Below are 65,055 nucleotides of genomic sequence, written 5' to 3' on the forward strand. Positions count from 1 at the left end.
CTTCAGAGCCACCATTTCTATTATTTTTGCAACTTTTTATTCTTTCAAGTTTTCTTCATTCTATCTACTCTTTAAGGGTTTTTATTCAGCCTCGTCTGAAACCTTCGCCTTCGGGTAAATGGGTTTCAGATTGCTGACAAACTCGTCTTTTTAAAGAACTCTGGTCTTTCAGCTGAAGTTAAACTTCAGTAAGACTTGTTCTCCAAAGACAAGAGTCCATGGACAAGTCTGGGATATTGCCTTAGCTGAGCCTCGTATCCCAGAGAGCCATTATCTGAAACATTGCCTTCAGTTGGCCTTGTGTTTCAGATATCCATTTTCAAAGATAGACAGAGAACCAAGGATAGCAGCAACTATTAGAAATTTTTTATTCAGCCTCGTCTGAAACCTTCGCCTTCGGGTAAATGGGTTTCAGATTGCTGACAAACTCGTCTTTTTAAAGAACTCTGGTCTTTCAGCTGAAGTTAATCTTTAGTAAGACTTGTTCTCCAAAGACATGAGTCCATGGACAAGTCTGGGATATTGCCTTAACTGAGCCTTGTATCCCAGAAAGCCATTATCTGAAACATTGCCTTCAGTTAGCCTTGTGTTTCAGATATCCATTTTTAAAGATAGCAGCAACTATTAGAAATTTTTTATTCAGCCTCGTCTGAAACCTTCGCCTTCGGGTAAATGGGTTTCAGATTGCTGACAAACTCGTCTTTTTAAAGAACTCTGGTCTTTCAGCTGAAGTTAATCTTCAGTAAGACTTGTTCTCCAAAGACATGAGTCCATGGAAAAGTCTAGGATATTGCCTTAACTGAGCCTTGTATCCCAGAAATCCATTATCTGAAACATTGCCTTCAGTTGGCCTTGTGTTTCAGATATCCATTTTTAAAGATAGACAGAAACCCAACTCAGTAATCCAAAGACCTGAGTCTTCAGATTACTAAGGGGGACAAGAAGCACTATCAGTGCAGGTTTAATTTCAGCAGAATTCTTCGAGCTGAAAGCTTTGTACTTAGCAAATTTTTGCGAAATTTCTCAAGTTCAGAAACAGTAAAGCATTCAAAATAAGACAAAGCAATTGAAGAAAAATGCATCAGATAAAGCTCAAATGCTCAGAAAACGAGCTGCAAAGTTCAGACTGTTCAAAGGACATAATGAAATATCGGCAGCCGCCCACAAGCGGAAAAATACAGCTGCCGAAGTACATACAAAAACAGATAAAGCAGTTTGTACATCAAGGCAAGCTGAAGCAAAAAACAAGGCAAAAAATTTTTCAGAAGCGGCAAGTCTAAGGTTGAGCACATGATGAACCGCAAGATTCTGAAGACGACTGCCCGAGTTCCTATGCTTCAGCCCGAGGATCAGACTGATCAGCAGTGCTGGGTCCCATGGTGGCTTCAGCTCCAGCAGCAGATGAAGCAGGCTGTGCACCCTGCTGAGCCTCCCTTTCCCGCTGTTCGGCTTCAAGTTCCCTCCTCTCTTCTTCTTCTTCGGCTTCTTCAGCCGCAAGAATCTCAGCTTCAACAGGAGTGGGGAACTTCATATGGGGATCTTCTGGATCCTGGACCCATTCAGCACACTGGGACCAGTCCAGCTTCGGCTCAGCATGAAGACAGAGTCTCCGGCACACTCTGAACCCATTCTTGAAACCCATATCATACTCCTCTTGAGTATAGATACGGACCTTGAGCAGGGCTTCAGCGTCTGCCAGCTTCTTCTGTACCTCCTCCAAGTCCTTCTTGGATTGGTTCAGCTCTTCAGCGAGCTTGGAGGAGGCATCCTTCTGCTCGTTCAGCTCTTGCTGAACCTTTGAAGCTTCAGTCTTCACTTGGGTCAGCTCATCATCTTTGACCCTTAGCTGATCCTCCGCCTCTTGAAGCTTGGCTTTCTCAGCTTCAGCATCAGTAGAAGCCTCTGAGAGTTGGACATTTTGAGCTTGGAGCTTTTCTTCAGCAGCCATTCTACTGGCTTCCAAAGCTTCTAATTTTTGTTGCACCTCAGCCTGTGCAGCAGCTCCTTCTCGAATTCGGCTCTCAATGACAGCCTTAAACTTGGAGATGTCCACTCCCAGATGATCCCTAAGGAAGTTTTCCCCTTCTATCAGTGGGGGAAAAACCTCCTTCTCCATTGCAGCGCAGAAGGTTTGGAGGGCTTCAGCAGCCTTTTTCTCATATTCTTCCCCCTCCTTCTGCTTCTCCTCAGCTGCTGCTTGCTTCAGCTGAGCAAGCTTCAGCTCCTCGACTGCCACCTTTCTTGCATGTTCGGCGGCGTCGACCCTGTCTTGCAGGGAGTCTATCGGCTCTACAGTGATAGTCTGATTGTGCACAAACTGGAAACAGAGGCACGACTCAGTAAAAAAAAAAAAAAAAAAAAAAACTGAACTGAAGAGCTGAATTGAAAAATAAAAACAAGGATAAGGATTTACCTGCATCATCAGCAGTTGATTCGACCTTGCAGGGTCTGGAACTAATCTGCTGGATTCGCCCATCCCAGCAGTGGCCTTCAGCGACCAGATCCTCGCCCTATCTACTTCGGTTAAGCCAGCGAAATTGCCAAAGTAGGCTGCAACACCTTCTCGGTTCTGGCCCCAAATGAGGTCCCAGATGTGATCTGAAATTGGAATTCGGGGGGCCGAGAAACCCATCTCTCCAGAATGCAGCGTCTGGAATGAAGGGAAGGAATACTCAGGAGCTTCTTGAACCTTAGAGGGCTCAGCATCTTCTTCTTCAGGAGCCTTCTCTTCCTTCTCAGCAGAGTCAATGATTATGACCTCTGCTTCTTCTTCAGGGCTGAGGACGAAAGCCTCAACCTCCCTGGCAATATCAGCTGAGAAACCCTCAGCAATGGGCTTCACAGCACTTTCGGCATTGTGCTCAGCAGCACTCTCCTGAACCTCTTCCTCCTCTAGAACCCCTCCCTTGGGATCGGGAGTTTTCTGATCCACCTCCATCTCAGGAGGTGGTGGAGGGGTCTTCGGCGGAGACTGGGGTGGTGGCTGAGGAACCCTCGGCGATCCACCGCCTTCCTCAGGTTCCCTTATGCTTATGCCAACAGACATCGACCTCGTCTGGAAGTCGTGAGGGCCGATGATGGCCATCCGTCTTCTCCTTTTTCGAAGGGGCTGTTCGTCCATTTCTGAGTCTTCGGATTCCTCCTTGACTTGATCTTCGGGACGAATAGGAGCTTTCCCTTCTCTTCGTCTTTTGGTCTCTTCAGACTGCAAAAGACAGGGGGCAGGAAGAACGTGAGTAAAAAAAAAAAAAAAGAAATTTTGAAGTTGAAAAGCTAAGTATAACTCACCGAGGTCTTCAGCAAAGCCTCGTCTTCTTCTTCAGCTGCCCTTGCTGCTGCTTCTTCTTCAGCAGCCCTGGAGGACCCTTCTCCTCCTTCCAAAGCTTCAGCAGCTCGTGCAACCTCTTCGGCAGTACGAGCAGCTTCGAGTTCCTCGTCCGGCAACTGGCTCCAAGGATCTCTCTTCTTCCACCAAGGTTTCTGCCGCTGATAGAGGGCAGAAGCTTCGATCTGAAAGTGAGTTGAGTCCAAGTGAACAGCGCGATCTTTGGACTCAGTAATGGAAGGGGCTCGGTTCAGGATTGTCCTCCCTTGGTCAACGCCGAGACGTTCGTAGTCAACCTTGGCAGTGATTTCGTTCAGCACTGAGCAAAGAAAATAAACATGAGTCAGTTCAGCAACATCAAAACGCTGAATAAATTATAAATGCGAAAGCAAAAAGATAAAAATAAAAGGCTTCGGCCGCAGCCGAAATAGCTTACCATCTCTAAACTTTCGGCTGAGGCCGACAGCAGCAAGCATATGCTCCTGAAAGATGTAATGGTTATCAGGGAGCCAAGTTGCCGGAATGGTCTTCAGACGACCTCTCCCCCTTGGGTTATCAGCCTTCCCAAAAATGTTGGCCTGATCGAGATTACGATCTCCTTGGCCATCGTTTTCTAAAGGGCCCAAGCTGAGCATTTCTGGGTCAGGGATGGAGAGGTATCAGGGAGCGCTGAAGACGAAAGGATGGTCTGGATCTGTGGGCGACCTAACCCAGATCCACTGGCCTCTCCACTCCTTATCCGAAGAATCATTCGGCCACATTGTCAGATAACCAGGCCGAGACTCAATTCGAAACCACCCAGGACCATGATCCCCATGTCCACTCTGGATATTCGGCACAAGCTTATGGATCTTCTTAAAGCAGTGCAAGTTGGGGATGTATTTCATGAACTTGCAGACCCATAAGTATGTCATCACCTTTCGGATGCTGACAGGAGTTAGCTGACACAGGGAGATCCTATAGTGAATCAGCAAATCTCGGACAAATAAGTCCAAAGGGAACCTCAGCCCATACTGAAGCTGTCTTGTGTACACCCCCACGTACCCTGGGGGTGGACGATGGATTCTGTCCGATGCAACGGGCATTCTGCACCAATACCCATCAGCTTCCATGATGCCGTAATGCAGCTCAATCTGTTCAGCAAACCGATACACATCGGCATGCTTTACCCACCAAGGGTAGGGGCAGTTCTTTATCATGGCTGAGGCTACTTCAGCATCCTCCCATTCCTGATATCCGGGGAGAACGTCCCAAAGATCGGCGGGAACTTCTTCGTCCCGCCCAGAAACGCTCGGTTCCTCCGTTCCTTCAGGAGGCGCCGATGAAATTGGGGTCGCCCTAATTCCTTCAGCAGGGTCAGACCCCACTCTTTGTCCGTTCCAGGTCCCAGTCCTGTTCCTGGGATCGGGGAATTGCCTTGCCCTTCTTGGAGCACGGGCCCTACCTCTAACTCCTCTCACCATTGTTGAGTTTCGAAGAAAAAGTCGAAAAAAGGGGAAAGAGTTCGAATTCGAAGAAAATCAAACAAAAATCAAAGGAAATTACCTTATTTTGAAGCGGAATTTGCCGATCTATGAGTTCGGAATGACGAATTTCAGTTTCTAAGCTTAATTCTCGGGGATTCAAGGAAGTTTTGATGCGGATTCAAGGGTTTTACGCAAGTCGGAGTTCGTGTTTGTGAAGAAGTGAGGAGAGAGAGAGCGGTTCTCTTGCTTATATTTCCAGAAACGGGAATTCTGGGAGTCCGCGCCTTTAATTTCTCTTAAATACCTCACTAAGTAACCGTTAAACACATCTCCTCTTGATTAACCACCCATTATCCGTCCAACTTCCATAAATTATCCATCCAGCCACCGTTATTTCATTAATTGCGGTTTAAATTCAAATTTTTTGGATTAATTAAATCATTTACTTTCCTCCTTTTTCTGATTAATTAAACCCGACCCGTCATGCTTCCAAATCGGGTCTGGGGGGCAAGTTGTTTGGGTCCAATTTAGTTCAATTGGGCCTAGTCATTAAATGATCCAATTACAAGCCCAAGGTCAAGGTTCAACTCTCCAATTATGCTAAAGTCAAGATCAGTCCACAAGGCAAGTCAATTGGGCCAAGGCCCACTTCTCCCATATATGCCAAGGTATAAAAGCCATCAATATTACATTTGTTCATACATATACATACAAAAAAAAGCCTCAAGCAATTAATTCTCTTGCATAGCTTTCTCTCTACACATTGTACTGACTTTAGCATTGGAGGGGCCTTCCTCGGCAACACCCCCAAGGCTAGTTTACGTGTGTTTGCTGTGCAGGAAATCCTCGGCCCAACATCACTTGGACCGAGCCCAGTCTTCACCGCTTCATTGGACCTTCGACAAGGTCCCATTGTTTTCACCCGAAACAATGAATAAAATCATATACCTAATTTGGGCAACGTTTTTTGGTTGGCACTACTAGAAAAGTGCCGTTTTCCGATGGAAAAAATTCCTTGGAAACACCCTATTTTCCGTCGGAAATAGGGTTTCCGACGGAATTCCGTCGGAATATGTCGTCGGAAAACCCTTTGTAGGAAAAATGGCATTTTCCGACGAAATTTCCGTCGGAAACACATTTCCGACGAAATTTCCGACAGAAATCGTGCATCGGAAGACAAATTGGGGCCCGGAAACGTCCGTCGTAAATTTCCGACGGAAAACAAATCCGTCGGAAAATTCCGACGGATTTTCCGTCGGAAACTTCTGCCAAAAAAAATAAAAAAAAAACCCACCCCACCCCACACCACCACCCACCACCACTTCCAACCCCCACTGCCACCCCACAAGCCAAAAATAAAAAAAAAACCCACCCCACCCCACCCCACACCACCACCCACCACCCACCACCACTTCCAACCCCCACTGCCACCCCACAAGCCAAAAATAAAAAAAAACCCACCCCACACCACCACCCACCACCACGTCCAACCCCACACCACCACCCACCACGTCCAACCCTAACCCACCCACCACCACGACCCTAACCCAATTAACCAGATCTACCACCACCTTAACCCATTTAACCCATAAAACCCACCACATCCGACCACCGACACCACCGATCCTATCCCAGACCCAACCACATACCACCACCGACCTTATCCCACCACCATACACAACCACCGACACCATCAACACAACAAAATCGTAAATTAACCTACAAAAAACGAAAATTAACCCACAAAAAACGAAAAGCACCCAAAAAAACGAAAATTTACACAACAAAATCAACACAAAAACTCAAAGCATACCTTAATTCGACATAATAAACCTCGAAATTGGGTTTAGAAGGCCAAATTCGACCACAAAAACTCTAGATCTAGAGTTTTTGTGGTCGAATTTGGCCTAAAAACCTTTGTTTTCTTCGTGAGGAGAGAGAAAGGGCGAAATTTGGCCACAAAAATTGATTGATGTTGATGCCGGCGATGGTGTGTTGATGTTGGTGTTGTTCGTTGTTCGTAGTGTTGTTGTTGGTGTTGTCCGTGGGAGGTAAAGAGGGGAAAGAAGAGGAGAGAGAAGGGGGAAGGAGAAGACGAACAGGAGAGAGAAGAGGGGGAGAACAAAGAGGAAAGAGAAGAGGAGAGAGGAAGGAGAAGACGAAGGGGAGAGAAGGAGAAGTGGAAAGAGAAAGAGAAGGGGGAAAAAAGAAGGAGTGGAGGCGGAAGGTGTTATTAGGGTTTAAAAAAAATTTCCTTTTTTTTTAATTTGTTCCGACGGAAAATTCCGTCGGAAAGTTCCGACGGATTAAAAATCCGTCGGAAATTGTACTTTCCGACGGAATTTCCGTCGGAAAAGTCATATATTCCGACGGATTTATTTTCCGTCGGAAATTTCCGACGGATTTCCGACAGAATTATTGAATTCGTCGGAAATATCCGACGGAAAAAAAATCCGTCGGAAATTTCGTTTTTTCCGACGGAATAATGGGTCCGTCGGAAGCAGTCCATCGGTATTAAGCCGTTTTCTTGTAGTGTGGCTCTTTATTTTTATAATTTCATACAAGTATAAAAATAATTAAAAGAATAATTTTTTTCATCATTCTTGTCCTTTCTAGTCCATAGGGATAGAAGTAATATATTACTCGTATTAAGTGGCCTCCGATGTCATTATATATGATGTGAGAGGGGGGTGGCTATTTATTTGATAAAAGGGACATTATTTTAGTTTTTCCAAATGATTTTCTTATCGATCATTCACCGTTTTTGCCACTTTTATTCCACACCTTTCTTTCCCAAGGTTACATTCAATCAACTTACACTGTGGGTCTGTTCACTTCAACTTAATTTCAGTTCAGCTCCAATCAATTCAGTTCAACTCCTAATTTTTTCTCTCATAAATTATTCATCCAGCTCTATTCAGTTCAGTTCAGCTTCAATCAATTCAGCTCCAATCAGCTCAGTTCAGTAAATGTGAATAGACCCTTAATTTTCCTTTTCATAAAATATTTATGGAGAATAAAAAAAAATACGGAGTAAAAATAAAAACCTGCAATTCATGGCTACTTTCTAGCTATAGTTAAGTTCTATTACAAGAAATTGAGACTTGAAAAGATACCGAGTGTGTATTTAATTAGTGATCTTAAATTATGGAGTATATATCATTTTGCACATTATTTGATTAATACAAGCAAAATAATTAGTTAGTGGGTTCATTTTATGACTTAGAAAGTTTTGTGTTCTGACAAGGATGACATATTGAATATGGATCAGTATCTAGTAAATTTTCGCAGAGATATAGATTATAAATCTACAGTCTGTCATGTATACCAAATAAGTAAATTATGCAGATTATATATAAGCTAAGCATTATGTCTGTGCCACACACTCAAGGTTAAGACATGGGTACTTGTAATTTATAATTGAGATTAGCCATCTGTATAAAATCAAATAACCATAAGTATTTGAATTTAAAAAAAAAAAAAAAAAAATACTACATGCACTGAATAAATAATGAGTGTTTTATAAACCTACGTCCACTGGCCACTTTGGTCACAAAGTCTTCACCCCGTGATTAAGTCCCTTGAAAAGAACAAAATGATAGTCATATGTTTCAATCAAAATTAAAGCTATATATGAAACCACTTACAAAATTTTAGACGATCCTTTCTCCATTTATCCTTTCTACCTATCTACATCCATCATTCTCTCACTCTCAATTAAATTATATAAGTCTTACTAGCTTAGTAATTAGCCTTAGCTTTGTAACTTATACTCCAATTTCAAATACTTCACTTAAATCACTCAAAAGCATTTACTATCCAATCAATTTAATATATACTCTATACCCACTAATACCTTAATTAGCTTACAAATAAACACCAATTAAGCTGCAAAATAAATTATATTGAAAAGGATGGAGGTACCAAATAATAATGAACAAAAACCTCCCACTTTGTTTAAACCTTCAAACTCCATGCCAATTTCAGATGATCAGTCTCCATCATGCTCCATAGAAGAAGAAGAAGCTCGAATAATCTCAACACAAGCAAAAAATGAAGATCTCCAAAATCATCCTATTTTTAACTTGGATCTTAGCTTATGCAGCAAAAGCAATGATTTTGAAGAGCAAGACGACTATGATCGAAAACTCGATCTTATCGGTGGTTTCAACAAGGATAAAAATCCAATTTCAAATGTTGAGAGATTGGGAGAAGCAAGGGTTTTCTCATGCAACTATTGCCAAAGGAAATTCTACAGCTCCCAAGCACTTGGAGGCCATCAAAATGCACACAAAAGAGAGAGAACGCTAGCGAAACGCGGCCAACAGATAATGACTTCATTAACATGTGGTAATTATCATCTGCCTCAACATTTCTACAAGAGCAAGCTGAGCAACAGACCACTAACATCATCATACCCTAGCAATATTTCAGCCCTTCCTCTTTATGGCTTATATTATAATAATAAGCACAACAACAACAATCATAATCTTATTAGACCTCTAGGAATACAAGCTCACTCGTTGATACATAAACCATCTTATGGATCAAGGCTTCCTATGATTGATCAGCAAACAGCGATTGGGCGTCTTGCAATGGCCTCATCATCTTCTGCAAATAATAACGCCGGGCCTGGCCATGGTGTTGCACGGTTTGATAGTGTTCATCATCACAAGAATTCTCAGCCATTGGATAGAAATAATAATATTGGAGGAGGGCTTTGTTGGAAGGAAACTGTCAATGTTCTTAAGACTAGTCTTAAACAAGATCATGATTATTTGCATAAGCTTGACTTGTCTCTTAAGCTTTAATGCATGTTAACCCGTTCACTTTTAATTGCAATACTTTGACTAAAATGTAAGAGCTTTTTGGTCAAACTATATATTGCAATAAGCAAAAATGAACGCAGGAAGTTCATGTAGGTTATTGTTTAGCCTTAGTTTGATTGGATTTTATTTCATTTTTATATACATATAAATATATATTTTTGTATTTAATATATCAGTTACCCTTTAATTACTTGAATTAAACCTTATTTACATGAAGTAGCTAGGTTACTGAATGTATGTATGTTGAAAAAAGAGTTGCGTTATATGCTTTAGATTTTAGGTCTATATTCTATGTTACTTGCAAAGTCTTAAATTAGATCCAAGCTTGAAATTTGATACCAAGTAATTGTGCTTAATTAGTTGCATCCTTTATTTTTATTTTTTTTTACTTTAATGATTTTTTTTTTTTTTTTTTTTTTTAAGTTATCAATGACGTTTTTTTTTTTTTTTTTTTTTTTTTTTTTTTTTTTTTTTTTTGTTGACAAGATCGACGACGTTATATATGTGAGGGTTATTAAAAACAAAGACCCTAGATAATGTATGACTCACTAGCTGGATTTCAATAAAATTCATTAGTTATATTATATTGATGAATGAAACATCAAATTAAATAATTATTTATTTTCAATGACATCATATTTCCCGTTGAACACTGCAAAATCTAATTAGTATTTGATTTGCTACCTAAGAGATCTCCAAATTATTGTGGGTCACAATTGATTATTTAGCGGGTCCATATCCACTAATTATTTACACTAAATATAGTCAAGGAAATTTGTGCAAGATATTATTAATTTTCCATGAAGCCAACTGCCACATACATTTGTTATTTGTTCTTGAGCTAAGATCAAAAGTGGAAATTTTCATCGTGCACCTAACTAATTCAAGGTTAATTTTTACTTTTTATTTGATAATTAAATGAATAATAATTATCAAAATGAGAATAAAATACTCATGTGTATCGAGCACTCAGGTGTATATAAAACAATCTCTCGATAAAAAGACATTGTACAACATGCCACTTTGTAATATTTAGATGTCACGGAGTACATATCGTACGTGTATATCAACAGTTTAGTTGATTAAATTTTGAGAATTATTTATGAAACTAAGTATCTATTTACTATGCACATACTCGAAATCCCTTAAGAAAGTATAGATTCAATAAAGGCCGAATTCTTGTTAGAGGAGCCATAATGCTCATCATCAACTTCATTCAGCTAGCTTAGTGGCTAGGTGATCAATCATATACTCCATATCCATATCACATAAGGAGTACTAAGGGTCTGTTATCTTCAATTCAGTTCAGCTCCAATAAGTTAAGTAGAGTTCAGTTTTTAATTTCCTTCTCTCATAAAATATTCAGTTCAGTTCAGCTCCAATAAGTTCAGTTCGATCAATCAGAACAGGTCTTAATTATATATTGATTAGGTTAAAATTTAAAATAAAAAAACAAAGCTGTCATTTTACCCAGGATATCATGCAGAAGCAAAAGATTTACGTAATAATTTGGTTTGTAATTGTCCCAGGACCAGATATTGATGATGTGATTTGCGATTCTTCATATAAAGAAAGCCAAAAACCCGATCACTTTCTTTCTTTTAGACAAAAAGAAAGGATTTTAATATAATGTAATGTTAACCTTTCCTTAATTTACTTAAACAAATAATACTAAGAATCACAGGTATACCATGATTACCATCTATTCATTAATAAATAATGTTAAGATAACAATTAGGAATATTATTGTATATTATTTTTAGATTTCTTAGTTATGTTAATATTCTATCTTATTCCTAAACTTGTTAGGGTTAGGAATATCTCTTGTAACTACAAATATATTCTTCAATGAAATAATTGTTCCCGTATATTTTTCTACCTCTTTACTTATATATTGCAAGTTTGAATTTTTATGATTTTGGTATGTTGGGTATTTACAGTGTGAGCATATATGTTTTTTATCCTAGAATGGAAATGGTGTAATATTTGTGAAACTTTTTTAAAAAAAACAAGTGGTGCAATATTAAAAGAATGAAGGAAGTATATAGATTCAATATTATGAAAATTGTCATCATTGTCTATGGTGATTGGGGACATACTGACATGTAGACATATGAACATATAGATATGGCAGCAGGCCTTAGACCCGACAAATGTAAGTCGACTCGGGTCCTTTTTGGAGAAAAACGGATCTGAGCACAAGCCTAATGGTATTCGGATGCATTTACCCTCAAAAGTGTAATTGTCAAACATAATCGTTGACTTTGTTTATATTCATTGTTTTGTATTTTTGAATTAGTTGTATAACTTGAATTCAACTACTACGTCTGGATCATATTATATACAACTTTAAAGTATTATTTGTGAGATATAAAAAATTCCAAAGTTGCATATAATACGATCTGACGGTAGTATTGAACCCTTTTTTTTTGAATGGTATTCAACTGATTGAAAAGTAAGATGCAGATTTATTACTATCTTGAATTTATTTATTTAATAATTATTTATTTTATCTAGATGTTGATCCAATACTCGGATATGCTTTTTCACAATCTTTCTTCTATGCATGAATAGCATGATCAGTACAAGCTGCACAACATGACGAAATCACTTGATTAAGAAAGTAAACATTCTAATAAATGGGACAGACCAAGATATTAGGAATATATGTACACAAAGTTTCAATCACATTATACAATGTACTATCACTCCTGACGTAAAACAACCATGAAGACTCTAAAGCCTAAGACTTTGCTCAACCACCACCATGTCATGTGCATGAAAATATGAAACTGATATTGGTTTTTTTTATCTTTCACCTGCCTTGTACACAGAATACCAGCAATATATGCTACGATACATAGATAACGCAGTTACCAAGCAAATCTTTGTGGAGTTGGTGGGGAACTAAGAGCTCACCTTGTGACTTTGAGGTCACGAGTTCAAGCCCCACCAAATACATTTGCTTGGGAGTAGGGTTACCTCCCCCTCTACTTTCAAGCATTGACCTACGGAGTTGGGTTCGTCTAACTTGTGAGAGGTGTTGGTTTGGTAAGGTCCTTCATCTTATCTTTAAAAAAAAAACAAAAAAACAAAAAAAAAAAAAAAAAAACAAACAAACAAACATAGATAACGCAGTAGTTTGCAATATCCAATCCCTCTACAACTTTAGGATACAAGTTTAGCATCGATTATAACACCACACAGTGGTATCATCAACATGACAACAATGTTCTATTATGGAAATCACAACTGTACCTGCCAAAATGGAAAAAGAAAAATTCTTGCAGAAAATTCCATCACTTACATTATAGCACAAGTGACCATTATAGATTGAGTATTCATGATAACTGCTCATGTTGCGCCATCAAGCACATTCATCCATTTAGAGGCAAACATGTTACTTCTCCATCACTGACTTTACAGAGTTCATCCAACGAATGTATTCAGCCTTCTCTTTATAATTTACATAGTTGTGCAAGAAAACACAAAGTGTATCATCTATCTGCCTTTCTTCCAAGAATTCATACAGTGAATTTTGTAGCTCATCATCCAACTCCCTAAAAACAAAAAATGTAGGTGCAAGGAAGAATAAGCAAAATCGCTCATGGGAAGAAAGTATAAAATGAAAAAATCACAAGTTTTTCAGCAGATCGATGATGCTAAACAAGAAAGTAACTGCCACAAGTAATTGCCAATTTATATGAAAGCTACATTGAAGCTTCACTAAAAGGGAAACTCAACACATTTGTTATGAGCATATAACAATTTTGTATCCTTTAATCTCATGAGATAAGCAAATCAACCAAGGAACAATTAGATTAGCAGAGCATCAGTACCTGAATTTAGGACCGGTATAAGGGTTAAGTGGCACCTTAGCCTGCTGACGCACAAAAAGTTTAGAGATTGCTATAGTGTCAGGCCAAGCAGAGCAGACGAACTCGAGGACTTGGTTAGAGTTGTTCTTGAAAATACTAACTATCATTGATATATGCAATTGAACATCCTGGCCAGGCAGACCAGGTTTCTCACCCTGGTTAGGAACATGGACTGAACCATTAAACATAGTGACTTCGAGTTTAATCGCTTCATTCTCTCCAAATTGTTTTTCCAAGCTAATCCACTGCTCACCAGGCCGCTCAATTACCTTGAATCCATTGATCTCAGAAGGTGGCTGTGAAAAGAAACATGAGAAAATCCATACAACAGCTGAGAATAGAAGAATTCTAGAGAGTGAAGGTAAACTATTTATTGACAGAAAACGAATTAAGCTTCTAATTCCACAATTTAAAAGGTGCTATTGACATTGACAATATAAACAATTTCGTCTATTAAAGATACTTCAATGTTAGCAAATCCATCAATGCACATAATTAATCCATTAATAAATGGATTTGCATACTAATCCCGATAATTAATAAACTTACTAAACTTGAAAAATAATGCATTTAAAGGGGGGGAAAAAGAAAAAACCTGTTGGAGAGGGGAACGATCAACTTCATATTGGATCTCATTGCGGAGAAGTCGTAAGGTATTTGCATCAATGCTCGACTTTCTCATTTGGGTGACATAACTGCTGCTTCTTCTTACACAACCAGAACTCAGATTTGAGGAAACTATTTTCTGGGTTTCAAACATTAATCCTTTTTGGAGCAATTGAATTGCTCTTGCTCGTCCTATCATTTCTTCCCAGGTTTTAGTTTTTTGGGGGGTTTTTCGGGGGGTTTAGGGTTCTAAGATTTTTTTTTTTTTTTTCCTTCCTTTTTTTTTTAAGGGGGTTTCTAAAGCCTTAAACAATAAAACTAACTGTAAATCTGTAATAAGTTAAACCAATTTTTGATTCGTTATATAACATATATCATATGATTTAAAAAGATAAAAATAAATAAAACCAAAAAAATAAAAATCCACCGCGATAATAAATGGACCCTAGCAATTAACCCTTTGCTAATCCTGTTTAACCCATGGCAGGAAAATCAATACGTTTCTTGGCACACAAAACGAGAGGTTTATAATATTTTTTCAAAACCTTAAGGAATAAAACCGAGCAATTTTCTAGACACGTAAATTGAGACGATTTTTGAGTGCGTAAACCAATGTCTCTGGTAAATTTATCATTTTTAACCTCTACTTGGACTCTTAAGAACCAAGATGACCCCAAAAACTCTAATGAATAAATTTTCTTACTACGCATTTTGAGACGATTTTGGGCACGCAAATTGAAGCATTTATGGTTTTTTTTAATCTATTTTGACCTCAAATTGAATCCATAAGAACCAAAATGAGTCCTAAAGTTAAACCGAGCAATTTAGTCACTCAAATCAAGATGATTTTCGAGCATGCAAACCGAGTTAAATTGGTTAAAGAAATGATTGACAAATGGCAAACGTGTATAATTAAAATTAGAAGATCAATCATGAAACAAAGGGAGTATAAGTTTTTTAATATTCTTTTACTAATATTTAAATTATATACTTTCTTTGTTCTTTTTTACTTGACCTGTTTCTTTTATCACGTTTGCCAATGCAAAACTTTAACGATCAACAACTTTAATTCTCCATAACAAAAAAATATAAAAATTATATATTATGATAGTACTTATTTAGACGAAATAAAAAAGATCTAACATGAATATGTTTTTCCTTATATATTATTCACAAAAAACGGTCAAAGGAAAGGTAGTGAATAGTGTAAAAGTAAAAGCGGGTCAAGTAAAATAGAACAGAGGAAGTACAAAGCATATATCTAAGGTCTTTTTTTGTTTCGGAAAATTCTCATTAGTACTAATGTGGTATTGATTTTTCTCATTGATACACTCCTGAATTTTTGTCTTCCCATTGGTACACCTGTGGTTTGGTCTTTTCCCCAATTGTGGCCACCGTTAAAAACTATTAAATAAAGGTAGCTGATTAGGGAAGACTACAATACCCCTTACAAACATCTAATGTCATGTATGCGTGTAAAAAAATGTCTCAATTAGTGTGTTGTTATTTTTTTTCCGTGCTAATAATTGTTCGATTATGGTTTTAGGGGTCATATTGACCCTTTATGGGTCTAAATCAAACTCGAAATTGTCAAAAACAATTACGGTAGATAGGATGGATAGGCAATATTGATAGGATGGAAAGAGTTAGGGGCAGAGGAAGTCCAAGGACTCAGGAAGGTCATGGAGGAATTCTCAAAGGAATCTTATTAACAAGAATTGCAACCATTCCTGCAATGATGCTCATTAGGCTCACTGGGAATAACATCACAACTTGGGTCAATCGCCTTCCTCGAACGGGTACGTTCTAGATTATTAGACATGATAGAGTTAATTAGAGATTCCTAAAACACATTAAATACACAGGAATAATATGCAACTGTGTTACTCCAGAGAGGATAACAACGAAGAGGATCCAGCAGCATCGCAGAAAAGAAGAAAAGGAGAATCAACTTGTCAAAATATTCTGGGAGGACTCTAAGGAGGAGAGTAGCGCTGTTGTAGTATGCATCATGTGGAAGAGTAATGCTTTCAACCCATAATAATGTATCAAGATTAGAATTGCCACACGCAATTATGTAAAGACAATTCAAACTGCAACGACCAGCAGTCCAGCGCAGTGGAATCACCCTATTAACAACTGTATTAAGAAAAATGGGTTTGAAACATATAATTAAGAAGCAAAGCACTATAAATGAAATAACTACCAAGTAAAAATTATTCAGCAAATACAACTTCACAAGAGTTAGTTAACAAATGGAACAATGATAAACCATCTATTACTGTGGTCTAAAAATGGTACCATAACGAATTCCGGCAACTCCACATACAAGTATAAGATCAAGAATTTTTACCAACTACCACGGTTGTCTCAGGATACCTCCATGAGAGAATAACAGTTGACTCTGACAGCAGTGACATTTGATGAAAGACATTGATTTAGGTTTGCTTTGCTTTCATCCAATCAACAAAGTTGTCCAGGATCAAAGGCCAAGCAAGGTCTGGATCATAATTGCTGAAGTCTGGGAAACTTATCTGATAAAATATCAGAGAACATAAGACCAATCTCTTCATAACGAATGCTCATAAAAGAAGCAGCAAAAATTGCATCTAGCACTTAATTTTCAAAATCATCCATGACGACAGTGCAAGAAATTTAATACTTAAATCAAAACTAGGCACAAGATTAGAGAGATTCCAATACATAATGACAGGAATATATTTAACATACACACTCGACTCACTCTCACCAACAGGTGAAAATGTAGCAAGTTGCCAGACCAAATCACCCAACCCGAGGCTAAAGGAATTAAAATTTAGAGAGCTCAGCAGAAAAGTGTAAAAACAAAATTTTGGAATTTCTACAGACTCAATTACAGCACTACAATCCAATTGGTAGTAAGAACTTCACTATTAACTACTATATCAGCACTAATGTCAGTAAGAGAAGATTAAATATATAACTTCATTATTAACTTTCTTGCTGCTTTTCAATAAACTATATAAATCCATATTCAGCAAAAGAACCACGGTGAAGTAACTTCTTAAAGGACAAAGCAACCTATGCAATGCAGAAATGAGTTTCTTTCTGGGAGAAGAACAATCTTGTATAAGTTTTTAAAAAAAGGCAATACAGCATTCAGGTTGTGCACTTGTGCCTCACTTCTCCCTACGTATCATGGAATGCAATCCATTCAAAAAAATCACGTATATTGGGCTCCATTTTTAACCAAAGCATCATTATCATATAGACGACATAAATTTCAAATTAATTTCATTGCATGAGGCATGACAGGAGCTAAAAAAGGCAACATGTCAGTGCGTCCATTTTCCAACTATAGTTAAAAATCAGTATTCTTAGACTCTAAACAGCTAATAAGTTGTTCACTTATTTTACTTATTGAAGCAGGCACAGAGTCATTTCATTTCAGATCAAGGGTCAGGTGGAAAACTTTACCAATAAAACAAATGAAAATCCATTATCCAAAAAAAAAAAATAAAAGACCAGATTAAAGGATTATTGGACTCAAATGCAGGACAAATATCACCATACCTCATTGCAGAACCGGTAAAATCCCATCCACTGGTCCATGTTTATGACCTTGTAATCGGTCTGATCCTGAAGCACATACACGATCAAAATATAAATCCTATTCTTCACTCATTGATTCAATTACCACTTTTAACTTAAGCATCAATCTTTACAGCAGAATTAATAGTGAGGATCCAAACCTTTGGTTGTTTTTTCTTAAAATATACGTCAAATGGTATAGCTTAAATCAGGGAACTCCATATAAAGAAAACATTATGACTCCGCAAATTCAACAACCATTGCCTTATTTCTATTTGAGTGAACATTGTAAAAGCAGCTTTACATAGTATTCAAAACCACATGTTCAGTTCAACTGCTTACTTTCAAATATTCGATGAAATAGTCAACTTGGGCTCGAAATTGGGATCCTAATACAAGATCCAACAATTGACAGATGCTTTCAATATCTATACTCTTCTGTTTCTCCTCTGCAAAGCACAAAATAGAGACTATGTAATCGACGAAACACTAGACTATCAACTTCCTACATTAGAAAGGCTATCACATGACATGAAAGCAGCATACCTGTAAGACAATAATGGAATGCGTACTGATAGAAGTCCACAAAATTTGACGTCCTTCTAACCTTTTGAAAACGAAGGTAAACAGTGAGCATAAATCCATAAGACAATAGTAATATCTCACAATCTCACTTCTCTACCTCCCCCCTCTTGTTTGCACAGTTGGTGTGAAAGGAGAATCAAAGATAAACATACCTCTTTCTCAAGCTCAGGGAGTGTCTTCTTCAATTTTGCAATCGTATCAACCCTCAGAGCTTTAAGGCCTCTCCGCCACTCTTCCTGCAGGAAACATTGCTTTCAACTTTAAGGAGCACATAAAGCATATCAAGCTTGGCTTGTCCAATATAATCAGTTATGGTCCATGAGAAATGTTTGCCAACAACAACAGACAAGCAGTATAAAGAGTTGTCTGTTTAAGTAAAAGACAACTTAACACTTGTGCTTACCAAAGTGAAGTAACCCTGTTTCTCAGCATTCATTTTCCTGGAACAAGGAGCAAGCAAACAATTAATATTCAAGACAGGCTAAAAGTATCACAATTTAGATACAAGTGCCCGGAAGAATGATTGCATTTGCCAATCTTACCAGGCAAGCATCAGTACTCTGACATCTGTATGATGCACTTCCATGTCTGAACACAATGTCTCTATACCTTCCGGACTGAGTTACAAATTGACAAATCATGGGGTGAAAAACATTCTCGTAGATATGCATAAGGAGGAAAACACGGAAAGAAGACGAGAGAAAAAAAAAACCGGGACTAAAGGAAGTGCTTGAACAGTAAAATCTCAATAACAAATTATTAAAAAAAAAAAAAAGTTTATAGTTGTCAAATAGCTATTTGCAACTTTGAAAGGCAGGCTATCAACCAAAGTAACAATGGAGACAGGAAAAAAAAGAAAAAAAAAACTTGGGCATTGTTTGGTTTGATGTAAAACTTTTTCAAAAATATCATAATTGCAAATTAGTTTTCCTTTGTTTGGTTCCTTACAAGAAAAATTATGGAGTAATTACAAATAGGAGTGCAAGTGAGGGTAGATGGGAGGAAAGTAAAAAGAAGTTAAGGAGGAGGGAGGAAAATGTGGGAAAATGTTTTCCATCATTACTACTACGTATGGATAGAGAAAATTGGAGGGAAAGGAAGAGAAAAGAAAAGAAAGGAAAGGATCCATTATCCATTTGGATACCTAATGCAAGGAAGAAAAGGGAGGGAATTACCTTCCCCCACCTCCCTTTCCCTTCACTATTGTTATCCAAACATAGTGCAAGAATGCATTTTTCCACCAACCCCACTTATGGGATTAAGGCTTTGATTGATTGATTGGGAACTTATTTTGCACCTCTTCACAAACCAAACAAAGGAAAATGGAAAGGATGGGAAAATCATTTTCCGTGGAAACATTTTACATCAAACCAAACGGGGCCTTATGGGATAGTAAACATAGCATAGAAAAATTTAAACGACCCACTCCAAATCAAATTAAATTTGGATGAGAATTAAACTGGTATCTAGATAAGAATAGACGAGAATGACTGGGAAAAGCACAGGCACTCCCACAAAGTTTGCCACCGAAAACCCAGAAACAAAAATTAAAATAAACAACACTTACTCAATGAAACCCGATGATTTATTGGCATAAGTATAGAACAATTGATCAATTCTTTCTAGCTCCTTTGAACTAGCTTTATTTGTAGCTGCACATAAACAAATCCGATACTCCGTATCAATTGAATACTTATAACCTATGTAATTAACAAATCAAACTTCCTTCATCACAAGATCTTATGTTTAATCAACACCACAATGCTACTCTTTTCTACTTTACTTCAATTAAAAACTTCTATTGCATGTTAGCGTTGATTTTATTCTTTTTAACACAAGATTTTCAAAGCCACTGCTAATCGATCATACAAAGAACTTTTTTTTTTTTATTATTTTTTTATTTTTTTTGTAAATAGAATAACTCAATTCACGCCTCAAGAAGGATTTAGCAAGAGAAAAGATCACCAAATTCGCAGAAAGTAAAACTCGAAATCAATCGATTATTTTTTAAAAAAAACACCTCGATTGGGAATAATAAAGAACACGAAAATTAAGAATGATGAGAGACTAAAAAAGAAAAAAGGTACCGGAGCGAAAGAGATCAACGGAGGCGTTAACGGCGGTAGAATTAGATTGGCCCGTTTTCTTGGATGAAGCGCGAGGCATCCTTGATTCAAGAAATTGGAACTGGTAAACAAGAGAGGGAAAGAGGACGATACACAAGATATATCACTGCTATAATTCTCTCCTCCTTCTCTGACCTCGCCTCCTTGTCTTCTCAAGCTTTTTACTGAGAGATGATAAGAGGAACTTCGAGGACGGAAGAGGGCTTTTATAAATACTCTATACTTCGTATATTTTACTTTTTTTTTTATTAATAATCTTACCGTCCCGCGAACTCCTGTTCTATGCCGAGTTGCCGACTCTCCTTTGTCCTCTCCCCTTTACGGGGCGGTCGGCAAGTCGCAGTGAGAATTTGAGGATTAAAGGGTTGTGAATGGATTGGGATTTATAGTTTGGAATTCAATAAAATATTGACAATCCCTTGTTTGGGATGTGAAGGGAATTGATTGGGAATAAGTAGCAAATTTACAATAACAACCTTACTAATATTATATCCTTATGCTTTTTTTAATGGCAAAATGGTCTTTTTCTATATATTCCCAATCCCTATTTGGCTATCTCTATTACTTGCTCCCCCCGAGTAATAAAATAATGGGAATAGACCAATTTTATTCCCATTCCCAATCCCAATCCCACCTACAATTCCCCTTCCCACAAAACAAACAAAGCAATACATACTCCCACCTCCTCAATTCCCATTCCCAAGCCCCAATTCCCATAGGGGGCGTTTGGCAAGTGGGAATGGGAATTTGGGAAATATTAAGTGGAAGTGAGAATGGGAATTGGTAAGTGGGAGTTTGTTAAATATTCTCAATCTCTTGTTTGGCATATAACTTGGAATAAAATTAGGATTAAAGGATGAAATTACAATTTTATCCTTATTGTCTTAAATCTCAAAGACTCAAATTTGATATGTATTATTAAGTTGAGGGCAATTATGTCTTTTACATAGTTAGAGAACTCCCACCATTTTATTACCTACCCCCCTAGGTAATAAAATGGTGGGATTAGAGGGTAAATATTCCTAATCTTATTCCCACTCCCTAAACTAATTCCCATCCAACAAACATGGGATTATGGAGCTTGGGATTAAATAATCCTATTCCCACCTCGTAATCCCACTTTCCAAACACCCCCATATTGTCACTTCACGTGAGGCCCTTCTCGTTTAATACGAAATACTCCCTCAATCTCAAAATTAGAGGTGATCAAAATTCGGGCTGGGTCGGGCCTTACCATACTTCCTCGTGTCCAAACCCGCAAAAAAGTAGCGGGCTTGTCGTGGTCAAAACGAGCTTTTTGAGTTTTTCGGGCTGGGTCCGGGCTTTTTAACTAAAAATACGTTTTTATGCTTACCCAAAATCGCACTATTTTCGGACCGGGCCAATGTTGATCACCTCTACTCAAAATATCTGGGATATATAAATTTTAATCATAATTTTCACTTATATAATAAAAATATATTTTATCATTAAGCATATTGTTCAATAGATATTAATACAAAGTTTCCTAATATAATTTTTTAAATAATTGTTATTAAAATTTAATTATATAAAAATAAAGTCAAAGTAATGTTGACTGTGTCATAAGACGAAAGGAGTAGTATAATAATATAAATTAATGACAAATGAGCTAATAATATATACTTAGGTCTCTTTTGGTTAACGTAGTGAAATTAATTTTATTAAAAATTCCAAATTCTCATGTTTGAAGGAAAAACCTAATCACAAAACTCCAAAGCAATTTTTAAAGTAAAGAGACAGTGATAAAAAATAAAGAGGGATCATGTGACGGAAAATGAATAGATAGTATTTTTATTAACTAAAAGAGATAGTGATACATTTAAATTGAAAATTCTATTTTTTAAAAAGTGATGCATCTAATAAAAAATGAAGATCGTATGTGAAATATTGTTATCATCCAGCCTAAACACTTAATTTATGTGATTAATTGTGATTTGGCACTGATCAATATTATTGTCTATTTGTCTAGATGAAGTCATTGGCGAGTCTCACCCAATAGTTTTTCAAATGTAATTCTCATTAATTGCTTCTTCCTCCATTTTTGCTTTTTAATGTCAACCAAATAATATAACCAAAAGAAAACTCATGAGAATTTTGAGTGCCTTGAAAATTAAGGGCAACCAAATGAGACCTGCCTTAGCATCTTGGCTATAGTATAACATTTTATCATACTATTATATGGAAACTACATATGTATAAACCTTCAATAGATTAAGAGTACTTATGTATTTCCATCATTTTTATTGTTTTTTGAATTTTAGCTACAGTTAATATATTATAGGTTAAATAATATATTTTGATGTTTAATGTAAAACCACAAAATATTGAAACATGCACTGATTTTTAAAACTAAATTTATGTTGTATGTATGATAATAATTTGTATATATAAAACAATAGTGTACTACATGCGGTTGATTTACATGTTTTCCCTGCCCTTTTTTTTTTTTTTTTTTTTTTTTTTGTGATACATTACCAAGGAAGATGGGTTATATTAAGGTAAAGTTAATAAAGTCGCATAAATATAGCTAAGTAAAGTGGAAACACTCATGGGTGAATTCTGCATAACTCCCATTAAAACACAACATATATATAGATAACGTTAATAGAGTCACATAAATATATAGATTATGGTCAAGTGAGAAAAACCTTATAATGAGAAGGATGAAAAATATGTAATACTTCCTCCGTTCTTTTTTTACTTGACTCGCTTTGACTTTTACACTATTCATCACCCTCCTTTGACCGTCTTTTATGAATAATATGCAAGGTAGAACATATTCGTGTAAGATCTTTTTGAATTCGTCTCATAAAGTACTATCATAATATGTAAATTTTACAACTTTTACTTATGGAGAATTAAAGTTATTAATCATTAAAATTTTGCATTGACAAGCGTGATAAAAGAAACAGATCAAGTAAAAAAAAACAGAGGAAGTATATTTTACTACAGGCTTCATTAATGGCAAATTGTAAATAATATAACAACTTTCCCCACTTCTCTTTCTCCTCCTCGTGTTGCTCTCCCTTTCATTCCTCTTGTTCGTCACTCTTTCCTATATTTTCCTCTCAAAGTATAAAAAAAAAAAAAAATAAAAAAAAAAAAATAAAAAAAAAATTCAACAATATCATAAATTTTCCCTATTTCTCTCTATCTCCTCCTCGTTCTTCTCTTTACTCCCTAATCATATCTTTTCCCATCATTTTTCTCTTAGATTTCAAAAGAATTTTCATGAATACAATAAGTGTTCATGTAAGAATACAAGAAGTTATAGCAAAAGGTGAAAATTAAATACACATAACTTTTAAGTTATATGTGTACTATTTTTTTTTTTAAAAAAATGTGCATATTATTATAAATGAAATTGTGCTAATCCTTTGTACTAAAGATGCATTTTTTTTTTTTTTTTTTTTTTGTTAAATGTGCTTATTATTGAATATTCTCTAAATGAATAATAAGGTATGTCTATGATTTAAACTCCTACTAATTGATTGGTGATTTCTGCAACTCATCGTATTACATTCAGAAAGGTATTCACTAAATACTTAGTGCTATGAATTTGGGAGTGCAATTCGACATTATAACTTACCAAGGTAAAGAAGCCATTTGAAAATCCAATCTTTATTACTGGGTTTGCAAGTTGCTCATAAATGCAGTTACTTTCTCATCACTAAATAAATTTGCATAACTAACTATGTACAAAATGTGCATATTTTTTTTTCTAAATGTGCATTTTGCGCAAGTGAAATGTGAATCGTTGGATTCATCGAGATTCTTTCTCATTTTTTGCATTATAAGACACTTCTCATTGGATCTCAACCGTACACGTATCGCATGTTTTCCAATGCATTGCTTTGACTATATACTATATATTAAAAGGTGTTCCTAATCAAAGATACACGCTATGTGTCACCCTCCATTCCACCAACAGGATGCCACATTATCCAATTAGAAACCAACAAGATGCCACATCACCCAAATTGAAATATATACAGTACACGTCAATTAAAAAATGTTTATGTCAAGAATTGGACTTGGGTCAATTGAAAAATGAAAAGAAAGTTATACCATCTCTTTGCTATTTAATAATTTTGTTTATTTTTTCTTCTTAAATAAAGTTAATATAGACCATGAGAGTGTATTTTTTTGTACTTTAAAATGTTTTCTTAGATTTAATTTCAACTAAATAGGTGTATTTAAGATTATTATGTATATATAAAAATAAAACTAAAAGTCAAATTCATCTATATAAAATATAACATATGAAAATTATAGTATAATAATATTATAAGTATTGATCCTAGACATCGTCCGGATTAAACACTAGTTTTTATCTAAAGCAAATGTTACATTGTATATATTGTGAATAGTTAAAAAGATTCTCTCATCATATGAAATAGTATCAAGATTCTACATAAGAGGAATAAAAAGAACAAACGAAGAAAAAGGTACTTCAATATATAATTTAATTTGTATCAATATTGATATTCATATACGCACGCATTGTGTGCATATAAAGGCTAAGGCTAGTATATGTGTGCGCGTGTGTATGTGTGTGTGTGGATTGGCTAAATGAGAAATGAGAAAACAGCTAATAAGTTATCATGTGACCTGCATATACTAATATACTATACATCCCAAAACCCCCTTAGTTGTCCCTAAATGGAAACAACCACTGTCATAGCTTCCTATCTTATAAACTTTACAATTTATTTTATAATCAAAGTAGGGGTAAGATAAATATAGTCAACAATGACCATTATTATTTATGGGGTAAATATATGTAGCACTTGGCTGCATATAATTTTTTTTTAGGCCATATAAACATTAATAAGACTTCCTAAAGTAGTATTTCCTCCGTTCCTATGTAGTTGATGCGTTCAATTTAATTTAAGCACACATATTAAGAAAAGGGGAGCGAATGAGAGAGAATGAAAAAACAAGTATAAAATCTGAAATTCATGATAAAACCACCTACTTGGATCGGTGTAATTAACATTTATTTATTCTTAATACTTTCATTTGTAGCTATTTTATATTTAGCCCTTACAAATTTATTTATCATTTTCCTTTTTTATTTTTTTATTTTAGTAAGAATGAGCCACAAGGGGAATATGGATGTTGTTAAAAAAAAATAGGAATATGGATGGGGGGACTTTTAACCTTGTTCTCAGTCAATACTTCATTAGTATTGGTAAAAGTAGTACAAATTATTGGTTGCAACTTGCAAGTATAGAGTTGTTAACATAAAGATGCGTAATTAAAAGCAAGATGGATCCAAATTTCTACATAAGATAAAATTAGAAAGTGACTCTACTAAAGGTGGTTCCATTTGAATGAAAATAGCCAAAAAAAAGTTGATGACAAATGTCATATGTGAGATTTGTTTTTCTTTTTTATGTGGTTAAAGAAAAAAACATGTAATATGTACTCCATATGTAAGCACATTTTACTCACACTCCAGTAGAGTTAGAGTTTGTTATGAATGAGAAAAATTCTCACAACCACTAATTGTGAAAAAAAAATTCATTCTTATACCCCAACTCCCTCACTCTTGCTTAGCTAATTTATTAGTTCTTCGTCTTTCATCTTATATCAATTAACTCACTCCCCCATTCACTTTTCTCACTTCACGTAAGTAATCCACATTCATTCTAAAACTTATTTTAATAGTGAATGGAGGGCCTTTCCAAGAATGAATTTGAAGATATTACGAATGAGGATTTGGATCTTGTAAGATAGATTGTCCATCTTTTTCTTTTGTTATAGTTACTTTTCTTATATTGATAATCAATATTCATGATTGCGTGATATATCTAACAACTATTACTATTGCTATTACGGTTTGTATCGTGCATGCGTCAGAATGAGGTTCCATCTAAAAACTGGATAATTATTGTATACAAGTATATAATCACAATCCTATAAATGTTGCATTAATTATAGTTTAAAGTTTGTTTGTTTATTAATTCGTAATAATTAATCACAGTTATATTATTGATAATGCACTTAAACATACAGGAAAATATACCTATAGATCAACTGTTCCAGGTGCTAAAATGTTCAAGACATGGACTGACATCAGATGAGGGCCTGAGTAGACTCAACCATTTTGGCCATAACAAACTGGAGGAGAAGAAGGTAACTCCCTAGTCCCTTATACAAGAGCTTATTTGCTTGTTTAATCCCATATATAATTTTTTAAAATATCAAATTAGCTTTATACGAACGAATTTTAATCTTTTCAACAGGAAAGCAAGCTTCTTAAATTCCTGGGATTCATGTGGAATCCCCTATCATGGGTTATGGAGATTGCTGCTTTAATGGCTATTGTTTTGGCTAATGGAGGAGTAATCACTTTTTCCTTTGTCATTTTATTACACACATTCCCCTCAACACTACTTATTACATTCATTCCCCTCAACACTACTTACTTAACATCTTATTTACAACTTTAATCCATGAAATGTCAGGGTAAGCCCCCAGATTGGCAAGACTTTCTCGGAATCATCACATTGCTCGTCATTAATTCTACCATCAGTTTCATCGAAGAAAATAATGCTGGCAATGCTGCTGCAGCACTTATGGCAGGCTTAGCTCCTAAAACCAAGGTAATGTACCAGTTTTTTTATGTCACTCACTCAGCCTAAGCTACTATAAGTAGTTCTTAAATTACATTACTAATATAATGCATGATTATACTTGTGTAAAGGGTGTAAAAATTTTGAAATGAATCATTGTAGGTCCTTAGAGATGGGAAATGGGGTGAACAAGAAGCCGAAATTCTTGTACCAGGAGATATCATCAGCATCAAGCTAGGAGATATTGTTCCTGCTGATGCTCGCCTATTAGAAGGAGACCCACTTAAGATCGATCAATCAGCTCTCACTGGTGAATCCTTGCCGGTGAACAAACACCCGGGAGATGGAGTTTTCTCAGGATCCACTTGCAAGCAAGGTGAGATTGAGGCTGTTGTAATAGCCACCGGTGTTCACACCTTCTTTGGCAAGGCTGCTCACCTTGTTGATAGTACTAACCAAGTTGGTCACTTCCAACAGGTAAAACTAAGTTACGATAAATTGCTAAACAAATTATGAAATTCATTTTCTTAAAAAAAAAAAAATTAAGACTTAGAGAATTAATCAATTATTGATACAGGTGCTGACGTCAATCGGAAACTTCTGCATAATTTCGATTGGTGTTGGAATCCTAGTTGAGTTAGTAGTGATGTACCCAATTCAACGTAGGAAGTATAGGGATGGAATAGACAATCTACTAGTGTTGCTTATTGGTGGAATTCCAATTGCTATGCCAACGGTGTTGTCAGTGACAATGGCCATTGGATCTCACCGTTTGTCTCAGCAAGGTGCGATCACTAAGAGAATGACGGCCATTGAGGAAATGGCTGGCATGGATGTCCTTTGTAGTGATAAGACAGGAACTCTCACACTTAACAAACTAACAGTTGACAAGAACATGGTTGAGGTTCGAAAATGTTTTGTTGGAATTAAATTTTTTTTCTCTCTTCATACTACAGTTTGCAAATTATTCACTTTTTTTTCATGCAGATATTTATGCCTGATTTAGATAAGGATACCGCAATCTTGCTAGCAGCTAGGGCTTCTCGTGTTGAAAATCAAGATGCAATAGATACTTGCATTGTAGGGATGTTGGCTGATCCCAAGGAGGCAAGAGCAGGAATCACGGAGGTACATTTTCTTCCATTCAATCCAGTAGAAAAGCGCACGGCCATTACTTATATTGACGCTGAAGGCGATTGGCATAGGGTTAGCAAGGGTGCTCCAGAGCAGGTTGGTGATAAGAATTAGTAGTTGGTCTATAATACCAAAGGTCATTTTGTCTATATACTTCAAAGCCTTATTTTAACATACATTCCCTCCTGAATTATGATTGCAGATTATTGAGCTTTGCAACCTTGGTCATGACGCACGGAGCAAAGCTCATGCTATCATCGATAAATTTGCTGATCGAGGTCTTAGATCCCTTGGTGTTGCAAGACAGGTAAACTATATCTTCAAAGTCATAAATAAGTTAGTCGTGCAATTACAACTTCTTACATGCCCCATTTCTCTCTTCTAGTCTATTCCCGAGAAGAGCAAGGATAGCCCAGGAGGCCCGTGGAAGTTTGTTGGTTTATTGCCTCTCTTCGATCCTCCAAGGCACGATAGTGCTGAGACTATAAGACGTGCATTGAGTCTTGGTGTTAATGTTAAGATGATCACTGGTGACCAACTAGCCATTGGTAAGGAGACAGGTCGTAGGCTTGGCATGGGAACTAACATGTATCCTTCATCTTCCTTACTTGGTCAACATAAGGACGAGAGCATTGCTTCCATTCCTATTGAGGAACTCATTGAAAAAGCTGACGGGTTTGCTGGCGTCTTCCCTGGTATTCAGATACTACACTGTACTATGCTTTAATTTTGTTTTTTTAATTCTTTTTTTTTGCATGTTTAACAATAGTGATGGATAAATGCAGAGCACAAGTATGAGATTGTTAAGAAATTGCAAGATAGGAAGCACATTTGTGGTATGACAGGAGATGGAGTGAATGATGCTCCAGCCTTAAAGAGGGCAGATATTGGTATAGCTGTCGACGATGCTACTGATGCTGCAAGAAGTGCATCTGACATTGTGCTCACCGAGCCAGGGCTTAGTGTGATTATTAGTGCTGTCTTGACTAGCCGAGCAATTTTCCAAAGAATGAAGAACTACACCATATATGCAGTTTCCATAACCATTCGTATTGTGATGGGTTTTATGCTCATCGCCCTTATTTGGAAGTTTGATTTTGCTCCCTTCATGGTTCTGATAATTGCTGTTCTTAATGATGGGACCATTATGACTATCTCTAAAGACAGAGTCAAGCCTTCTCCTACACCAGACTCTTGGAAGCTCAAGGAAATTTTTGCCACCGGTGTTGTCCTTGGCACTTATCTTGCTCTCATGACCGTCCTATTCTTCTGGGCTGTTAATGACACCAACTTCTTCTCTGTAATAAATTCTTTACATTTTTAATGTAGTACAATTTTATATTTATTATATGTTTAACAATTCACATATTATAATTTTATATGCTTAATGTATGGCAGGACAAATTTCATGTGAGATCGATCAGAGGAAATGAAGAGGAACTAATGGCTGCCTTGTACCTTCAAGTGAGTATTGTAAGTCAAGCACTAATATTTGTAACTCGGTCAAGGAGTTGGTCCTTCGTTGAACGTCCTGGCTTCATGCTTCTCGGTGCTTTCTTCTTAGCACAATTGGTGAGTTACTCAAAACTCATGTTTTCTATAAATAAAATTGTAATATATATATATCATCCTCTAACACAAGACTATTCACTTTTATTGTTGGGGGTTACTCAGATTGCCACACTCATTTCTGTCTATGCAAATTGGGGATTTTCACGTATTAAGGGAATTGGATGGGGATGGGCCGGTGTAATCTGGCTTTTCAGTATTATCACTTATGTTCCCTTAGATTTCTTAAAATTCATAATCAGGTATGCCTTGACCGGTAAGGCTTGGGATAATCTGCTTGAAAGGAAGGTAATTATTCTTTTTCCATTATGTATTTTTATTATTATTTTTAGATTTTAAATTCAATTTTTTAATTCAGTATTATAGTATAATTTATTGTTTGGAAAGGTGCTTTTGTTATGGTACTCATTACATGTTAAAATTGTTAATATATATAGACTGCATTCACAAGCAAAAAGGATTATGGAAAGGGCGAGAGAGAAGCTCAATGGGCTGCTGCTCAACGTACATTACATGGCCTAGAGGCTCCAGAAAATCCAGACTTACTCGCAGATAAGAACAATTATCGAGAATTAACAGAAATTGCTGAGCAGGCTAAAAGACGTGCTGAGATTGCTAGGTAAGACATCCTTACAATGGAGGTAACAATGTTTTTTTTAAAGATAAAAAGAACCTTAAGGGGAGAAAAATGATTCTCCCTTATACTTTCTATCATCAGGTCACTCATGCAGAAAGTAGGGGAAAATCGTTTGGCTTCTCCTTAAAAGGGGGTCTATTCACTTAGGGAAATCACATTGGAAGGATAGAAAACAAAATAATCTAGTCTTTATTGTCAAGATGGGGTAATGATAATAACAATAACTATTATTACTACTATCAGGTTGAGGGAACTTCACACACTAAAAGGGCATGTGGAGTCAGTAGTCAAACTCAAGAATCTTGACATCGAGACGATCCAACAAAATTACACAGTCTAAGTGTTCAGAGGAGAGGATAATCAAGCTCAAGCTCTACTCCACTACTTTGGCATTTGGTGGTAGATAAAAGTGATGAAGATGTAAGAAAAAGGGAAGATTAGATATCTTTTTGCCCATGTTTCCTTTTTCTTATTTGAAGTTTGTTGCAAACCCAACGCCAATAAACCCAGCCACAAAGATTTCACTCGAAGATTCAATGCTGGGAAAATAGGCTTTTAGAGAAGATAAGACTAGTACAATCTTATTCAAAAAAAATCCTGAAAATGATAAAAGATTAGTGCCCTTTTGAGTCTTATGAAAAGTTGTCCCTCTCTCTCAATGAAAGAAGATTTGGCTTTGTTTTCCAACTAAATCTGCTTTTTTGCATTATTGTATAACATTGACTAGTTCATTCAAATAACCAATATAGTTCTTGAATCATTGTTGATAATCTGTCAATAAGATTTTGGTATGACTAAGGCGAGGCTTTTAACACATAGAGGGTCACTAATTCACAATACTATAAACAAATGCAATTATTAATTTTGATGGACTTCATTTGTATAATTAAAGGTATTGCATAAATTCATCTGGACAAAGTAAAATCATATTGCCCCTAAAGTAACTACTATAAAAGTGTATTGATTGAAATAATCATCGACTGTTTTATAACGAATCATATATTTTCTTAGTTTATACTCAATGTACTCTGCTTATCCTCTAGTAAAAGCATAGTTTATATATATGGCTTGGTCTTTAACATCTATTCTATATGTTTGAGTTAAGATTGCAAGTTCAAATCCTTGTGTGCATAACTATAAATGATATGACATTTGGATTTTTATCTGCCCTTCAACACTCTCTCTTCCACGTATAAAAAGTTTGTTTTATTATTTTTTTAAAAAAAGTTTCCCATCGATCCCCTATCTCCACACTCTATGTTCTACACATATTACATAGTACATTATACACTTAAATTTATTATAATTAATTAAAGTTTGTTTTATTATTGGTAAACACTTATTAAATTGTTTAAAGTTAAGGAGTCAAATAAAAGTAATACCCCCTCTGTAATTTTAATATTTGTGTCACTTTGATCATTAATATTGTTAACTATTAATAAAAAGTGTTTTTTTTTAAATGAAAATAAACGTTGTAACTTATCCAATGATATACTCCCATTTTTTCGTTTAATAATAGTAACAAAAATAAGTAAAAAAAATGTGAATAGTGCATAAGTCGAAGTGATATAGATATTAAAAAATAGAGGGAGTAATTTAGATATATAAAGTGAACTTGAAAAAGATGTGAAAAGTAAAATTATATCTCTACCTTATAGAAAGTATGAGAATGCACTTATAAATAGTGTGAAGAAAACTGAACTTGTTTAAAGGGAGTCCCGTTATGCAAGAAAAATTGCATAACGAGGGGTAAGAGTGTAATTGCACGTAATGCATATTTTGATTTTAGAGTAGTACCATTGAGTGATTGCTAGTATCTTGGGTGATCAAATATTACTCTTGAATATTTCAGTGGTACTATGTATGCATATAGTGGTACTAACTACGTGCATATATAGTATCACTAAACAACTAATGGTATTATATAAACTTTCAGTGGTATATTTAAAAGTGGTCCCATTTACCTATTTCTCCTCTCCTTTCTCTCTCTTCCATGGACTTTTTAATATTTTTATATTTGTTATGCATTTGCAAATGCATAACAACAGTGCATTAGTACTTCCTCAAGAAAAAATTATATCCCTCAAAATGTTTGTTTACCAATTTGCCCCCAAATAGAAGAAAAAAAAAGGTAAGAAGATATTAGTATCTAACTAGATTAGTATAAGTGGAATGGTAATAGTTTGTTTTCTTCCAATAGTTTTTTGTACTAAAAGACAACTATATCCCTCAATATGTTTGTTTACCAATTTGCCCCAAATTAAATAAAAAAGGTAAAAAGATATTAGTACCTAACTAGATTAGTATACGTGGAATGGTAATAGTTTGTTTTCTTCTAATATTAATTTGTACTAATAAATACTTAGATGTTACGAGTACTTGTAGTTTTGTAGTAGCTTAGTTAAAGTACATTTCTTTCTGTGGAATGGCAATAGTTTTGTTTTTTCCAATATTAATTTGTACTAATAAATAATATTTACATTATTGAATTATTTAGATGTTACATAATACTTGTAGTTTAATTTGTAGTAGCTTAGTTAGAGTATTTTCCCTAGCTTTTAAAAATAAGAGATTTTTTCAAAATTGTTATATACTTTGAGTAATGTGTAAACCTTAATCACGAACAAAAAGTCATTTTTGTAAATAATTACAACAAAATACCATATACATAGTCATAAGGCATTAGTGACAAGCATAGTTGCAATTACTTTTCTCAAAGAACTAACCATATTGCGCGCATCACGCGCATTAGACCCCCTAGTCAATTAGAAAGTACAATCTAGTTTATGCGTAGATCTTTTTTTTAGGGCAAACGGGCTAATGCTTTTATTAATCAAGGGACAAAGTGTTCGAGAGTACATAGGGGGCAACCATTTCAGGGCAATGATTAACCCAAATTTGTTCGACACCAAACGGCATTAGCTTAGCAAGATGATGGGCTACAGCATTCCCATCTCTTTTTACATGAGACCAAGAAAAACTCGTAAAATCACAACTCATAGACAGAATATCTTCTAAGACCCCATCAAAATCAGTAAAGAACACAACTTCCTTCGAAAGACGATTCACGAGCACTTGACAATCCGACACTAGGATGACATGGGAATAACCAAACCTGTGCGCAAGCTTCACTGCCAAAAGAAGAGCCCTCCCTTCAGCTATCTCGAGAGGCCACCAGGCCTTTACTAGTCTTGTTGCTGAGAACAACACATTCCCTTCATGATTTCGGGCTACTGCCCCCAATCCCACCCACCCATCATCACACAAAGAAGCGTCAGAGTTCACCTTTACTACCCCTGCAGGAGGAGCAGTCCACTTCTTCGCACTAGGTCGAGGCTTGCGAGAGGGAGTTGAGTAAAACCTCTTGCTGTAAGCGCCAAATTCCTCAGCTAAACGGCAAGCTCGAGCAGCCAGAATCTCACTTGGTGTCTCAGTGCCTGCGTGAACCTTGTTGTTCCTTTCTGTCCAGCAAACCCAAGCCAAAAATGCAGCTCGTTGCTTGATTTTTTCCCCTAGCTTTCCCCATCTTACCAGCATCTCACATACGGTTTCCCCTGCCTGTGGCCTAGCAGCAGCACAGCCACATTTATCCCATAATTCCCATACACGATTACACAAGAAAATCGCATGAAGAGTATTTTCTTCCCCAAAATCACACCACGGGCACGCAGCATGATCAAGCAAATGCCGAGAGTGAAGCAGCAGTCGTGTTGGCAGTGTATTCGTACACATTCTCCACAGAAAATGCTTGACCTTTGGGGAAACCTCCAAGCTCCATAGCTCCACCCAAACTTGATGGAAAAGATCAAAATCGCAGCCCTTTCCCAGCATATATGAGGTTTTAGTCGAATATTCTCCATCCTTTGAAAAAGCCCACGTGATTTTGTCTCTCGGAACCCTCACGCTCAAGGGGATAGCTAAATACATTTCCTGTCTCGATCATTAAACTTAGCAGAAATTAGCTCATCATTCCACTCCATCTTCGAGAAATCCACAAGCTCGCTCACCATACTCAAATCCTCAACTTCCGGGGTTGTGATAAATCTCCCATTTTCGTCAGCCACCCAAGGGTCACTCCATATATTCACATTTGTTCCACTTCCAATCCTCCAAATAATTCCCTCCTTTACAAGGACCTTAGCACTCCAAATGCTTTGCCATGAATAGCTCCCCGACACTCCTAAATAAGCATCAAGAAAAGTACTATTCGGGTAGTATTTCGCCTTCATAACCCTCCCTAGCAACGAGTCCTCACGAGAGACAAGTCTCCACGCTTGTTTACCAAGAAGGGCCACATTGAAGACTTCAAGGTCCTTAAATCCCATACCTCCAAAACATTTCGGAGTACACATCACATCTCATGCCTTCCAATGAATCTTCCGTTGAGAAGTCGAGCCACCCCAAAAAAACCTTGCCATAGCTGACCGAATATCATGGATAACCGAGCTAGGGAATCTATATACGCCCATAAGATAGGTTGGAATCGCTTGGATCACAGCTTTAAGAAGCACCTCCTTCCCGGCTCTTGAAAGTAACTTTTCCTTCCAACCCTGTAATTTCTTCCATATTCAGTCTAAAAGAGCACTAAAAATAGCCTTCTTTGATCTCCCTGCCAATGTGGGGATACCCAAATATTTTCCATGTCGATCAACACGTATCATATTAAGTATCCTCATCAAATCATCTTGCTGCTCTGCGCTCACCCCTCGACTAAAAGACACCTCCGATTTTTCATAATTAATTTTTGCCCGGATGCTACTTCATAGCGGTTGAGTACATCAACTATCACTTCGCAATCCTGAGGTGTCGCTCTAGCAAAAAGTAAACTGTCATCTGCAAACAAGAGATGTGATATAGCAGGACCACTCCTACTTGCTTTCGCCCCATGAAGCATTTTCGTACTGACTTTATTATGCAACATGTGAGAAAACGCATCAGCCACCAAAATAAATAAGTACGGAGATAGAGGATCTCCCTGCCTAAGACCCCGAGTCGGGTTCACAGCACCACACACGCTTCCATTGATAATGAAAGAGTAAGAAACAGACGTCACACAATGCATCACTAAATTCACCCATCTACCATCAAAACCCATCGTAAGGAGCAACTTTTTCAGGAAACCCCATTCGACTCTATCATAAGCTTTACTCATGTCCAGTTTCAAAGCAATTATGCCCTTTTTACTCTTATTTCTCTTCTTCATAGTATGAAACAGCTCTAAAGCAATAAGAGCATTATCAGTTATAAGTCTCCCAGGAACAAAAACACTCTGATTTTCAGTCACAACTTCTGGTAAAATAGACTTCAGTCTGAGCACAATTACTTTCGAAACAATCTTGTACAACACATTACATAAGCTAATAGGCCGGAATTCAGACATATTAACCGGGGATTTAACTTTCGGAATTAGAGCAATGTTAGTATTATTGACATTTTCCAGAGTAGAAATGCCACATAAAATACTACGAACAAAATTAAAAACATCATCCCCAATTATATGCCAGAATTTTTGATAAAAGATAGTGTGCATACCATCCGGACCTGGAGCCTTACAAGGGTGCATCTGTTGTAGAGCAAAGAAAACTTCCTCCTTAGTGTACAGTCTCAAGAGCTCTGCATTCTTTTCATTCGAAATCACAGTCTTCACGTGTTGCAATACTTCTTGAACATTCTCACTTATAGGATCCGACGAAGTAAAAAGTTGTGAATAAAAACTACCCACAATGCCTTCAAATAAATCCTCATCTTCCTGCCAAACCCCATCTCCATCATAGAGGCCTTCAATAAAATTTTTCTTTTTTCTTTGTGAAGCTTTATGATGGTAGTAACTAGTATTGCGGTCGCCATCTTTGACCTCTAAGACCCGAGACCTCAAAAACCAATAAGCCTCGTGTTTACAGTGAAGGTCATCTAGTTCTTTCTCTAGCTCCGCACACCTCTCGCAACTTGCAACTGAAATTCTCTCCTGCTGGGCCGAATGAAGTGCTTTTTCCACTTTCTCAATTTGTTGTCCCAGGTCATCAAACTTCTTTTTACTCCATACCACCAGATTACTGCTTGTAGCTTTAAGTTTCCCAAGCACATCACACACTCCTGCCTCTTCCCATGCCTTTTTAACAACATTTTCACAACTCTTGTCAAGCAACCAAGCAGTTTCGAACTTGAAGCTCTTGGTTCGTTTCCCTCTCTTTCTCGGTCTGACATCCAACCTCAATACAATTGGTACATGGTCAGAGCGATGCTTCATGAGATGTTCAACTGTAGCATGAGGAAACAAATTAGTCCAAGCAGATGAGACTAAATACCTATCGAGCCTTTCTCTAACCCGGGTGTGAACTGATCGTCCTCTCTCCCATGTCCACCATTGGCCTTTGAAGCCTAAATCTCGAAGGTCACATGCTTCCATAGCCTCCCTAAATCCCTTCATATCCCTCCTTTCACGGTCAACCCCTCCCTCTTTCTCATCGTACGTCAAGATTTCATTGAAATCACCACCTAGAGCAATTGGTAAATTAGTTTCACCGCAAAGATGTCTCACTAAACTCCAAGTGCGATGGTTATTCCCTCCTTCCGGCCATCCGTACACACCCACAAAACGCCACTTCTCACTCCCTTGCATCACATCACCACAAATGTGGTTTTGTGAGTAAGATATGAGAGTGAAATCAATTACATCTTGACTCCAAAATAAACCTAAACCTCCTGCCTTACCTATACTAGATACCCCAAAAGAGTTTGTAAAGCCTAGCCTCCCTCTAAGTCCCTCCACAGCCTCCTTGCTAATTTTGGTTTCCGAAACAAAAACCAAACTTGGGCATACAGCAGCACTCCACCTCCGGAGTCTTCGAACTGTCCAAGGGTTGCCCAAACCCCGACAGTTCCAGCTTAGGATACTCATTGGAGCTGACGGGGCTGGAACTCTCCAACCTCCGTCGAAAAAACAGGAGCTATTGGTGATTCGGAACCGCATTTGCTACGTTTCCTAACCCCATCATCACTGCCTGCGGATTGTTCAAGCACTTCTCCAACCCCCCTCTTCTGTACTTCCATCTTCACTCCCCTCACTCCATCATCCACCTCCATATTAGCTTCCCCTACACTCCTCACTACCCTTTTCCACCCCTTTTTGCTCCCCTGCCTCTCCCCTGCTTCAAAGTAAAAAGGTATCGTACTCTTCTCCCCTCTTACTCCCTGTCCTTCGTCCAACCCCTCCTTAGCCAAGTTCGGGTTGTTCTCACACAAAGGGTCAGTTGCATAAGTCAGCAGTAACGAATTATGGGCTACACTTCCCGTCTCTCCCCTGCTAATCTCCTCAATCACTCCACCTACCAGTTGCTTATTTTGCTCCAGGTATTCACTTTCTCCATGTGAAGCAGATTCTTCATCAGAGTTCAGCACATCCCTCTCTTTTGTCACAAATAATTGTTTCCTGCTCTGAATAATTTGGTGGAGTTCATCAATATTTTTTTGCACTCCCTTTCTAGGTGATGCACGCATGAACAAACCCCATCCAAGCTTTCTTGATTTTTCCTCTTCCGATATCGCAACACAGTCCTTTTCTGAATGGCCGATCACCCCACACGCGAAGCAGAAGTAAGGCAATCGTTCATATTTAAACTCAATTTTAATTTCAGCACCCTTTTTGTCCTTAATCCATTGAAACCTTCGCAAGGGTTTCTCAACATCCAGCAATATTCTTATCCTCCTGTATCTCCCAAGTCCTAGAGTATCTTCCTCCAACTCCATAAATTCTCCAATGTTCTTTGTTAAGGCTTTAACATAGGCATCGGAATATACGTATGTCGTGTACTTGTATGTATATGTAAAAGAAAAGGAATTATGTGGAAGTTATACTGTTATTGATTTTTTTGTTCTTAAAAAAAATATAAAAATAAGAGAAGTTGAAGTGATATGGTTAAAGTAATGGAAGTTGGAGAGGAAGTTATCAATAAACAAAAAAAAAAATTAAAAAAAAAAAAAAAAAAAAAGAATGCATAGAATTGCTCCATTCACGAATTAAAGTGTTGTGGTTAAAAGTTGGAAAAATGACTCTTAAATTATAATATAGATAAGCCAAAAAACAAAAAATAAAAAACCAATAAAAAACCGTACTGTACTTAATTTTCTCCCTTGTTTGTCATCTTAATTGGATCACTAAAAATTTGATCCCCGATAGTGGTGAATGGAAGATGGAGTACATAGACAATTTGCCGGCGATGGATCTGATGAGGTCAGAGAAGATGACGTGTGTTCAGTTGATTATTCCGGTGGAATCTGCTCATCGCGCAATCTCTTACCTCGGTGAACTAGGCCTCCTTCAATTCCGTGAGGTATTCCTGTCAGATTAAGATTGTATGTGATTTCTTTTGCTGTTAGTATGTATGATTAGGCTTTTATTTTATTAATTATGTCTTAATATTGATGTTTCAATTCATCATTTCATTTCTGATGTTGCTTTTGATGTGACTGTAATTTGTATTTTGATTGTTCATCTGCATTGAATAGCTTAGATCTGAACCTCAATAAGGCATCATGAGGTTCTAGTGAGAGGATAGTGGAGCGCAGAACATCTCCATTATTGCTCAATTACTTATATGCGAAATAGAAATGTTACCGGGAACCTAATTCTAATAATCGCGATCTTCGCCTAGACGTTTGTCTGGCTAATCAATGTTTTTGAATTGATCATTATATATATTGAGTTGTGGTTGTTGGATTAATGTTAATTTGTTTTCTATTGTGCAGCTTAATGCTGATAAGAGCCCTTTTCAGAGAACATTTGTGAATCAGGTACCTTTTTAATGCCTAGGTAGCTTTTTTGCTTTCGCCTATTTACTTTAGAAGGCTTCTTTCAAGTAATGCTCAAGCGGCTATGCTTCTGAAAGATGCAAGAAGCAAGGAGTTGTCTACTTGGGGGACTTTTCCTTTTAAGCTTATTTTAGGCATTGATTGTTGTAAATGAATACAAATTTGTCATCCCCACTATGATAATTATCAACCATGGCGACGTGGCTATGTGTTACATACTATGTTTATATGCCCTTGTTTCACGAACCTCCTTTATCATATTTACTTATTTATTTCCTATTACGAAGAAAAGATTTAATAGGATATCAAGGTATAGTGCTGAGAGGACCATCCCAAAATTTCATTGGCTAGGCCTATAGCCAAAAAAAAAAAACCCCCATATTTTAACGATTGCGATGTGTATCTGTTTAAGAAACCTAATCCTACAGTAAAAAGAAAATATTTTTTTTTTTCAATTTTTTTTTTAATTTCTTTGTATAAATATCTTTTAGAATAAGGACTATCCTCATATCATTGTTGGTTTCCTAAAATTTTCCTGACATGTCTGCTATATGCATGCCTTGAGAGGTTGAGATTCATACCCTATGACTGACTAACATAGATTTCGGGCTACTGTTCTTTCAAATTTCTAATATAGACTCAAATGGATATTTCATATGATTGGGTTATGATTGCAGGTGAAGCGATGTGCAGAGATGTCAAGAAAATTGAGGTTTTTCAAAGATCAAATCAGCAAAGCTGGCTTGTTGATTTCTGGTCATCCTGGGATGCAACCTGATCTTGAGTTAGAAGAGTTAGAGGTTAACCATATATCTTTAAAATAATTTACAATTCACAAATATCAGTGATGCTGGAAACTGTTAATTGCTGCTTTGTCTTTCAACAACATTTCATTAGTTGAATCTTCTGTTATTTTAGCATTATTTGAATTTTTCTTGTCATAATTAGATAGATAGGCAAAATGGATGTAATGTTACTTCATTCCTAGATAAGTCACACAATCACACTTAGTTTGGAGATTTAGGACATTTGTTTATCGTGAATTAAATTTTTAAAAATGAGTGTAGACTATAGAAACAAACGAAAGGGATAAAGCAAATAGAAGGCTGATGATATGGAGCGAGAAAAGGAGAAAATAGAAGCGTGAGGGTGTGAAGATTATATTGGGGATCTTGTAACATAATGTGTGTAGTTTTTTCAGAAAATGGGATAATATTTGATTACCTTGTTATGCTATGTTGCATTCCAATTAGGTTCCCTCTTTTATAATTGTGTAGAACTGAATGCAAGTCTTGGATTGACTATTAAGCAGGGTGGATGGTAAAGAGGTGGTTTTTAAGATTGATTTTGAAATTTCAAATTTCTTGATGTTGAAAATAAGGGTCTTGATGTGCGATAGAGGCTCTAGATTTGCAATTGCTTGTCTAATGCTTATTATTCAATAATGGATTAATGGTGAATGGTGCATCTAGAGTGGTTAATCTTGTCGCAAAGGGTTGGAGCAAAGGCAAAGGGTTGGAGCAAAGGGATTCTCTTCTTTTCTTTTTTCCTTTGTAGTTGATTCTCTTAGGAGAATGTTGGAGTTGGGAAGGGGGTTGTTGGAGGTTAAAGTTATTTGGTTAATGGTGTGTGAAGAGGAGGTGGAGGTTTCCCTTTTGTTTTGTCTTTGGAAGCTGACTTTTACCATTTAAAAAGGTTATATTTGAGGTTAAATGAAGGGGCAAATGAGGATCGTTGGAAAGGATGGCAAATTGGTGCTCTGGTGAACTGTAGTTTGGAACGGTCAAACAAAGTAACTCACAAGGGTTGGAGCAAAACAGGGAACACTGGGTTTGATACTTAAGTTCAACCTTATTAAACTTTTCTTTGTTTCTAATTTTTATTTATTTATATTAATTTTTTTTTTCGTCATTGTTGTCTGAACTCTCTCAATACAATCTATCATTGTTCAAAATTCTTGTTGCTATTTAAACTTGTAAGTAAAATTTTAGGTCTGGTGATGACTGTTAAAAAAACTTATGATGATATTTTCTGATTTAGGTCTGGTGATGACTGTTAAAAAAAAAAAACAACTTGTGAGCCTGGAATTGGTATGTTATCCAATGGCTAAAGGAGGTTTATATTTTGAGAAAGTGGTTCCTAGATATATTGCATTTGTTGGAAAATGGTGAGGACTCGTGGCATTTTGCTCAAAAATTTGAGTCTCTTTGGCTACATGTCATCAAGAGCAGATATGGGTGACAAAATGAAACGAAGTAACCACCCCCCCCCCCCCCCCCCCTCTTTGGGTGAGGTTTAAAATAGGGGATAGACTTCGCATTCGTTTTTGGGAATATAAATAGAGAAGAGACTAGAGAGCAACCTTTTTTGTGTTTGATATCCTTGATTAATCCACTTGTCTTCTATCTATATTTACGGATTAAAAAGGAGCTTTCGTTTCTTGTTGAGATTATTGATTATTGATTGGCTGAATAGAAAAAGGCTGGTTACAGTGAAGTGGCAAGTTGCCTTTTGAGGGTTTTTTTTTTGCTTTGCATGTCTTTTCACGGGTTTCAATGGGCTAAAAAGTTGGCCAGGGTTTATAAGACTTACTTGATTGGTAAGATTCAAAGATATTGGGTTAATATGCTATTTTGGTTTGTGATTGATTGATTGCAAGGCAACTTGTCCTTTATTTGTATTCCTATACCAGCTGTCAATGTAACCAATTTTCTTATACTACAACCACAATAACAACATGAATTGTTCATGAATCTGATTTGGGGTCAGGTTAACATGAATCGTCATAAGGAATCGTTTGACAAAATTGGAATGTTCTCTTTGCTTCCCTACCCGTTAAAAACTTTGACATAACTCTTATGAATAGTGTTTGTGACAATTATACCCTCCAAAATGTTTATATACTTATTTGCGCTCATTTATGTTAATCGACTCTTTTTTTGAACTTTTAAAGAATAGTGTGCGGATGTTTATACCCTTAAAAATATTTGTTACATATTTTCCCTCATTAATGTTGTAACAACTAAATTTGTGACATAAGGCATTGAGGCCAAATTAAAAGAGTTCCACGGACACCCACATTAGCTGCCTTGCCCTAGTATACAAACAAATGTCACCCTATGTCAACTGACTTTTTTTTAGTCTGGATCATATTATATGTTCTTTTATGCTATTCTAAAACCAAAGGTATCCAGTAGAGGGCTCGGAATTCCAAATTATTTGATGCTCTATTAATTTCCTGTATGTAATCATACCTATATGACATTTCCTCCTTGCGGGTACCCAAGTTATGATAAGACAGAAGGGTCAAAATGCATTATGCTACTAAGACATTAGTGTGTCATACCTTCAGGCACTTGACTGAAAAGTCTCTTACAGAGTTTCATGTAGGTTTCAGAATGTTTAATCACTGCTTTTTGTTGCTGTAGATACGACTTGCTGAGCATGAACATGAGCTGATTGAAATGAATTCGAACAGCGAGAAGTTGCAGCAGACGTATAATGAGCTTCTGGAATTTAAGATGGTCTTGCAGAAGGTACTCATGCTTGCTATTCCGAATAGATTTTATATTCTTTGTGCCATTGTATCTTTCAACTATGTGTCCTCTGCAACCTTCTGTTACAACAAACGCAGCATGATTTTGTTCTAGGAATGCGCCAGTTACTCTCCTTGATGTTTGAATTCCATATAGCGTTAATTCTACCTTTCTTTGTCTATCAATCTACTATCTTTTACTGTGGTTTCAGTTTTTGTGTCTGGTTTCTAATGAATAATGTTGTTAGAATATTTCCTTGGAAAAACAGCTTCTGATTTGTTGCTGTTTTTTAGACTGTTATTCTGATGAATACCCCTTGTCCACCTGCCCTTAATTTATAAGTCCTGCTTGAGATAAATAAATTAAGGTGGCTCTTTGAAATAAGGGAATTGAATGCAGCGCGGGATGAGATCTCCAGTCTCTGTAGTTTTGGGGAGAAGAATTATGGAAGGTTTAGTTGAAAAACCACTATGGCATACATAATTGATTTATGAAGCTACACATTGATGATACTGGATATCCTCTGGTATAAATTGAGAAATACGTAAACAAAAGAGTTACTTTGCTCCAGATTAAACCCAAACGAAGAGTCTGTTCATGGGAATCTTAGCAGGATGATCTCTTCAATGGTAATTAGTAGAAACAAGTTATGTAGTCAGTGTGTATCCGTTTTACGATAGTTGCATCATAATGACTTTTTACACTGTTCTCTTATTAACTTAGCCCATATATAATTACTCATATGCAACAATTAATGTCATTATTTTATTTGTTGTTGGGTTAATCTCTATATGTTATTAAAATATAGTTTTTTTATGAAGATTTTTTTGCTGTTGAAGTAGTGCATTGGTGTACATGAATGTTTATAATGATGCAATGATGCGACTATTGTGAAATGAGAAAAATTCAATAATAAGGGCTACTTGTAGTTTAAAAAGGACTATTGTATATAATTAAAGGGGCGTTGCAAGAAATGGTGAACATGTCACAAGCATATGATCAGTGTATAAAAAGGCACGCCTAGGCGCTAGGGAATAAGGGTAGACGTTTTTTTTGCTCTAGGTGAGGCTAAGGCTGGAAATCGGGTCGGGTTGGGTTTGGGTTGTTGACATGTTTACATAAACGGGTCAACACCCCCAACTTGAACCCGACTTGTTTACATAAACGAGTCACAAAGTTGTACGTGAACGTGGCATGGTGTTATATGAACTCGACCCGATTTGACCAGTTTATTTATTTATTTATTTTTTTTATTTTTATTTTTTTTTGTGAAAGAATTGTTTAACAGGTTAATTTGGGGAAAATTAAAATAGATTATAGCAAAATCACATACTCAAATTTCAAAGTAAGGATATAGTAATAGAGAATTTAATACTTAAAATGAGCCAAACCCTAAAAATTGGGATAGTTGAAAGACTAAATTAAATAAGTAAACAAAGAGGGGACAAAAGACTTTATCACACAAAGATAAACCGGAAAAAAGGAGAAAAATGAACTCATTAAACATTTTCAGTTAAACGACATAATTGTAAAAAGACTGAAATTAACAAGTAAGGGTTTGTTTGGCATTGTTTTTTGTTTTCAGTTTTCAGGGTTTTTGAAAACCAAAAAACAAAAACAAAAAAAAAGAAAAAGGTGTTTTCATTTTTCTGTTGTCAATTTTCAAAATTATCATGATTTTAATAAGTTTGACTAATTTTTGATTCATTATGTGATATATATCATATGATTTCAAACAACAATAAAGCAGAAAATAGAAATCCACAGTGATGCCAAACAAACCCTAAATTAATAAATAAGCTGAGGAAGATTAACAAGTTTGAATCTACTATGAATCAGCAATGAATGAAACGAAGAGGGTGGAGAGAGGAGAGAGTAAAGAGAAGGAAGGAAAGCAGCTGTGTGTTAATTTTAGGTTGGGAGTTAATCCATTTAGACAAACCGGTTGAAAATCTCAATCAAAGCCCATTTTTTCGGGTTGGGTTCGGGTCGGGTCAACTTTTGCCAGCCTAGGTGAGGTGCATTCAAAGAAGCGCATTTGAGGCACGTATAAGCAAATTTCTTGGAATATGTTCCAAGTTAACAAGGGGTATTGTATGTAATTAAAGGGTATGCTAGTTTTTGTGAACATGTTCCAAGCATACGAATAATCACAATAGCTGAAGCTCTAGGCGATTATGGATATATGATGTATCTCTCCTCTTCAAGGCAATCACAAAACTCTTGAAAACAAAGGTTAGGGTTGTACTTTTTTTTGTGTCTATTACAGTCTAAGTTTGTGCTTAAAATATGATATTAACAATGAAAATATTGTTGTTTACTTTGAAGTTGAATTTAATTCAATCACGATAAAAGAGCTCTTGTTATTTTGCTTGTATTAGAAATATATGTCCATCTTGTTCCTTTGATTGAACACTATACCCATTTTATAAGGAGCTTAATTTGATTTAAAAGGAGGTCCTATTTTTCAAAGGAAAAAAAAAAAAAAAAAAGAGCCTGCTCCTAGAATAAGAAATTAAGAAGCGAAGAAAAATATCTGAAGTAGACTCACGTTTTTCTCTGTATAACCATCTGTCTCCCTCTGTGGAAAAATGTTCTTAATTATTTAAATTATGTTTATTTTCCACAAGGAGTTGTTTTATTTGGTCAATGTATAGGGCTGACCTGTGTAGACAGGGTTAGTTGTGTACTCAAGATTTTTTTTTTCCACGTAGAGGTTAATGTCTTTATAACGTGATTAAACAATGATGCATCAGCTGTCAAGACATGCAAATTATACGACTTTAATTGATGAGTTAAAAAATGCTTGTAAAGTGCTAGTTAATGCCCCTATTGGAATTTATTATTTATTATTTATTTTTATTCTATTTTTATCAATCAGGCCGGATCCTTCCTTGTACCAGGAAAGAGTCCTGCTGTTGCAGAAGAAGTGGAATTAGATGAGAATATTCATTCAAGTGATGATTATGCTGATACAGCATCTTTATTGGAACAGGTAACTGTGTGCCTTCTTTAAATATTCTTTTACTTGTTGCTATATTTCTGACGTAAGAGGATCAATTTTTCAGGAGATGCGTGGAACACCAGTACAATCTGGTGTCCGGTGTATGTGTGGAATCATATGTAAATCTAAGGCTCTTAAATTTGAGAGGATGTTGTTTCGTGCAACAAGAGGCAACTTGCTTTTTAATCAGGCGCCAACTGATGTTTATATTTCAGATCCTACCTCATCCGAAATGGTCAGTATCATAGATTGTTCTTGTAGCTAATTTTTTTTCTTAGTTCCTGTACTTGGCCAGCTAATTCTTTGCTGTTGTTTATTATCGCATTTCAAAAAAAAAAAAAAAAAAACTTTACAACTATGTCTGATTTGGTACTGTTCTACCTTTTCTGTTTTTGGAAACAATACTTTTGGAACTGTAGAAGTCATCTCTACTCAATCTCCGGCTTTATTGGTAGTAAGTTTTATAGTGGTTGATTGTTGTTACTGCAGGTTGAGAAAATAGTTTTTGTTGTATTCTTCTCTGGAGAGCAAGCGAGAATGAAAATTTTGAAAATTTGTGAAGCATTTGCTGCTAATTGCTATCCCGTTCCAGAAGAAATTAACAAACAAAGGCAAATTATTAAAGAAGTGAGTCTTGCCGATTCCCTATTCTAGCTTCCCTTTTTTTTTTTGTTTTTTGTTTTTTTTTTTTTTTCCTTTTTCTTTGGCAGACAACTTCAGCTTCTGTTTTCTATTGAGACCTGGCTCTTTATGTGTGAAAAAATTTATTCATCTTAAAAATATTTTTTATTAGACTAGGGGCCTAAAAATTCAACAGCTATCCATGAGACCATGATGCATGATCATAACAACAACTAACCCATCAACTAGGTTGGTAAAGCAAGTTTTGAGTTGGGATTTGTTTGTGGACGAGTGGATGTAGATGAGTTGCAGGTCAAGTGGTGTTGAATTTTGACTGTACTAATGCTTGGTTGTAATCCAAAAGTTCAATAAAATTCCACTAATGGTAAAAGTGACTGTAATGGATAGTTTCTGCAAATTATATTTAAAAGTTGAGCTTTTACTCTAGAATTATGGTTTGGATTGACCTTTTAATATATTATCCTATTTCTAACATGTACTGTAATTATTTTTGGTCAATCTACATGAAAATTTTGACTTTAATTAATATTTATTGTACACCAAACTAATGAAACAACGTTGACCTTTCAACCCAACGTGTGATCAAGACTGACCTGTTCAGGTTATTCTTGTGCAGCCAATTTTGACTTGTGGTCCATGGATCCATGTTATATACCATACTCAGCTCAGTTCCTAGTTGGGTTGGATTTGTCTTTCTATTTATAATAGTTGCTTAATCAACAAAATTGCTCTAAGTTATCTCTAGACATGCTCACCAATGAACAACACCCTCCCTCCCCCAACAAAAATATTATTTTGAATGTCTTGCTCCTTACCTTCCTTTTCCGATGTGCTTCATTTGGTAATGCTCTTAGTTTAACGAGGATGGATTGCATGGATCTTCTTTTCCCCTTCCACAAAAAATGTACCATATATACTTATAAGTAGCAGCAACTCTATGAGAAAGACATGTTATTATTTCCTTGCATGCTTGCTCAAACTTATTTTTAGGAATTTTGTTTGGTTTTCAATTCTCGGGCAATTGTTAGTACTGATTGATATAAGTGGTTGAAAGTTTACTTCCTTTTATTTATAGGAAATTAAGTTCTGAAATGGACCATTTGATTGATTTTCCTTTTAATAAGATGTTCATTTGTTACATGAAGTTACAAAGTCCTAAAACACCTCTCTCTAGTTGGCCTATGGACTTGAATCTGCCAATTATTATTCCATTACTTCCAATTGTTCGATCTTATGTTTGGGAGACTAAATGTAATCTGTTATTACCAGGAAGATGACCCCTGCGATTCATAGTAATGTACTTGGTTACTTTCTAAAAATGAAATTAGCTTTCCTAATATGATTTTCTATTATGGTATTAAATCTTGGCTGCATCACCACATCACAATTGCTTTATAGAGGACTTTAAACTTACCCCGATCAATATATAGACTGCAACTGCTGATTACCACCCACATTGCCCACCAAGATGGTTCCATGGCTGAACCTGAGATTTAAACCATGTTTTCCAAGCAGTTCCTAAACATGCTGGTTGAATATGATTGTTGTCTTTTTAACCCTGAACCATCCAATAGTGAAAAGGGGTCATAATAAATAATGTAGGCTGTTGGCATGCTTTCAGGTTTCCTCACGGTTGGCTGAATTGGAAGCCACACTTGATGCTGGGATGCGTCACCGCAACAAAGCCCTTGCTGATGTTGCCTTTCATCTAACAAGTTGGATGAATTTGGTAATATATGTTGTCATTTCTAGATCTGCGTAGATTACTGCTTTGAATTTGGAACCTCCACTTCTTGGTGGCATGAAAGTGTTTATAATCAGTTTGGATTGTGTCATTTGCTGGCCATGTTTATGATTTATGTGATAGTGGACTTCTTGGATGGAAAACAATAGAATATTAATCAAGATTAAGCTCAACTCAATAATGAAGGAAGACAACTTATCTTGGATGGAGTAAAAATAATATATACAAATTGGGTTTACAAGAGTTTGCTTAATCTCCTTTCTTTAATGATTTGCACATTTGCACCATATTTTACACGATTTGTACAATCTCATCAGATAAAATCTCATGATTTATTTATAAAGAAATAACGTAATCATGTAAAAATCTTATTGGATCATCTCGATGTAAAAAGAGAGTATGACACTTGCTAATGTGAATGGAAAAGTTACATTTTATTTACTAAACAAGAAAAGTCTGATGCTGCTCAAAACCTGATGCTTGACTCCAGTTATTCAAATAAAGCAACTTGGAACTCTTGACATGAGAAAATAATACTACAGAAGCTGCTGTCTTATATGAGTTCATCACCAAGTTGCCAGCTGACCCAATTTTCTCACTTCAACAATCCAGCCTTTTGTTATTTTTGGTTTTTCACAGGAACATCATTGTTCAAACGAGGTTGCATCCAACATTCCAATTTATCCCAAACTGGGCTAAGTGTCAAATAGAAAGAACTCAAGCACACAGTGTCAAATAGAAAGAACTCAAGCACACCTGGTGTTTGCAGTCCTCTTAATTTTTGTTGCCTTTTAAGTTCTAACATCGAGTGAAATGTTCATAGGTAAGAAGGGAGAAAGCTGTATATGATACCCTGAACATGCTGAATTTTGATGTGACAAAAAAATGCCTTGTTGGAGAAGGTTGGTGTCCAATATCTGCAAAAAGTCAGGTAATACCCTCTTTTATCAATGTACAATATACTATTGGAAATGTTATTCAAATTCTTTTGAAGTTAATTTTATCTCCCAATTAATATTCAGAATTAATAATTCCCAGATTCAGGAGGCTCTTCAGCGTGCAACATTTCACAGTAATTCTCAGGTAGGCGTAATATTTCATGCTATGGATTCAGTGGAATCTCCTCCAACGTACTTCAAAACCAACCGTTTCACAAATTCATTTCAAGAAATCGTTGATGCGTATGGGTGAGTTTAGCTCTATCTTCTTGTTATCATAGGTCCTAGTGTCCTACACTCCATTCTACTTACCATTAAACATTTTTTCTCATGAAGTCCGAAAAGAAATAAAGCTTTTACTTTTATGTTTTATGTGTAAGAGTAACTTCGTAAATGTATGATTTCATATTGTTGGGTGTAATGGGTTTGTCCAACTATCTTTGTTTCCAATGATGCTCATCTTCTAGGGTAAAGCTCGAGTTTATAAACTCATGGGAGTTATGTATTTATAGATATCACATGTACAAAAAGTAAACATTAAACACAATGACAGGATAATTTATCAAGAACAAAGAAATTTTGGATATTTATGTACCATGAGGTCCTCCATTATTATATCATAATTAACTTTATTAAGTTAGGAGTTCTAATTGTTGGAAGTGTAGAGGAACAATAGGTTTTTTTTTTTTTTTTTTTTTTTTTTTTTTTTTTTTTTTTCAATAATTGTTGGAAGTGTAGAGGAACAATAGGATTTTTTATTTTTATTTTTATTTTTTCAAAAAATAATAAATTTAATTTGTTTACAACTTGACGTTGTCGAGAGTAAGATCTATAGTATTGTATTATACCTTTTTGCCTTCCATTTTACTTGCAACACTAAAATTTTACACTTGCCAATCCACAATATGAACTATTGAAAGCTTTGGTTGTGTATTGGAAAAAAATATTAAAAATCAATTTTAATAAAGTAAGACGAATCCAACAAAATCCCGCGTGAGTATATATTATTATCCGTCCACATTAATTTATCCCACGTGACAAGATCTGTATTTAATGGTTCATCTTCCTTCTCATTTCTCGGTCTTTCTCATTCTTATTTTATTTTGCCTCTATACATCAGTTTATATAATCCCATCGTGTTAAAAAACTCCACCCATGTATCTATCATCTTTTTTAAGGGTTTTTGATTGTACTTGCATTAGTTTTTTGCTTTTTGCTTATGGTATGTAATCTAATTATTGGTTTGTATTTAAGGTGCTAAAGATGTAATTAGTCTCAAAGTTAACTCATTAAACTTGTAAAATGAAAATTCGAGCTCCCAAACTTGAAGGATGATGAATTAATATATAAAGGTGAGAGATAGATGGGTAAATAAGGGGCAAATTTGGTTATCCTTAGAAAAGTGTTTTAGTAAATGGTTTTAGACAAAGTAAAAAAAAAAAGTAATAAAACTTCATCTGTCTTCTTTTATTTGCAACACAACCTTTGAGCACATTTTCTTAGGAGTTGATTAGAGTAGGTAAATGAACGGCTTTATCAAAATAATTTTAACACTGGATTAGAGGAGGGATAGGTACTCCGTGTGTAAAGTATTTTTATTTATTTGCCCATTTACATTACTTAATATCTTTCTCAAAGTGTGTGCCATGAAAATGAAGGAAGTACATTACAAGTTGATTTTCCATAAAAGGTATATTTACATGCGTGTATGCTTACATGCATGCACACATTCATGTTCACATATTATGTGCACACAAACAGACATGTGACTTAGATGTTTGAAGAAAAAAATCTTTTAAATTGCACTTTACTCCTAGCACTTCTAGCCTTAAATTAAACAAGCATATACATTTACTACTCAATCTTTTGGTTGTCGTTCGATGTGTAATACTCATAAAGTAGTTTTCCTTGATTGAATAACCTAGGTTGTTTGGACTCTTCATTTGTGTTGACACTCGGACATGGTTATGACACTTGTCAATAAATTGGTAGACATTAGAGTTATCTCTGACACGACAACACGACTGAAATTGACACAACACAAACACGAAGTTACTGAGAGAAAACGTGTGGTTGACACGACACAACACGAAACCAACCCAAAAATGACTCGTTTCGATAATTTAGTCAAATTATGCAGTAATCTTACATAAAACATAGTTTTTGAAATTTTGTTAACAACACAAAATGGGCACAAGACCAAAGAGTGACTTAGATATCAAAAAGTGACAATTTTCTTCTTTTTTCTCTGCAATGGTCAAATAGTGACACAAAGAGCGACTTATTTTGCAGTGTCGCTGGATATCAAGAAGCCAATCCTGCAGTTTATACTATTGTCACTTTTCCATTCTTGTTTGCGGTTATGTTCGGGGACTGGGGTCATGGTATCTGCCTGCTGATGTTAGCATTATTCCTCATAGCCCGAGAAGGCAAGCTTAGTTTGCAGGTACAACCTTTTTCTGGCATTTTGTTGGGCACTGTTCTTTTTGGGGATTTTCTCTGTCGCCTCCTATGTGTTTAATTTTTCATCATTGACTGTTTACTTTTCTTCTTCTTCTTCAAAAGAATCTGCATAGTCAATGAAGAAATTTGTCTTGCCATAACACACATATGATATATCTAAATTTGAAGAAATCTGATTATCTAAAAGATATTTCTTTGATGAGGTCCTACAAATTGTCCATTGTTACAAAATGGCAATCTGGCAGACATATCATCTTCCTAAACATTTTTTTTTTTTTTCTTTTTAAACACACATGAAATATCTAAATCCTTTTAGATTATCTTAAAGACATATCTTTGATTAGGTCCTACAAACTGTCCACTGTTACAATAAGGCCAGGCAGACAGGTCATCTTCCTAAAGGACCTAAACAGTTCACCTTTTTTTCAAAAAAAAAAAAAAAAAATAATAATAATAATTGTTATTCATATGAAACATCAGTATTTAGATGATTTACATGTGTTTTTATCTTTATTTAATAAAATCAACCACTTTAATTTGCATTTTTTAATTAGATTTTCATGTTTAAGGGAAAATGATATATATGATTAGGCCCACATTCTTCATCCTAGATGTTTTATCATTTTTTTCCTGCTTTGGTTATATGTGATGCCTAACAATGATAGTGCATAGGTTGTTTTGCTCTGTGACTTCATGTTAGTCTTTTTAGGATAGTTGCTCATCCCACTAAAGTCCCAAGGCATTTTATTGGGATTTGTTTCGTAGATCCTAGTCAACGATGATTGTGGTAATTATTGTTTATTAAAATTTTGTTTGGGTAATTTTCCTATTACAGTGTGTTTGGATAGGATGTTTTGGAGGGAAAGTGATTAGAGTGAGGGATTTTATTTCCCTCGTTTTGGTATGATTTGGTTTTGAAGGGAAAGGAATTGGGGGATGCCTCCAATTCCCTTCCCCTTTAATTAACCAAATCCTTTTAATGTTAGAAAGGTTTGGATGAAAAGTACAAGCTCATATCTTGATTCTCTAGAGTTGGGTTATCATGAAATTGGAGCAATGGAGGCAAAACTTAGAATTTAGGGGTTTAGAGACTAAGTCGTAGCAAGACTGAGTACATGGAATGTGTTTTAGGACTTAATGAATAATTCAGTTGGGGATATGGTAACATTGGATGGCAAGGAGGTTCCTATGAGCGAGTCTTTTATAAACCTTGGGTCGATTTTGCTAGAGAGTGGAGATATGGACTAAGGTGTAACCCACACAATTAACTAAAGTTGGCTTAAATGATTATCAACTTGGGTATTGTGTGCGTGGAGCATACCTATGAAGTTTAAGGAAAAATTCTGTTTGCGCCTATCATTGAGTTGTTATTTAGGACAGATCTTTCGGAAAATGAGAGTAGGAGATATGCGTTTGTTGAGATGGATGCATGGGAATACCCTTATTGATAGAATTAGAATTGTTGATATTAGAAGGAAAGTTGGAGTTGCGGATATTGAGTATATAATAAGGGACAACCGATTGCATTGGTTTGGGCATGTAAGGCGGAGATCGGAAGACGCACCAGTAATGAAATTAGAGGGTTGGGATTTAGGTGATCTAAGAAGAGGTCTGTAATAGACTAACCTAGAGGGATAGTATGGGAATTTTAGTAATTTTAGCTTATTAGAGTTAGTAGTCTTTAGTATAAATAGAGAGGTAAGGGTAAGAAGGTAGGCAGGCAAAAATTGGATGAAACTTGTTGAGAGTTGTGCAAGTCACTTTTGGAGAGTTGTGAGCTAAACTCACTTTTGAAGATTGATAGCCTTAAGCCATTATCCTATCTTTTGTAACCTTTCAACCATATTATCAATCAAATCCAAGCTTTAATCTTCAATTACTTACATTATTAAATCAGATTATAATCCCAAAAAAGCCAGTGCATTACAAGGTCAAGGAAGACCAAAGATGACTTAGATAAAAGGTGTTAAGAAGGACATGAAAAAGTTTATTTTGCAGGAGCATATAACATTGGATAGAAGGGAATGGAAGGAGAGGATCATAGTTGGTGAAGAGATAATTTCTTAGTTCATGTAGCCGACCCCATGATTGGAATGAAGGCTTTGATTGTTGTTGTTGTTGTTGTTGTTGTTATGAGTTGACATGTAAATCTTGATTACATATGTTTGGCACTTTAAGGTTTATTAATCCTTTTAGGTCTTATACTAATTATAACCTATTTGTAAGAATAAGGTTGTTGATGCCTGGAGGCTGGAGTTATATATTCCTTATTTTGTGGTATGTTTTACGTTTAAATAGTCACAGGAGAGTACCTTTTGCTGTGTTGAATATGAGTTTCCACTTCTTGTTATTGGTGTAGACTGCTTTAATTTTTCTTTCTAATTTTACAATTCTCTCTACCGTTTTTCTCTGTTTTTCTGTGACTTCCTCTTATCCCTAGTTCATAATTCTTTGATAATTTTCTTCATGTAAACTGGAAGGGTTACATGTGATTTCTCTCAATTCTGTACTTACCATGCAATTATTACTTGCAGAAACTTGGCAGCTTTATGGAGATGCTGTTTGGTGGGCGCTATGTGATCCTTCTTATGGCTCTTTTTTCAATTTACTGTGGGCTGATCTACAACGAGTTCTTTTCTGTCCCATTCCATATATTTGGTCAATCTGCATACAAATGCAGAGATGCAACATGCAGGTAATTGTTATATGTTTGCTGCCCGAGTTGTGGAAAATATGATGAGTTTGGTATAAGAAAGGCCCAATTACAATTAAACTTATAGCTAGGTTTGATTTAAAAGCTTATACAGAATTATATTGTATTAATCCAAATTAAATACAACCTCTAGTTGGATGTCACAGTGTCCCACTAACAATGGCTTTGAGAAAAATATAAATTTTGTTGTTAAAGGTTCCTTTGTAGTTATATTTATCAAATATAGCGATTTGTTCTTTGTATGGAATGATTATGAATTTGTTGATTACTTAGGCAAAGGCAAGTTTAAACCTGACTTGCAAACATGCCTCACTAAAGTTCTGGTATCACTCAAGGGGAAAAATTCTCACTTATATTTATATTTTGTTTTACGATTTCATCAGTGATTCTTCTACTGCTGGTTTAGTCAAATTTCGGGATCCCTACCCTTTTGGTGTAGATCCCAGTTGGCGTGGAAGCCGTTCAGAGCTACCGCTTCTTAACTCATTAAAGATGAAGATGTCTATATTGTTGGGTGTGGTGCAAATGAACTTGGGGATCATATTAAGTTACTTCAATGCAAGGTTCTTTAGCAACTCAGTGGATATAAGGTACTGCCTTTAGCTGCATATCTGGTCTTCAAGTCTCTATGGTTCATGTGAAATGTTCACCTAGGGACTTATTTTGGTTCTTAGGTATCAGTTTTTGCCTCAGATAATATTTCTCAACAGCCTTTTTGGCTATCTTTCGCTCCTAATTATTATCAAGTGGTCCACTGGATCTCGAGCCGACCTCTACCATGTTATGATATATATGTTTCTGAGTCCTTTTGAGGACCTTGGAGAAAATGAGTTATTCTGGGGGCAGAGACCATTACAGGTAATAATTTGAATCATTGCTTTGTTACATCTTAAATGTAGATCTTTCAGATCTTATTAAAGTTTGTCATCTGCAGATATTACTGTTGCTACTGGCCATGGTTGCAGTTCCTTGGATGCTTTTCCCAAAACCATTTATTTTGAAGAAGCTTCATTCTGAGGTAGCTTGCAGTGCTTATATCTGTTTGATATATTTCTCTCTTTGTCAAAGTCATTTCTTTATTTAAGATATTTTATGTTTGGTTGATGATAAAGAAAAAATTTGAGTGATTTGAGATATTTACTGTTCTTTGAAGGAATTTAGGCTTACATTTTAGTATGATTTATAGGACTTAATTGAAGACCTCTTTCCTTGTGATGTACTACATTTATGGAAGAGAATTTAATGTTTTTATCTGATTTAGTTATCAGGATGATGTCAATTAAGATCTTCTTTATGCTAATTGGCCGTGTCAGCTTCTTTGCTTTGCTTGATGTTTCTGCTTGTCCCTCCTTTTACTATATTGCTTCACAGAGATTCCAAGGGCGTATGTATGGGATACTTCACTCCACTGAAATGGATCTTGATGTGGAGCCTGACTCTGCACGACAACTCCATCATGAGGATTTCAATTTTAGTGAGATATTTGTGCATCAATTAATACACTCCATAGAGTTTGTCTTGGGTGCTGTTTCGAACACAGCATCATATCTACGTCTTTGGGCTTTGAGGTACGTGCTGTTTTTCATTTCTTAATGCTTTGCAGCTGTTTAGTCCTGTTCATCAAACTCATATACTACATTGACCGTGGTGCCATATTGACAGCTTGGCTCACTCAGAATTATCAACCGTATTCTATGAGAAGGTCCTGCTCCTTGCCTGGGGGTGAGTGTTCATGGTCAATTTATCTTATTTAGTTATTTACCACCACATACACACACACACACACACACACACACACACACACACACACACACACACACACACACACACACACACCTCAAAGAGAAAAAAAGAAATGAATGAAAGGTAGTGAAACCCACTGTTTCATACTTTTTTGGGTAGTTAAACTTCCTTATTACTTTTTTTTGCAAGCATATAAAGAGACACGTTAACTGAAATTAACAAGGTAATTTAACTTCTATTGGTGGTAATTTTAACTCTAATCATGTCGTTCATCTAAACTATATTCTCAACTAGTAGTTGATCTTCATCATTATTATTATTATGGTGTGATATCGTTTTTATTTAAATATATTTTGCCATTAGGTTTTTTGCATAAAGCTCGTTTTCTGCAATAGATCTAATATAAGAAAAGAGCTTTTTTTGCATAAAGCTCGTTTTCTGCAATAGATCTAATATAAGAAAAGATATCCGTCATGCTTTTGTTTGATTATTGTGTTTGATAGTTATTGTTGTTATATCTTCAGGTACGAGAATCTTGGTATCCGGTTGGTGGGGCTTGCTGTGTTTGCCTTTGCAACTGCTTTCATACTGCTTATGATGGAGAGTCTTAGTGCATTTTTGCATGCTTTGAGGCTTCATTGGGTGGAATTTCAAAACAAGTTTTACCATGGCGATGGTTATAAATTTAAACCTTTTTCCTTCGCCATACTAACAGATGAGGATGATTAGTCAACTTTTTGTAAAGTTTGATTCTTGTAGAGATTAGTATAGTGAGAAAACCAGCTGATGCTCCCAAGTCCCTACAGAAGCTTGAGTGGGCCATTCGAAAACAAGTTTTCGCTGGCTGACGCGGAAGTCCTTCAGGTGACATTTTCTGCATATTTACAAAAAGTGAACCTCACATACATTCTTCTATTTGATCATAATAGTGTTTCTTACAGTTGTGTCAAACCCAGGAAAATGAAATCACCTTCTGTTAACACCCCCCCCCCCCCAAAAAAAAAAAAAAAAAAGAGAATATTGAACTAATAGGGAATATTGTAAAGATAGATGTCTTATAACCATGTAGCTTTAAGAATAGATTGACTTCTTGTTTTGGATCTGTTTACGAGCCTCTCAATTTGTCGTTTCCATTTTTTTTTTTTTTTTTGGGGTTTAGGGTTTAGGGTCAAATAGTCAAAATATCGAAATGGCAACTCCATAACCTTTAGAACTAGAAAAAGATTGTAGGATGATTATTTACAAAAAATCTTGTATTTTCATGCTCTATAGCTCTTTAAAGCTTTGGAATTGTTTAAAAAAAAAGGTTGGAATTCAGTTATTCATTAACATTGAAGCCCTAAATTGAAATCTCAAATTTGTGATACCCTAAAATTTAGCTCAGAAAAGGTTTAATATTGAATCATTCGCAAAATATGTGTTATATTTTAATTCTTATAAGCCCCATGTTTACAGAATTCGAAACATAAAGTGATTCGTTCATGCTTCTAATTTCATTCTTTAAAGCTATGCACGCCATCTCTTAGTTTAGAAAAACAATAGTTGGCTATACCCTAAAATTGAATCAAAATCTTAATTTCATGGCACCATTAATTTCAGCGTAGAACATATTGTAAGGTGATGGTTATTTCATGAAAGTTTTTAGGATCATACTCTAAAGCCCATTCGTCTCACAATTCAATTAAACAAATTTGGGCGAGTTTGTCGCACCACAAGTTCACCCACCTAAATACAGTAATACTACTCTACATGTTATAATTAATCCTCACATACCTTTAAACACTCCAACAGTGGTGAAAGCTGTAGCCCTAATCCAATGTTGGTGATTTAAGGTAGGGCGATTCGAGCAAGAAAAGCATCGTCTTTTGAGACAAAGAGGGTTGTAGTGAGAGGGAAGATGGAAGGGCCATCCTAATTTAGTCTAGTTGAAATCCTGATTTTGAACACCAGCACTTTAGGGTTTAGGGTTAAATAACGAAAAATAAACACAAATATGAAATTAAAAAATAATAATCAACAATCGAAGAAGACATTCATGAAGAATAACTTCAACAACAATCATCATCAATAATCACTTCATCAACAGTAAAATCAAAGAATATCGCAAATTAAAAAAAAAAAAAAAAAAAAACTGAAAAACCTAAATCAAAACAGAAAATTCGAAAACAAAAACGTTCAAATGACTACCTAGAAGCAAAATTGGACTTGGGAGAACCATTATCATCAAAAGATGACCGGAGGTTAAGACGCATTCTTCGACCGCATCGTTGTTGATTTGCGACGATAATAAGTATAACTAAAATCTTTCATAACACACAAATTGTTTTTTAAATACGGGAAGTTGATTTTGATATGGTAACTAACTGTTATAACACTGCGTGTCCAACTCTTATGAAAGTTAGTTTATTAGTTTTATAGGGGCTATCCATTACCGTTATAAGGGTTATCCCGTTAGTGTTGCAGGAGTGACTTTTTTCTTTTGTAAGCACCCACATTGGTGCATTGTCACACGAAAAATGTGTTGTTTATTTTTTGTTTGTGTTGATGATTATTGAATTAATAATAAGGTAGTTATTGAACGATTATTTGAAATATTAGTGAATGTTATAAAGGTTACTTTGTTCTTTTGTAAGTGGTCATATGTTGTGGCTAATTGTATAGACAACATGATGTATATATTTAATGTTTCAAAAAGTTTCATATGTGGCTGGCCACATCGTGTGGCCGAGTTATTTGTTTAGGGGTTACTCAGTCTGTTTGATGTTACACGATATGTCATAGGTTTCTCGATCGGAGGTACTTCGGTTTGGGATTACTCAATGTATTAGGTGTGACTCGGTCAATCAAGATTTAATCAGTCTAGGGAGTTCAGGTAAGGGATACTCAGCTCAGTCAAAAGTTACCGGTTAGGGGTTTAGGGTATAGGGTTTAGGGTTTAGGGTTTTAGGGTATAGGGGTTTAGGGTATAGGGTATAGGGTATAGGGTATAGGGTTTAGGGTTTAGGGTTTAGGGTTTAGGGTTTAGGGTTTAGGGTTTAGGGTTTAGGGTTTAGGGTTTAGGGTTTAGGGTTTAGGGTTTAGGGTTTAGGGTTTAGGGGTTAGGGGTTAGGGGTTTAGGGTTTAGGGTTTAGGGTTTAGGGTTTAGGGTTTAGGGTTTAGGGTTTAGGGTTTAGGGTTTAGGGGTTTAGGGTTTAGGGTTTAGGGTTTAGGGTTTAGGGTTTAGGGTTTAGGGTTTAGGGTTTAGGGTTTAGGGTTTAGGGTTTAGGGTTTAGGGTTTAGGGTTTAGGGTTTAGGGTTTAGGGTTTAGGGTTTAGGGTTTAGGGTTTAGGGTTTAGGGTTTAGGGTTTAGGGTTTAGGGTTTAGGGTTTAGGGTTTAGGGTTTAGGGTTTAGGGTTTAGGGTTTAGGGTTTAGGGTTTAGGGTTTAGGGTTTAGGGTTTAGGGTTTAGGGTTTAGGGTTTAGGGTTTAGGGTTTAGGGTTTAGGGTTTAGGGTTTAGGGTTTAGGGTTTAGGGTTTAGGGTTTAGGGTTTAGGGTTTAGGGTTTAGGGTTTAGGGTTTAGGGTTTAGGGTTTAGGGTTTAGGGTTTAGGGTTTAGGGTTTAGGGTTTAGGGTTTAGGGTTTAGGGTTTAGGGTTTAGGGTTTAGGGTTTAGGGTTTAGGGTTTAGGGTTTAGGGTTTAGGGTTTAGGGTTTAGGGTTTAGGGTTTAGGGTTTAGGGTTTAGGGTTTAGGGTTTAGGGTTTAGGGTTTAGGGTTTAGGGTTTAGGGTTTAGGGTTTAGGGTTTAGGGTTTAGGGTTTAGGGTTTAGGGTTTAGGGTTTAGGGTTTAGGGTTTAGGGTTTAGGGTTTAGGGTTTAGGGTTTAGGGTTTAGGGTTTAGGGTTTAGGGTTTAGGGTTTAGGGTTTAGGGTTTAGGGTTTAGGGTTTAGGGTTTAGGGTTTAGGGTTTAGGGTTTAGGGTTTAGGGTTTAGGGTTTAGGGTTTAGGGTTTAGGGTTTAGGGTTTAGGGTTTAGGGTTTAGGGTTTAGGGTTTAGGGTTTAGGGTTTAGGGTTTAGGGTTTAGGGTTTAGGGTTTAGGGTTTAGGGTTTAGGGTTTAGGGTTTAGGGTTTAGGGTTTAGGGTTTAGGGTTTAGGGTTTAGGGTTTAGGGTTTAGGGTTTAGGGTTTAGGGTTTAGGGTTTAGGGTTTAGGGTTTAGGGTTTAGGGTTTAGGGTTTAGGGTTTAGGGTTTAGGGTTTAGGGTTTAGGGTTTAGGGTTTAGGGTTTAGGGTTTAGGGTTTAGGGTTTAGGGTTTAGGGTTTAGGGTTTAGGGTTTAGGGTTTAGGGTTTAGGGTTTAGGGTTTAGGGTTTAGGGTTTAGGGTTTAGGGTTTAGGGTTTAGGGTTTAGGGTTTAGGGTTTAGGGTTTAGGGTTTAGGGTTTAGGGTTTAGGGTTTAGGGTTTAGGGTTTAGGGTTTAGGGTTTAGGGTTTAGGGTTTAGGGTTTAGGGTTTAGGGTTTAGGGTTTAGGGTTTAGGGTTTAGGGTTTAGGGTTTAGGGTTTAGGGTTTAGGGTTTAGGGTTTAGGGTTTAGGGTTTAGGGTTTAGGGTTTAGGGTTTAGGGTTTAGGGTTTAGGGTTTAGGGTTTAGGGTTTAGGGTTTAGGGTTTAGGGTTTAGGGTTTAGGGTTTAGGGTTTAGGGTTTAGGGTTTAGGGTTTAGGGTTTAGGGTTTAGGGTTTAGGGTTTAGGGTTTAGGGTTTAGGGTTTAGGGTTTAGGGTTTAGGGTTTAGGGTTTAGGGTTTAGGGTTTAGGGTTTAGGGTTTAGGGTTTAGGGTTTAGGGTTTAGGGTTTAGGGTTTAGGGTTTAGGGTTTAGGGTTTAGGGTTTAGGGTTTAGGGTTTAGGGTTTAGGGTTTAGGGTTTAGGGTTTAGGGTTTAGGGTTTAGGGTTTAGGGTTTAGGGTTTAGGGTTTAGGGTTTAGGGTTTAGGGTTTAGGGTTTAGGGTTTAGGGTTTAGGGTTTAGGGTTTAGGGTTTAGGGTTTAGGGTTTAGGGTTTAGGGTTTAGGGTTTAGGGTTTAGGGTTTAGGGTTTAGGGTTTAGGGTTTAGGGTTTAGGGTTTAGGGTTTAGGGTTTAGGGTTTAGGGTTTAGGGTTTAGGGTTTAGGGTTTAGGGTTTAGGGTTTAGGGTTTAGGGTTTAGGGTTTAGGGTTTAGGGTTTAGGGTTTAGGGTTTAGGGTTTAGGGTTTAGGGTTTAGGGTTTAGGGTTTAGGGTTTAGGGTTTAGGGTTTAGGGTTTAGGGTTTAGGGTTTAGGGTTTAGGGTTTAGGGTTTAGGGTTTAGGGTTTAGGGTTTAGGGTTTAGGGTTTAGGGTTTAGGGTTTAGGGTTTAGGGTTTAGGGTTTAGGGTTTAGGGTTTAGGGTTTAGGGTTTAGGGTTTAGGGTTTAGGGTTTAGGGTTTAGGGTTTAGGGTTTAGGGTTTAGGGTTTAGGGTTTAGGGTTTAGGGTTTAGGGTTTAGGGTTTAGGGTTTAGGGTTTAGGGTTTAGGGTTTAGGGTTTAGGGTTTAGGGTTTAGGGTTTAGGGTTTAGGGTTTAGGGTTTAGGGTTTAGGGTTTAGGGTTTAGGGTTTAGGGTTTAGGGTTTAGGGTTTAGGGTTTAGGGTTTAGGGTTTAGGGTTTAGGGTTTAGGGTTTAGGGTTTAGGGTTTAGGGTTTAGGGTTTAGGGTTTAGGGTTTAGGGTTTAGGGTTTAGGGTTTAGGGTTTAGGGTTTAGGGTTTAGGGTTTAGGGTTTAGGGTTTAGGGTTTAGGGTTTAGGGTTTAGGGTTTAGGGTTTAGGGTTTAGGGTTTAGGGTTTAGGGTTTAGGGTTTAGGGTTTAGGGTTTAGGGTTTAGGGTTTAGGGTTTAGGGTTTAGGGTTTAGGGTTTAGGGTTTAGGGTTTAGGGTTTAGGGTTTAGGGTTTAGGGTTTAGGGTTTAGGGTTTAGGGTTTAGGGTTTAGGGTTTAGGGTTTAGGGTTTAGGGTTTAGGGTTTAGGGTTTAGGGTTTAGGGTTTAGGGTTTAGGGTTTAGGGTTTAGGGTTTAGGGTTTAGGGTTTAGGGTTTAGGGTTTAGGGTTTAGGGTTTAGGGTTTAGGGTTTAGGGTTTAGGGTTTAGGGTTTAGGGTTTAGGGTTTAGGGTTTAGGGTTTAGGGTTTAGGGTTTAGGGTTTAGGGTTTAGGGTTTAGGGTTTAGGGTTTAGGGTTTAGGGTTTAGGGTTTAGGGTTTAGGGTTTAGGGTTTAGGGTTTAGGGTTTAGGGTTTAGGGTTTAGGGTTTAGGGTTTAGGGTTTAGGGTTTAGGGTTTAGGGTTTAGGGTTTAGGGTTTAGGGTTTAGGGTTTAGGGTTTAGGGTTTAGGGTTTAGGGTTTAGGGTTTAGGGTTTAGGGTTTAGGGTTTAGGGTTTAGGGTTTAGGGTTTAGGGTTTAGGGTTTAGGGTTTAGGGTTTAGGGTTTAGGGTTTAGGGTTTAGGGTTTAGGGTTTAGGGTTTAGGGTTTAGGGTTTAGGGTTTAGGGTTTAGGGTTTAGGGTTTAGGGTTTAGGGTTTAGGGTTTAGGGTTTAGGGTTTAGGGTTTAGGGTTTAGGGTTTAGGGTTTAGGGTTTAGGGTTTAGGGTTTAGGGTTTAGGGTTTAGGGTTTAGGGTTTAGGGTTTAGGGTTTAGGGTTTAGGGTTTAGGGTTTAGGGTTTAGGGTTTAGGGTTTAGGGTTTAGGGTTTAGGGTTTAGGGTTTAGGGTTTAGGGTTTAGGGTTTAGGGTTTAGGGTTTAGGGTTTAGGGTTTAGGGTTTAGGGTTTAGGGTTTAGGGTTTAGGGTTTAGGGTTTAGGGTTTAGGGTTTAGGGTTTAGGGTTTAGGGTTTAGGGTTTAGGGTTTAGGGTTTAGGGTTTAGGGTTTAGGGTTTAGGGTTTAGGGTTTAGGGTTTAGGGTTTAGGGTTTAGGGTTTAGGGTTTAGGGTTTAGGGTTTAGGGTTTAGGGTTTAGGGTTTAGGGTTTAGGGTTTAGGGTTTAGGGTTTAGGGTTTAGGGTTTAGGGTTTAGGGTTTAGGGTTTAGGGTTTAGGGTTTAGGGTTTAGGGTTTAGGGTTTAGGGTTTAGGGTTTAGGGTTTAGGGTTTAGGGTTTAGGGTTTAGGGTTTAGGGTTTAGGGTTTAGGGTTTAGGGTTTAGGGTTTAGGGTTTAGGGTTTAGGGTTTAGGGTTTAGGGTTTAGGGTTTAGGGTTTAGGGTTTAGGGTTTAGGGTTTAGGGTTTAGGGTTTAGGGTTTAGGGTTTAGGGTTTAGGGTTTAGGGTTTAGGGTTTAGGGTTTAGGGTTTAGGGTTTAGGGTTTAGGGTTTAGGGTTTAGGGTTTAGGGTTTAGGGTTTAGGGTTTAGGGTTTAGGGTTTAGGGTTTAGGGTTTAGGGTTTAGGGTTTAGGGTTTAGGGTTTAGGGTTTAGGGTTTAGGGTTTAGGGTTTAGGGTTTAGGGTTTAGGGTTTAGGGTTTAGGGTTTAGGGTTTAGGGTTTAGGGTTTAGGGTTTAGGGTTTAGGGTTTAGGGTTTAGGGTTTAGGGTTTAGGGTTTAGGGTTTAGGGTTTAGGGTTTAGGGTTTAGGGTTTAGGGTTTAGGGTTTAGGGTTTAGGGTTTAGGGTTTAGGGTTTAGGGTTTAGGGTTTAGGGTTTAGGGTTTAGGGTTTAGGGTTTAGGGTTTAGGGTTTAGGGTTTAGGGTTTAGGGTTTAGGGTTTAGGGTTTAGGGTTTAGGGTTTAGGGTTTAGGGTTTAGGGTTTAGGGTTTAGGGTTTAGGGTTTAGGGTTTAGGGTTTAGGGTTTAGGGTTTAGGGTTTAGGGTTTAGGGTTTAGGGTTTAGGGTTTAGGGTTTAGGGTTTAGGGTTTAGGGTTTAGGGTTTAGGGTTTAGGGTTTAGGGTTTAGGGTTTAGGGTTTAGGGTTTAGGGTTTAGGGTTTAGGGTTTAGGGTTTAGGGTTTAGGGTTTAGGGTTTAGGGTTTAGGGTTTAGGGTTTAGGGTTTAGGGTTTAGGGTTTAGGGTTTAGGGTTTAGGGTTTAGGGTTTAGGGTTTAGGGTTTAGGGTTTAGGGTTTAGGGTTTAGGGTTTAGGGTTTAGGGTTTAGGGTTTAGGGTTTAGGGTTTAGGGTTTAGGGTTTAGGGTTTAGGGTTTAGGGTTTAGGGTTTAGGGTTTAGGGTTTAGGGTTTAGGGTTTAGGGTTTAGGGTTTAGGGTTTAGGGTTTAGGGTTTAGGGTTTAGGGTTTAGGGTTTAGGGTTTAGGGTTTAGGGTTTAGGGTTTAGGGTTTAGGGTTTAGGGTTTAGGGTTTAGGGTTTAGGGTTTAGGGTTTAGGGTTTAGGGTTTAGGGTTTAGGGTTTAGGGTTTAGGGTTTAGGGTTTAGGGTTTAGGGTTTAGGGTTTAGGGTTTAGGGTTTAGGGTTTAGGGTTTAGGGTTTAGGGTTTAGGGTTTAGGGTTTAGGGTTTAGGGTTTAGGGTTTAGGGTTTAGGGTTTAGGGTTTAGGGTTTAGGGTTTAGGGTTTAGGGTTTAGGGTTTAGGGTTTAGGGTTTAGGGTTTAGGGTTTAGGGTTTAGGGTTTAGGGTTTAGGGTTTAGGGTTTAGGGTTTAGGGTTTAGGGTTTAGGGTTTAGGGTTTAGGGTTTAGGGTTTAGGGTTTAGGGTTTAGGGTTTAGGGTTTAGGGTTTAGGGTTTAGGGTTTAGGGTTTAGGGTTTAGGGTTTAGGGTTTAGGGTTTAGGGTTTAGGGTTTAGGGTTTAGGGTTTAGGGTTTAGGGTTTAGGGTTTAGGGTTTAGGGTTTAGGGTTTAGGGTTTAGGGTTTAGGGTTTAGGGTTTAGGGTTTAGGGTTTAGGGTTTAGGGTTTAGGGTTTAGGGTTTAGGGTTTAGGGTTTAGGGTTTAGGGTTTAGGGTTTAGGGTTTAGGGTTTAGGGTTTAGGGTTTAGGGTTTAGGGTTTAGGGTTTAGGGTTTAGGGTTTAGGGTTTAGGGTTTAGGGTTTAGGGTTTAGGGTTTAGGGTTTAGGGTTTAGGGTTTAGGGTTTAGGGTTTAGGGTTTAGGGTTTAGGGTTTAGGGTTTAGGGTTTAGGGTTTAGGGTTTAGGGTTTAGGGTTTAGGGTTTAGGGTTTAGGGTTTAGGGTTTAGGGTTTAGGGTTTAGGGTTTAGGGTTTAGGGTTTAGGGTTTA

General features: G+C 36.5%; 5 protein-coding genes across 5 annotated transcripts; 2 read left to right on the top strand and 3 right to left on the bottom strand.

Moving 5' to 3' along the window:
• Positions 1-12,732: 12,732 nt before the first annotated feature.
• Positions 12,733-14,369, bottom strand: LOC145619308 (uncharacterized protein At2g39795, mitochondrial-like). Its single transcript, XM_081673977.1, has 3 exons — positions 14,094-14,369; positions 13,460-13,794; positions 12,733-13,180 (listed from the first exon to the last, which is right to left on the bottom strand). Exons 1-3 carry the CDS (start codon positions 14,301-14,303, stop codon positions 13,021-13,023), a joined length of 705 nt encoding a protein of 234 aa, XP_081530103.1. The 5' UTR covers positions 14,304-14,369; the 3' UTR covers positions 12,733-13,020.
• A 1,907-nt stretch (positions 14,370-16,276) lies between these two features.
• LOC145619309 (uncharacterized) lies at positions 16,277-20,570 on the bottom strand. Its single transcript, XM_081673978.1, has 9 exons — positions 20,347-20,570; positions 19,827-19,911; positions 18,802-18,876; positions 18,663-18,699; positions 18,412-18,495; positions 18,221-18,281; positions 18,017-18,123; positions 17,657-17,722; positions 16,277-16,638 (listed from the first exon to the last, which is right to left on the bottom strand). Exons 1-9 carry the CDS (start codon positions 20,423-20,425, stop codon positions 16,543-16,545), a joined length of 690 nt encoding a protein of 229 aa, XP_081530104.1. The 5' UTR covers positions 20,426-20,570; the 3' UTR covers positions 16,277-16,542.
• A 5,367-nt stretch (positions 20,571-25,937) lies between these two features.
• On the top strand, positions 25,938-30,934 carry LOC145619298 (plasma membrane ATPase-like). Its single transcript, XM_081673964.1, has 14 exons — positions 25,938-26,139; positions 26,428-26,547; positions 26,658-26,756; positions 26,880-27,017; positions 27,150-27,464; positions 27,565-27,891; positions 27,975-28,217; positions 28,324-28,428; positions 28,507-28,816; positions 28,907-29,421; positions 29,520-29,693; positions 29,796-29,978; positions 30,128-30,309; positions 30,571-30,934. Exons 1-14 carry the CDS (start codon positions 26,083-26,085, stop codon positions 30,665-30,667), a joined length of 2,865 nt encoding a protein of 954 aa, XP_081530090.1. The 5' UTR covers positions 25,938-26,082; the 3' UTR covers positions 30,668-30,934.
• Positions 30,935-33,156: 2,222 nt separating this feature from the next.
• LOC145620190 (uncharacterized) lies at positions 33,157-34,158 on the bottom strand. Its single transcript, XM_081674818.1, has one exon. The coding sequence runs from the start codon at positions 34,156-34,158 to the stop codon at positions 33,157-33,159; it is 1,002 nt and encodes a 333-aa protein (XP_081530944.1).
• A 4,192-nt stretch (positions 34,159-38,350) lies between these two features.
• Positions 38,351-57,020, top strand: LOC145619168 (V-type proton ATPase subunit a1-like). The gene is made up of 18 exons (XM_081673799.1): positions 38,351-38,657; positions 39,073-39,117; positions 39,813-39,935; positions 42,564-42,671; positions 45,553-45,666; positions 45,740-45,910; positions 46,165-46,302; positions 47,939-48,046; positions 48,885-48,992; positions 49,100-49,248; positions 51,292-51,445; positions 53,997-54,157; positions 54,559-54,765; positions 54,850-55,033; positions 55,110-55,193; positions 55,547-55,743; positions 55,838-55,897; positions 56,443-57,020. Exons 1-18 carry the CDS (start codon positions 38,517-38,519, stop codon positions 56,645-56,647), a joined length of 2,457 nt encoding a protein of 818 aa, XP_081529925.1. The 5' UTR covers positions 38,351-38,516; the 3' UTR covers positions 56,648-57,020.
• Positions 57,021-65,055: the final 8,035 nt, after the last annotated feature.

Source organism: Chenopodium album, chromosome 27, assembly GCF_948465745.1.
Source record: "Chenopodium album chromosome 27, dcCheAlbu1.1, whole genome shotgun sequence".
Taxonomy (NCBI): domain Eukaryota; kingdom Viridiplantae; phylum Streptophyta; class Magnoliopsida; order Caryophyllales; family Amaranthaceae; genus Chenopodium; species Chenopodium album.

Coding starts and splice junctions, on each gene's coding strand:
- LOC145619168 (XM_081673799.1), top strand. CDS start 38,517: ATGGAGTACATAGACAATTTGCCGGCGATGGATCTGATGAGGTCAGAG. Junction 46,303..47,938: donor AAAGGCAAATTATTAAAGAA/GTGAGTCTTGCC, acceptor GCATGCTTTCAG/GTTTCCTCACGGTTGGCTGA. Junction 55,744..55,837: donor CTACGTCTTTGGGCTTTGAG/GTACGTGCTGTT, acceptor CCATATTGACAG/CTTGGCTCACTCAGAATTAT.
- LOC145619308 (XM_081673977.1), bottom strand. CDS start 14,303: ATGATAGGACGAGCAAGAGCAATTCAATTGCTCCAAAAAGGATTAATG. Junction 13,795..14,093: donor ATCGTTCCCCTCTCCAACAG/GTTTTTTCTTTT, acceptor TTCTTTTCACAG/CCACCTTCTGAGATCAATGG. Junction 13,181..13,459: donor TATACCGGTCCTAAATTCAG/GTACTGATGCTC, acceptor TTTTGTTTTTAG/GGAGTTGGATGATGAGCTAC.
- LOC145620190 (XM_081674818.1), bottom strand. CDS start 34,158: ATGCTGGGAAAGGGCTGCGATTTTGATCTTTTCCATCAAGTTTGGGTG.
- LOC145619298 (XM_081673964.1), top strand. CDS start 26,083: ATGGAGGGCCTTTCCAAGAATGAATTTGAAGATATTACGAATGAGGAT. Junction 26,757..26,879: donor TTGTTTTGGCTAATGGAGGA/GTAATCACTTTT, acceptor ATGAAATGTCAG/GGTAAGCCCCCAGATTGGCA. Junction 28,218..28,323: donor GCAAGGGTGCTCCAGAGCAG/GTTGGTGATAAG, acceptor TTATGATTGCAG/ATTATTGAGCTTTGCAACCT.
- LOC145619309 (XM_081673978.1), bottom strand. CDS start 20,425: ATGCCTCGCGCTTCATCCAAGAAAACGGGCCAATCTAATTCTACCGCC. Junction 18,282..18,411: donor TCCCTGAGCTTGAGAAAGAG/GTATGTTTATCT, acceptor CGTTTTCAAAAG/GTTAGAAGGACGTCAAATTT. Junction 16,639..17,656: donor TTTACCGGTTCTGCAATGAG/GTATGGTGATAT, acceptor ATATTTTATCAG/ATAAGTTTCCCAGACTTCAG.